The 60,948-nt window shown below is 35.3% G+C and overlaps 3 protein-coding genes across 4 annotated transcripts; all 3 read right to left on the minus strand.

Moving 5' to 3' along the window:
* Positions 1 to 15,275: 15,275 nt before the first annotated feature.
* Positions 15,276 to 31,588, minus strand: LOC121427158. The gene is made up of 4 exons (XM_041623420.1): positions 31,246 to 31,588; positions 21,152 to 21,309; positions 16,552 to 16,689; positions 15,276 to 15,574 (listed from the first exon to the last, which is right to left on the minus strand). The coding sequence occupies exons 1-4, from the start codon at positions 31,250 to 31,252 to the stop codon at positions 15,419 to 15,421; spliced, it is 459 nt and encodes a 152-aa protein (XP_041479354.1). The 5' UTR covers positions 31,253 to 31,588; the 3' UTR covers positions 15,276 to 15,418.
* Positions 31,589 to 34,632: 3,044 nt separating this feature from the next.
* Positions 34,633 to 38,849, minus strand: LOC121427167. Its single transcript, XM_041623429.1, has 4 exons — positions 38,671 to 38,849; positions 37,478 to 37,641; positions 36,066 to 36,203; positions 34,633 to 35,139 (listed from the first exon to the last, which is right to left on the minus strand). The coding sequence occupies exons 1-4, from the start codon at positions 38,675 to 38,677 to the stop codon at positions 34,975 to 34,977; spliced, it is 474 nt and encodes a 157-aa protein (XP_041479363.1). The 5' UTR covers positions 38,678 to 38,849; the 3' UTR covers positions 34,633 to 34,974.
* Positions 38,850 to 44,783: 5,934 nt separating this feature from the next.
* On the minus strand, positions 44,784 to 50,118 carry LOC121428195. 2 transcript variants are annotated; one of them, XM_041624801.1, is made up of 4 exons: positions 49,882 to 50,118; positions 47,838 to 48,043; positions 46,865 to 46,999; positions 44,784 to 45,856 (listed from the first exon to the last, which is right to left on the minus strand). In XM_041624801.1, exons 1-4 carry the CDS (start codon positions 49,886 to 49,888, stop codon positions 45,710 to 45,712), a joined length of 495 nt encoding a protein of 164 aa, XP_041480735.1. In that variant the 5' UTR covers positions 49,889 to 50,118; the 3' UTR covers positions 44,784 to 45,709. The 2 variants fall into 2 exon arrangements, with proteins under 2 accessions (XP_041480735.1, XP_041480734.1); XM_041624800.1 differs by having other exon boundaries at positions 47,823 to 48,043; positions 49,882 to 50,113.
* Positions 50,119 to 60,948: the final 10,830 nt, after the last annotated feature.

Raw genomic sequence — 60,948 nt, forward strand, 5'->3', positions numbered from 1 at the left:
GAGAAAAATCAGACAAGCACAATGCTGAAAATTTCATAAAAATCGGATCTAAAATAAGAAAGTTATGACATTTCAAATTTCGCTTATTTTTAACAAAAAGTTATATGAACGAGCCAGTTACATCCAAATGAGAGTCGATGATGTCAATCACTCACTATTTCTTTTGTTTTTTACTGTTTGAATTATACAATATTTCAATTTTTACGAATTTGACGATTAGGACCTCGTTGCCTGAAGCACAAAATGTTAAAATAATGGAATTCCACGTGTTCAGGGAGGAATGAAACTTCATTTCACATGACAATGAAGAGAAAATAAAAATATTTCATATATTCAATTAATAAAATGCAAAAGAAATAGTGAGTGAGTGATGCCATGAGTTCCTCATTTGCATACCGACCGAGATGTGCATATAATTGTTTTGCGAAATGAAGCGAAATTTTAAAATGCCGGAACTTTCTTATTTTACATCCAATTTTGATGAAATTTTCAGTGTTTTGCTTGTTGATTTTTTTCATTTTCTATTCAAATCATTTTTTTTGAGTGGACTTGTCCTTTAACCTGGAGACTGTGATCTAAAATGTTCCTCCAATAGCTCATTTAGGAGACTAGCAATTGCGAGAAAATGAACTATATCTTTTGAAAAACACATTTTCATGGGGATTGTCTGATGACATGTGCTGTTTTGTTTGTTTTATTTCCGTATATGAAATAACAAATACAAAGTACATATACATATAACATGAGGTCAATCAACATGAGATCAAGAGGTCAATGTTACAATACAAGAATAAAAAGTAAGGCAATAAAGTTAATTATATACGGGCGGTAATCCATTTTCAGCTGCATATAGCATTGCTGTTGGTCTTCCATGGAGCCAGTTTACTTGCAATAAGGCTATATGATTACCATAACGAAAAGGAAGTTGACCATCAGACATAAAAGTGAACTCATTTAAAAAAAGAAGAAAAAAACATATAACCTACACTTACCCCCCCCCCCCCCCCCCTCCCTGGTACAAATCAGTGATTTGATTTCATTTAGCACAGATATATTTCAAAAAAAAATTTTCAAAATAATTAAAAGTGGTGACATTACGCACGTACAAAGGGATTCTGTTGAATTCAGAGGCAGCTCGGTAAGAAAAAGATCTTTTACAACTGTTGGTTCTAGGTCTGGGTAAACATATGTTATTTTCATTTCTAAGAGGGTAAGGAGTAGCTTCTGTACGAAACATACTTTTCATATATTCAGTGGACATGTTGTTAATAATCTTATACATGAATGATATCAAGTGAGTATACTGTCTCTTTTGAATAGTGTCCCAACCCAGAATAGAATGAATTTGAGAGGTTGAAGTGTGTGAATATGGGTCAATTTTCAAAATTATTCTTCCAGCTCTATTTTGAATTTTTTGAAGTTGGTCAAGAATTTGTTAGCAAATTGATAGATAATGTCACCATAATCAAAATGAGGTAAAATTATTTAGTTATATATTAACTTTAATTCTGACAAATTTACTAAATGCTTTAGCCGTGCAATATAACTAATCATTCTCCCCAGTTTTTTACATAAATAATTTACGTGATCGTCCCACTTCATGTTTTCATCCACAAAGACACCTAGATACTTAAAAGCTTTCACTTGAGTCAGTAAATGACAATCAATTTTTAGTTGTAAATGTTGTGACCTTTTAAGCATTTTCGGCGTTCCAATCAACATGCTTACAGTTTTATCATAGTTTATTTTCAAATTATTCATCTTCATCCATGCAGATTAACTTTCAAGTTCCTTATTAAGGACGCGTTCAATAACTCTAACATCTTTATGTGAGAAATATATGACTGTGTTGTCAGCATAAAGGTGTACAGTGGACTCTTTAAATACAGAAATTATATCATCGATAAATAAAATGAACAGTAAGGGTCCAAGGAGAGATCCCTAGGGTACTCCCTTAAAAATGACCCTTCTGATAAAGTTCCATTAATGGATGTACGAATTCTTCTATTAGTCAAATAACTTTTGAACCAATGCAATTCCATTTCCAGATATACCAATATTTTTAAGTTTGGATAAGAGAATTGCATGATCGACCAGGTCAAAAACCTTTTGAAGGTCTATAAAAATATAAAAATAGCCCCTATATACTGCCCATCGTCCATACAATGAAACCAGTCATCCGTTACCTTAGCGAGAGCAGTAATGGTTGAGTGTTTCGGACGGAATCCAGATTGAAAGGCAGAAAGTAAAGAATGACTTTGAATATAACGAAGCAATTGCTTCTGCACAATTTTTTCCATTAATTTAGACACACAGGGTAGAATCGAAATCGGTCTATAGTTGTTAAATTCAAACTTATCATCTTTCTTGTGAATAGGAACAATTTTGGCTAATTTCCATTCCTCAGGTACAACACCATCATATAAAAATTTATTTATCAAGAAAGTAACAGGTTCAACTAAAACTGAAATTGATTCTTTGATTATATATACTGAAATACCATCTAGACCAACAGACTCTGTATTCTTGAAATTATGAACCTCTTTCAAGACATCGCTTACAGAGACAGGCGATAACCGGTCCGGTCTGAAGGAACACTGCGACAGTCTTGCTGGGCTGTCCCACTGCTGTTTTATGTTTACCAAGTGATAGTTTGTCGCGGAGTTAATGCGAGGCGAGGTGGTACTTTATTGCGAGTCCGAAAATTAAATCTGAAGGCAACACCGCTACAGTCTCAGGACAGTCCCGGTACTGTAGCGGTGTTTAGGGCTAGTTTGAAGAGGGTTAATACAGACTGAGAGGATTAAATGAGACAGAAAGGGGGTATGTTGACAAGATATGAAGTAATTAAGTACATTCACGTATGTAGGGCATGCAAGTTTGTGAGAGAAGCCATTGATTGATGTAAGTTTTCTGCGACTTACGTACAGATGTGAAATATTATCATTATATAAAAAATGATGATCCGTTTTAGGAGCTTGATGTCTATCTACATGTAAATGAGTTTTCATTATGCTGCGATGGGTGATTGTTATTATTTCATATTCTATTTGATATTATTACCGATATATCAATATGAAAATATTAAAGACGTTGTAATCTTGGTAATGTCACATTTAGTTACATGCATGTGTGTTCCCAAAACACAAGTCAAAGCAAGATCAATATTTGAATTAAACGAGAAAATGGGAAATCAACTTGAGGGAGGTTAAAAAAAAGTTTGACGACAATGACCGTAAATCATGTGTATTGGTTTATATAAAGTTAAGATTTTTTCTCCGTAATTCCCCCATTTAATGACATTTAAGGTTTTATCTCCTAATTTGTATTCTTAAAATCTTTGTCAGTTTTCATTATATCAAACAATAAAAATGTTCCATCAACATATCAAGCATTTCATACAGTCTCCTCTTTGCACTCATGCACCTTAATTAACAATACATGACACTTATAAACAACCACTCCCCCTGGTTTTGATATTCATCATTATACTGTCTATATAATGTGACGGTCATTTCAACCCAAGGAAAACGGCAAATCGTAAATGAAAAAGAAAACAAACTGAAACCAGTATGCTTACATGTATACCAAATACAATCCTTATATAACAATACGACCCTTATACCCCATACAACCCTTATACACAAATACGATCTTTATACCCCACAATCCTTATACACCAATACGAATCTTATACACCAATACAAACCTTATACCTCAATAAGATCCTTATACATGAATACAACCATATACCCCAATATGTCCGTTATACACCAAAACGTGGAGAGAAAGATAAAAATGGGAGTGATGATATACACATTCATATAGTTCTGAAATGTTTAGAAACTGTGAGATTTTTTTAATCCCTTAGGCGTACTTATTACAATGTCATTTTAAATAGGTTATCGAAAAAATAAAAATCTCCACTTGCATCTCTTTATTCTTCATACCTCTCTCTTTCCCTATTTCTCTTCTTTCCCATCTATCTCTCTGTTCGTAAAATTAATTGGGCTCAATTCATTCTGTGCATGGGATTATTGACGTATGTCCTGTGGTAAATTATTAAATATGATATTCAAAATGGCATCCAAACGCCCTAACACTATATACAATGTGAATGGAGACAACAAAATAACAAAAGTGATCACCAAAATGCATTTAATTAAGATAAAATAGTGAAATTCTGATTGAAATATATTGTTAACGAAATGGATTATTTCGTATATAGGCAATGTATGTGATAAATCCTTTATTTTGATATATAAAATGGCCGCCAATAGCCCTAACAGTATTATATACAACTTATGTGAGAGAGGACAAAGAATCATACATGAGTGAGCACTAAATTGCATGTATTTGTGGCAAATTAGTGGAATACTACGTAATATATATACAAAACATGTTATGCATCTTTGTATTATATACTGTATTTTGACTTTCAAAATGGAAGCAATTGACTGAATTATTTACAATCGCACTGGGAAACCAATTTTCGGAGAAATTAGCAACATAAAATGCATATAATTGTGAGATATGATTAAACCATTGTCTGAAAACATAATTTCTGACAAGGTATTTCATTTTCTTCTGGTAGGTAGGTCAGTAGGTGATAAATACTGTATTTTGAAAGTCAAAATGGCCGCTACAGGCCCTAGCGGTATTTTTACAATGTGAATGGGGACAAAAATTTCAACAAAAATTGGCTTTGCTAGACTAAGTGGTGTTGAAATACTGTCTGAAAATATGATTTCAAACGTGACAAATGCTTATTCTAAACTAACAAAATGGCTGCAATATGCCCATTTATGTAAAATCTGTTCTCATTCGAATGATACACAATACGATAGGGGTATCTGGCGGCCATTTTCAGTTTCAAAATACAGCATTTATCACCATAATGACATAAGATTGATATTAACGGAAATAAATCTTAATCTAAAGAAATCTAATTCTAATGTTGGGGCTAGTAGGCGCATTTTGAATTTCACAATACAGCATTTATCTTATGCATGAGAAAAGAAATGATGTATTTTGTTTTAAAACGTTGTTTTTGACACTATTTCATTCGTAGATCACAATTACATGTACTTTATGGTTCTCACTATTGTGAAAATGAGTTTCTTCATTTTCATTGTACATGTACAGACAGGGCTTATGGCGGCAATTATGAATTTCAAAATACAGCATTAATTAACGAAATGGTATGGGAAATCGTAAGTTTCGTTAGAAATCATGTCGCAATTGTTTTTGTATTTTGTTAATAATCATGTTTTCTGACAGTAGTCCTCTCAAAGATCACAATCACATGCAATGATAGTGCTCTTGTTTAAAAATCATTCTTCCCATACATGTTCTACATAATAGAGTATACAGTGGTATATGGCGGCCATTTTAGATATCAAGAAAATCAACATTTGGTCAAAAATCATTTTTAAGAGAGTAGTTCCCTCCTGCAACACAACTACTTGAATTTCACAGTCAATGTGTGGATAATTCTATAATTTTCATGGATAATTTGCATATTTTGGCAGCCATATTGGATTTTGTCATTTTACGGAATATTCTCAAGGTTGCAATAGTTCATTTTCTATGGCGCCTATATCCTGGACTAAAAACCTTAAAACGTGTAAAGGATAATTTTTTCAAATCTTAGATTGCTGGAAAGAAAGTCGCAATAAAATATGAGAAAAGTAGTCGCTAAGCAACTGCATGCTTTCATTGCCACAATGTTGAAATTCGTGATATTTGACATTATCAAAACTTTTTCTCTTTTTTATCCGGCCCACATATACCTTTTATAGGATGCTGTAATATTATATGGATTGCCATTGTACTTTCTTATTAGATCAGTGCTGTCGTAAAGATAATTCTGAAATTTTTGTTGTAGGGATCCATGGCATTGGGAAGAGGGGATGCTGGGGATGCAAAAACACTCCCTGGGGGTGCTCCGTGTATTATTACTGGCCATTGGTCATTGGATCATTTTCGACTAACCTATCAGGCAACCTGGAGCAAAGCCGGTGAACGTAGTTTTACTGTTGCTGCGGCAAAAGAATGGAACAAGCTTCCCATTACATTAAGATCTGAAACTTCTCTTCATAGATTTAAGAAACAGTTGAAAACGTACTTGTATCCAGGATAGAGGTAGCTTTTAAGTGTTGTAAACTGATCTACAGTGTAAAAGCTATGACATAGTGTACTATGTATAGCGTTCCTAAATGCCTTAAATTTGTAGTCAAATTTTTTTTCCTTGTCAAATTTAAATTTAAAATTCTTGAAAATCGTTTTCAGGACCCTGATCTAGTATTCGAATTCTGTTTGATGGTAGTAAGACGTCGAAACATCTTTTTTTATCTTAAATAAAAAAGTAAAATGTTTCCCTTTATGCGTTCTAATTGTAAAATTAATTCTATTTGCTGATTACGTTGCCTCATTCATTGCAAATTAGTTTCGAAAGCTGAGTGTATGGGTTGGTAATTTCTTCTTATCATCTCAAAATGCAAACTACTCTCTTCGTCATCATAACTATTATTTATTCTTGGACGCCGCGAGCATCAAGTGATATTTTTTTTTTCCAAATACTAAGTTAATTTGAATATTGTAATGAATCAAACCTGAGCAATACTGGAAATTCCATCTAAATCTCAAATACATGTAGTATAAGAAAATTATAACGGTTCGCTCTGTGTCATTTTCACAAAACAATTATCATTATTCTAAAAACGTGCTTATCTTAATCTTGTTCTTATCTACGTCATGATCTCAAATTGGTATTCGGAAAATGTTCTTGTCTTGTTCTTATCTTATTCTTATCTTGCTTTCCATCCTATATTCTGAGCGCGTAAATTTACCACTCGCGCATATAATACAAAAATGCGCTAAAAAGATAAGAACAAAATTAAGATAAGTGGTATTCTGAAAACGTTCTTATCTTTTATCTTTCATATCTGTCACGATATTTAAAATAATATTAAAGATAGCTAGAGGGTTATCACATCTCACGATGTCGCGTGTTTTCTTGCTCAAAACTGATGGCCACTAGCAGTAACAAGTAAACACAAGTATTCCTCCCACCATTTCTTTCATTCACCCTTTATTTTGCCCGTCTCTTTTTTCTATCCCTTCTTTCTTTTTTTCTAGCCTTTCTATCTGTCTGTCTTTCTTCCTTTCTATCTGCCTGTCTTTCTTCTTTTCTTTCTTTCTTCATTTATATCTTTTCTTTTGTTCTGTTTGAGTCTTTTAATTGCTTTCTTTTTCTTTTGCTTTGTTTCATTTATACTTCATCTTTCTTTCTCTTTTATTTTCCCTTTTCGTTTTATCCCTTTCTTTTTTTTCTTTACTGAGCTTTATTTCTGCTTATCCCCCTTTTCTCTTCCTTTTCTTTCTTTTTTTCCTTCTTTCTTCCTTCATTTTTTTGTAATCTTTTTATTTTTCTTCCTTATTTTTATTACATTCTTTCGTTTTTATACATGCTTTTCCATTTTTTAATCATTCATTTTTATTTCTCCATTTTTCTTCCTTCCCTTTAATAATTCTTAATTTTTTTTATTTCTGTTTTCTGACACTTTTGTGTTTTTTACTTTCTTTCTTTTTTTTCTTCATTTCGCTCATTCTTTTTTTCGTTCGTTCTTTATTTAGTATTTTTCTTTACTTTCTTTCTTCTCTCTGTCTTGTCTTTCTTCTATTAACCTTTTCCTTATTCTCCATTGATTGTTTTTGTTTTCTTTTCCCTGTTTTTTATTTTCCCTTTTCGTTTTTTTTCTTTTTCTTTCTTTCTTTCTTTCTTTCATTCTTTGAATTTACCTTTCTTTCCTTTATCTTTTTGTAGCCTTCATGTTTGCGTTAATTTTCCTTTCATTTTTTTTCTCTCTCTTCTTTATTTTTTTGTTTCATTTTCCTTTTTTCTCTTCCTTCACTTTTTACATTTTTATTCCTTTTCTTTCTTTTTTTTTCTTTTTTTCTTTCTTACTTTCTTTCATTCGTTTTTTCAGACTCTTTTCTTTTTCGGTTCCTTGTTACTTTATTTTATCTTTTTAGTTTGACATTTTTCTTTTTTGTGTGTGTTCCTTTTAGTTTCTTTCTTTTCTTTCTTTTTACTTCATTTTTGTTCCTTCACTTTATCATTGAAAATTGTTCTATTTATTTCTTCCTTTTCCTTCTGTATTCATTCCATTTTTCTTTCTTTTTTCTTTTGTATTTTTAAGTTCTTTTTGCTTGCTTTCTTTCGTTTACTCTGTTTTTTCCCATTATTTTCTGCTTTGTTCCTTTCATCTTTTTTCTGCTTCATTCTGACCCTTTTCTGTCTTCTTACTTTAATACCTACTTACTTTCTTCCTTCATAATTATCTTATTCTTTATTCGTACTTGCTTTATTTACTTTTCTTTCTTTATTTTGTGCACGTGGACGTCTCGGAATAATAAAATCAGTCATTGCGTATAAATGCCTATTTCGCGCAATGCGCCGGAAACAGTGTACGCACAGAGCCCATGATATTCTCTTGACATAAGGAACGCTTTAAACTGCCAATATAAAGCGCATTTTGATTGGTAATGGGGCGTGTTGAAGATAGGAAGGAGGCAGTCCTTACAAAGATAAGAACGGTTAAGAAGATTTTCAGAATACCGATTTCCAATGATTTTAGCGTCTTCTTATCTCAATGAGATAAGACAAAAGATAAAAACAAAGATAAGAACGTTTTCAGAATATTTTGTATTTCACTTAGCATGCTGAGTGAAATATTTCATTTAGAAAAAAAAGAAAGAAAAAATCCCGACATGTTGATTTATCATAACCTATGATTTTGTAAGGTATCTGAAAAAAAAATCGTTATCTTTGAAACTGGATATTTTGTTTTCAGCGAATTCCTTGAGATCCTAAAACAATCAATTAAATTGTACATGAGGGATAGAGATAAAATTAAAATAAAATAATAAAGTACACTGCGCAAATTTTTATGACACTTTTTCATCTGAGCGCGCACTAGAAGATCGCAATGGAATTTTGAGATCGCGATACCAGCGAAACCCTTGACCTACTTTATAATTCCGTCAAGTGAATTTGACTTTGGGATCTTGCCTTCCGTTTGGTATTTATTATTTTGTGTGAACTGTGAGAAATTTTTGATTGAAAATCAACTTCATGATAATTCTTAAAAATGTGCCCAAATTATGGTCACCCCAACATATAGTTACTGCACCTCGTAGTAAGGAAGATAGGGTTCCCATGCACCCCATTGATACATTTTTTAACCTACACTTTTGAAATCCTTAAGATTTCTAGTGAATGATGTTTTCAAAGCAAAACATTGTTCCATGGGATTCAAATCCAAGATGGCGTTCAAAATGGCCACCATATTCATGGAATTTGGATTTTTGTACATAGATTCCGACACAAACATTTATTTGCCACGAAATTAGTGTCATATGAAAGACAAATAAATTTTCTACAAGTTGATGCTATTCATAGGTGATAAAAAGGTAATTCGGCTGAGATTTTAATGATAAAATTGCAATTTTGAGATTTTTTCAAACAATTGGAAATTTGTGAAATACATGATTTACCATAAATCTGATGAAAATTAAGGGAATACCTTGGAAATTTTTACAAAATCTTTCTCATACAAAACTATTAAGTGGACGAAATTCCAAATCGATGTCATTTTTTCACAAACTTACAATGTCTCAAACTTGAAAATTCAATTTTCAGAAATTTAGCTTTTTTACTGCATATCGCAGACGATATACTAATGTATATTGTCACTATTTCAATCCAGAAAATAGAAATATAGACAAACCTATCTATTATTTTGGTGAAAGAATCTACTACAAGCCCCTTTAATTTTTATTTAAAGTTGGGTGATATATTTTTTTTAAAGAAAAAATGTAAATCTTCATCTAAATATGTTGGTATTTTATATAAATTGAAATTCATATTACCTTCTAATGTTTTAAATTTCCTTTTTAGTAGCCTTATCTTGCCATATTTGAATTATTGTAATTATATTTGGGGTAATACATACAAATCACGCCTTTTAAAACTGTACAGGTATATCCTACAGAAAAAAATCAATCCGATTAATTACAAAGTCCCATATGTAAAGTGCTAGTAAACCCGTTTTCAAAAAGAAGAATATTTTACCTCTACAGGAACTAATTACTTTAGATACTTAACTTTATGTACTCAGTTGAAAATAAGATTTTCCATTGAAATACTGCTTTATGTTTTCACTAAATTCAATTGTTCATTCATATGCTACTCGACAAAAAAGATAATTTCCTTGTTCCGAAAGTGAGACTTTCTTCTTTTATAAATTCACAAAGAAAGAATTAGAAAGTTTGGATGAGTGTCAAAGTGCCAATAACAAATACTGTTAGAAAAGAGAAAACTTCAGTTTAGATTTGAAGGTCTCCAGTGATTGTATAATTCTTAAATTTAATGTATGTGAAGTCAGGGAGCACAGGCATACATGTATTCAGCCCCCCTTCCCATTGGCTCAAGTTGACAGAATTAGCATAAAGCATCATGTGATGAGCAGTATACCCCCTTACAAAAAAATGCATGGTAGTCTGACCCGTTTTTTAAGGAAATAAAAATCGAGAAAGTCCTGTGAAATTTCGACTTCACTCATTGACTCATTTGTATACAATAAAGTAGTAAATATTGTACACAAAACAAATCAAAATTACAAATTGCGATCATTGCAATTGGGGTTACCCTCTGGCCAAGAACCAATCCCCCCCCCCCTGGACCGGGCGCCATGATATTCGATTTAAGAAATTTCGAACAGCTATTCTTCTTCAACATGTGCAGTTAGCACGCGACGATTCTTTGGAGATACAACATGTCCAGATCAATATCCATTTCTTCCTGAATATGACTACGGTGTTCTCTATATTAGTTTTGTTATGTTTGGGTTTTTTACTAAGCACATCATATGGCCCCAGGAGAAAATACGGGTTAAATAGTTTGAGTACACCATTAATTGCTACGATAAGGTGTTTATACGTCTCCTGAAGAAGGGCATTGTTCACGTCATGGTATATTAATAACAGGCCATTTCAAATTCGTTTGAGAACAATTTTTTCCTCAAAATGGGGAAAGATAAGAGAAGGAAGGAGATAGAAAAAGAATAACGAAGGAAAGATATAAAAGAGAAAGAAGAGGTTCCGGGGGTGTCATGACAGTGGGGCGACCAGCTTAGCACCCCTCAAGGCAGTGTAAAAAAGGAGAAGTGTGTGATGATAGAAGGCTGGGCAATATTACTTCTATGTCCCTGTTAATCGAGATTTAAATTAACCTTGCCACTCACCTGTAAGGAAACGAAAAGAAATGCATACGGAGTAAGATCAAAAGAAACGCCTAGAGCATTACACCGCGAAATCCTGTTATTTTCCTTAAAGGGAAAGTTCACCCTGAAGAAAACTTTGTTGTAAAAATAACAGAAAAAATAATAAAATTATTGGTGAAGGTTTGAGGAAAATCCGTTAAAGAATAAGAAAGTTATTAGAGTTCAAAGTTTTGGATTTGTGACGTCATAAACGAGCAGCTGCCCCATGTGTTACTGTTATGTAATATAAAATGCATGAATTTCAATTTTCTTATGGTTCCTGATGAATTAATTTTGTTTTCTATTCATGATCGGGTGTGAAATGATTTGTCTATTGCTATACAAAAGGTACAGTGAAAATCATTTTCAATTTTCTGAGAAAATGACATTTCATTGAGTTTTTACCATTCGCAATGTAAGAATGCTGCTCGCATATGACGTCACAAATCAAATAATTGAAATTCCAATAACTATTTAATTATTTGATGAATTTTTTCAAACCGTCGGCAATATTTTTAATTATTTTTTCTGCTATTTTTACAATAAACTTTTTGTCAGGGTGAACTTCCCCTTTTATTTCCGAGCGTTAAGGGAGACATGCAGTTTTGACTATTTATAACAGATTTACTACTTGTCTTACTTACTTGTATCTACATGACACAATATTCCGTTTTTGTACCTTAAAAATTATATTTACAAAACTTTAAAGCAAGCCTAATGTACGAAGGACCACTCACTGTTTCTCCTCTCTCTGCCCCCACCCTTCCTCTCTTCCTATCCCCCCTCTCTTTCTCTAGCTCTCTCTCTCTCTCCATCTCTCCCTCTCTCTTTCCATCTCTTTCCTCTTCCTCCTCTCCCTCCCATCCTCCTTCATCACTGACAAAGCGTTCTGCACAATTTCAGCGTTATTTCTTGCAAATCAATACAATTTCATATCTGACCGTTTTCTTACGAGGATATAAGACTACCTACCGCCCCATCTTACATTAAGAGATAGTCAACCACTACATGTATATCATTAAAATGAACAAAGAGGGAACTAATTTTCGTGGGGTATTTTTTGTTAATTTTTTTTATTGACATGAATTATCCATAACAAAATATACATCAAGAGAATAAAAACATTGAATGATCTACAAAAGAAATACAACGGTTTCTATATTATTGCATTGTAAATCAATTTATATTTGCACAAACTTTTATATCATTCTTATCATTAATATATCAGTAGGCTATTAAGGAAATTTCTTAATCATAGCTTACAACTATTGATTCCCTTTAATATGTGATTTTTTTTAAAAAAAATTTTCAAAGGATTCAAATGAACAATTACGTATTAATGCACTTCTTACACTGTCTTCGATTTTGAATTTATGTCCAGTTTCATAAATTTGTAATCCAAGTTTGAGATATGAACATGATAAGCAAATTTAGTAACCAATAAATGGAAATAGAACTCCCGGATGTCTATAGAGCTGCACACAATGAATCTTTTGTCATGATCACAATCATGGACAATATTTTCCTTGGCCTTTTAATCAGGAAGTACTAGTTGGAAAATTAATGCATATTTTGGTCAATCCATTATGACCAATTACTCTTTAAAAAAACAAGAGCAAGCTATTAACTTTCAATAATTTTATCGAAAGTTGTGGTACGGAAGTTTGAAAACGGAACACCAATATTCATCTTGCTTTCTCTTTCTGAGAATAGCCACCTTTCGCAAACCTCTACAACGCGAGATTAGAGTCGGGTAACTCAAAAGTTAACGACTAATCATAGACTCGATTTTCTAGATTGATTGTAAATTATAGTCAATACAATCAAATGTAGAAAACTGTTCTACAATCATTGCTAAGCTTTGTGTTACAGGCACTATAGATCTTGCTTTTCGTGTGCAAAGCTCTTTCATACGATACCAGCATGCCATGCCATGTCATTTGCCTGGCTGAGCTCGCGGCGGGACTTTACCTGTATATCATGGCTATGACTCCAGCTGGCTGGAGACATGCGAAATGTAGAGTATGACATGGATAAATGGTTTTTCAAACAAATCGAGTACATACTGAAAAAGGACAAACTTACCGAATTAATGCTTAGATATAGATCATTACAGTCCATCGAATCGATATTGCATTTAATGTGCATTATTGGTGGATCACTGGCAATTCATTCCATGGGTCAGATCACCTCTCCAGTCGAAACCATTTCGCATGCGTTGATATGTACATAGCATGCAATAAGCCATAAACCATCTGAATAACATCCAAATTTGCGGGATTTTTTTTGCCTACTCCTACACAAACGATAGGCCTCTAGCACAAATGTAATGGGCAGTATGTTTCACTTTCCCCAGAAATTGGGGATTTCCCGGGGGGGGGTACACTTCAATTGATGAGTGGATACCAGGCGCGACCATGGGGTTTCGAAAAGCACCCTAAACAAACGAAGTAAGTCTTTCCCAGATTATGGAACTGAATCTCTTTACAAGTATTTGGTTTGTGACACCCTACAAGTATTGGAATTATATCCCTTTTTCAGTATTTTAAAGATAAATTCCAGTTCTGGTAATATTCTCAAAATGACTTTTTACAGAATCTAAGATAATGACCACCCAAGTGTCTGTTTGTATGAATAAAAATTATGTGCCAAAGGATTCTGGAAGAAATTGCGTAATTGCTGAGAAATAAGCAAAATAAACGCACATTCGGTCACTTCCGTCGGGTCTTTATTCCAACAATAACAATAATAATAACGCAGTTCTTGTATAGCGCATATCACATTATGTCATAACGTCCCTATGCGCTTCCAAAGGACTTGGATATTATTATTAATACACTGTCCCACGTGTGCCTATCTGTGTTGGTGATCTTCAGTGTGAACATTTTTCAGGTAGATTTCAAGATTTCACAATGTTCAGTTTATGTAACTGCACCAGATCTAGATCCTCGATGATATACTGACAATTAAGCCTGGTTTTACAGACTTTCTCATGAAATCAGTGTTTACTGATTTCATGTTTACTGATTTCACTTACTTCTGGACCCCTCAGAAGAACAGTCGTTAGGCTGAAGAGGGCTATCCAGCCCATGTGTTGGAAAATAAAAAAAATTAAATAACAAAAAAATAAAACTGCAACTACTGGCATTTCTCTTTAATCATCGTTTTTGACATCGTTATAACGCAACATAGGCCTATACGTAACGTACTTACCCATTCTCTTTTTACGTGTGGTCGCGCCCGGTATCCACTATTCAATGGAATGGGGCCCCTCGGGTGGCATCTCGAGCTCTGGGAGGAACCAAATGTGGATTTGGAAAGTCGTCCTTAATCGGGTATATCGCTGTTACCATAGTAGCAACCAGAATTTTGCTCACGAAATGCAAATTGAATGTTTCCGTTCCAGATGCGAAACGAAAAAAAATCTCATGTCACACAACTTGCATTGCAGGACAGAGTTTTACGACCATGACAACGGGCCCAAAAGTCTCTTCCAAAATCAATTAGCGTCGTAAATAAGCGTTCGCGTGCTTCTAACGAAAGGTCTGGAACGTAACGCAACTATGGCTATACCACCATGACAATGCCAGTAGTTGCAAACACTGATTTCATGAGAAAGTCTGTAAAACCAGGCTTAATTGTCAGTATATCATCGAGGATCTAGATCTGGTACAGTTACATAAACTGAACTTTGTGAAATCTTGACATCTACGCTGAAAAATGTTCACACTGAAGATCGCCAACATAGATAAGCGCATGTCGGACCGTGTATTATTATTGCTTTGAATGTCGGCCCGGCGCTTGACCCGAATCCTGTGCTTATTTGCTAAATTCTCAGCAATTACACAATTTCTTCCAGAATCCTTTGGCACATATTTCTTATTTATACAAACAGACACTTTGGTGGTCATTTCATTGAATTCTGTACGAACTCATTTTGATATCGTTACCACAACTGACATTTTAAGTACCTCAAACTTCTTAGATCTTCTTGATTCGAATTTGTCTACCGATTGGTCGGTAAACAATAGAGATAAATGAGAAAGGTGCGTCCTTGAACATAACAGATGAGGCCATCTTAATGTGAAAAGTCAATATATTGGGACTGGCTGGAGAACTGCATAATAGACTATGACAATCACCAGAACAATAGATCCAATAATGAGACCGCTCAAGGACCATCTAAATGCACTCTGAGCAGCCTCTCTGGCGCCCTCATCGTCTCCTAGGTTGCGCTTGTTTCTCGCCTGGATACAAAGTGCATGATAAAAGGTAGATTTCTTTCTAGTAATGTGATTTGATAAACGAATGAGTGAATGCAAAAGCAAGAGACTGAATACATCAATCAATGAATTTAGTTGATTTTTTTTCATGATACACAAACGAATTTGATAATCAGTAAACATGGTTAACAGCATGTAGGCCTATATGACAAAAATATGATGTGCCTTCAATAAATCGTGACAGGGAAAGGGAGAATGAACAAATAAATAAGAGAGGAAGGAGAGGAGAAGGGAAACATGGAAAAATAAAACAAAATAGATAATAAAAAACACACAAAAAAGGAAGGATTTCGTGACAAACAGAAATACCGAAAGAAAACAAGGAAGGGACGGGGAAATACGGTAAAGGGAGGATAGAAGAAAATATAAGAGAAAAGTATAAAGAAGAAAGACACAAAATAATTATTTTATGAATATCTATTATTTCTGTTATAATCGTCATCAACACTACTATCATTGGTATTTTCTTGTCGTTTTTATCACTATTATGTTTATTATTAATATTCATTGTCATCAGAAGCATCACCATCATTACCATCACAATCATCACCACGATCATCGTCATCATCATCACCATCATCATTATCATTATCATCAACATCATCACCATCATCATCATTATCGTCATCTTCACCATCATCATCACCTTCACCATCATAATTATCATCATCGTCATCATCATCATCATCATCATCTTCACCGTCATCATCATCGTCGCCACCTTCATCATCACCATCATCATCGCCATCATCACCACCATCATCATCTTCATTATCACCAACATCATTATCATCATCTTCAACATCATCATCAACATCGTCATCATCACCGTCATCATAATCATTAACATCATCCTCATCATTTTTATCATAGCTATTATCATCGTAATCTTCTTCCTCCTCCTCCTCATCATCATCACCATCATCCCTGATAGCACTTACCTCAGATGCTTTGACGATTCCCACAATGCCAAATGGTACGCAGAACAAGATTGTGACGATGATAGCAAATGCAGTATAATCTCGAATAGGTTGCTGCGAAGGAGCCTGTCTGACAATTCCATGGTTATGTGGAACATTCTAAATAGGAAAGATAGGGAAAATATGATGGACCAATACGTTTTGGCATTCACAAAAGCCCATTTTCTCTTATTTTGCAAAGGCAATTTTTTTTTCAAAATAAAATTTGGTGAGCAAAATAGGATCCCGTTTCATAAACGAAAGTTACGATTTTGGAAATCATGTCATCCTGGTAAATACCATGAAAATGTCAGGTTTAAATAACTCTTGGCATTTTTTATAGCAGGAATTTTTAAGCAATGATGGCTTTTTTTAGCGTGTACTACAAATCTATGATGTGAATTCCAAATATCAGCCAGTTCTTGCTAACTGATCACAGAGAGAAATTGAAATGAATTCAGTTGACATAATGTACTTACGGTTACAGTTGCAACAAACAATTACATGGGCGGATCCAGGGGGCCAAGCCCCTCCCCCCCTATTGGCGGAGCAGAAAAAAGAAAAAAAGAAGGGGGAAAAAGAAATTAAAAAAAAAGAAATGAAGGGGAAAGAAAGGAGGACAAAAGAATAGGAAAAATAGGAGGAGGGAGACGAGTGAATGAAATAAGATCAGGGGAAGACTTGGAAAATTATTTGAAAATATACATTTCATGTCACTTTATAAAATTTTGGCTCGCGCTTCGCGCTCGCATAGCCTGTTCGATGCGATACATATCTTGCTCAATATGCTGATATATAGCTAAAATATCAAGTTTTGAAGCCAGTACATATTTCAGCTCAGACCTTAGGGTTTTATTATTTGGTTTGATTTACAAATTGATTTCTTAAAGTGCTCTGTAAAATGTCAGTTTTATGGTGTAATTATCATTTTGCAGCTTTTTGCGCTTTGTGCTTGCAGTATTTGCTTTGCCAAGTCGGCCTAAAAATTGTCTTTGTTTATTCCATAAGATTCTTTTTTAATATATTATATATATAACAAACTACTTAAAATCCCCCTTTTACGACATTTTTTAAAAGAAAAAAATCGTCTCGCGCTTTGCGCTCGCATTAATAGTTAAAATATATCAACTCATAAATCATATTCATGATTACTAAAGTGCTTTGAATATCCATTCTTCAGGCCTCAAATGTGAACAAATTTTTACTCACTAATTCGGCTTTTTGTATTTATAGATATGATGATAAAATTTCAATGAATTCCTTATAACTAAATTGTCCCTTTTTCAGAAAGGAATTTCGATAAGTTTCATATCGCGCTTAGGGAGTGGAATAGGATAGTCATAATTTTCATATGATGACAAAATGTCATTAGGCCTAGAATGTCCAGGTTCTAGGTCAGAATAATAATTATACTTGCTTATATAGCGCTTATTACTTTGTCAGAAGTCTCTAAGCGCTGTACAGTATATGCAGCATATTACCCGGGCTTTAGCAGTACAGCTGTTACGCGCGCTGCGTTTCACGGAATGAATTCCTGCCAGGTACGCATTTACCTCACCTGGGTTGAGTGCAGCACATTGTGGATCAATTTCTTGCTGGAGGAAATTACGCCATGGTTGGGATTCGAACCCACGATCTTATGTTTCAGAGTCCGGAGACTAATCGACTGGGCCATAGCGCTCCATAATAAAAATATCAGCTAGCGCTTCGCACTTCATAATTTCTAGTGCTTTAGATAGTGCTTAAATTCACCCTTTTTATACAAGAATATCATTTTTTTCACTCGCGCATCGCGCTCGCAATATAGGTTTTCATAAAACAAAATAAATGTATTGTGAATGCCCAGATTATGTTTAACTCTAAAACACAGGCACACACGCACGCATGATCTTTATTCAAAACGTGCTAAAACTATCAAGTTTTCGCTTGCATTATTTATGTATGAACTTCTTTTTTCATGATTAAAAAATGAATAGAGTGTCCCATCTTTAAGCATGAAATCTTTTTTTTCCTCTCGCGCTTCGAGCTCACATCAATTGTTTACTTTTGCACCTATACCGTTTATTTGAAAGATTGCCTAGAATGTCAGAACAATTTCTAAAAGTTGAAATTCGTATCGTCTTAATGGCTAACTGCAAATCGGTCTTAACGGGTCCTTTTTCGATCAAGCCAGAAAAAATATTAAAAATTTCTGCTCGCGCTTCGCACTCGCAATAATTATCTAGTTACATACGAATTATGTTCACGTTCACAAACATTTCCCAGAATATTCATTTTTTCAGGACAAAATACATGAAATAAAAAAAAAATCAGCTCGCGCTTAGCGTTCGCATTATTCAAATAGGGCTGATAAGATCATTACATATTTTTACGTTGTTTTATAAGAATAAAGCTAAGAAATAACCGTTAGGACCTCGGCGTTTCCCCCCCCCCAAAAAAAAAATAATAAATTAAAATTAAAATTAAAAAATTAAATAAAATCACGACCTAGAAAATGGGGCAAAAAGAAAAGAGATAAGTGAAATATACACTGTTAGAAAAAATAAAAGAAGTTCCTGCAGCAGAGTCTCGAGAACACCTGTAATCTTACCGAATTGCGTAATAATCATTCTGTAAATTCATAAAACAAGATTTTTTCTGCAATTTAACAGAACAGGTCTGTTTAAAAAGGGGAAAAGGGTGTTCTATTCAAGGAAATTTGTAAGATTCCATACATCAAATACCAATTTCCTGTAAGATTACGCAATTCGGTAAGATTACAGGTGTTCTCGAGACTCTGCTGCAAGAACTTCTTCTATTTTTTCTAACAGTGTATGCCTCTAATTTGTCAAATGTTATGTCAAAATCTATCACAAACTTTGATTTTTGTAATCAAAATGTCAAAAATTTTGCTCACTCACCCGCTTCGCTCGCAACTTTTCATTAATTTTACGCAATATGCCGTATCAAGCCCCCTCAAAATGTTTGGCTCATTACGCCACTGAGACAACCTCTTCAAAGAAAAAAAAATCAACTTTGAGCGGTCAATCGGGGAAAATATGGGTGAAAAAACGCCCACCCCCCCCTATTGGCTGCCGCTGGATCCGTCCCTACAATTATATATTATCAAGAAAGAATTATTACATTTAACATTGTAATTCAAAAAAAAATCAAACGGAATATTACATAGAAATGTATCGAAAATGAATATAAAAAGAAAATTACTTTGATATCACCTTTGATTACAATGAGATAGAAGGAGGGTAGCATTATGACTACAGAGTTCTATGTTGTTGTAAACGGTACCACATTTATGTAAATGATTATTTTAAGGGATGGTCCGGACGAAATTGATGAAATTTTCGGCATTTTGCTCAGTGAATTCTACTCTATTTATTAAAGGTGAAGTCCATCTCAGAAAAATGTTGATTTGAATCAATAGAGAAAAATCAGACAAACACAATGTTGAAAATTTCATCCGAATCGGATGTAAAATAAGAAAGTTATGACATTTCAAAGTTTCGCTTATTTTAAACAAAAATAGTTATACGAACGAGCCAGTTACATCCAAATGAGAGAGTCGATGATGTCATTCACTCACTATTTCTTCTGTTTTTTATTGTTTGAATTATACAATATTTCAATTTTTTACGAATTTGACGATTAGGACCTCCTTGCCTGAAGCACAAAATGTTAAAATAATGGAATTCCACGTGTTCACCGAGGAATGAAACTTCATTTCACATGACAATGACGAGAAAATAAAAAATATTTCATATAATGAAATACAAAAGAAATAGTGAGTGAGTGATGTCATCAACTCTCTCATTTGGATGTAACTGGCTCGTTCATATAACTATTTTGTTGAAAATAAGCGAAACTTTAAAATGCCATAACTTTCTTATTTTACATACGATTTGATGAAATTTTCAGTGTTATGCTTGTTGAATTTTTCTCTTTTTATACAAATCAACTTTTTGTTGGGGTGGACTTGTCCTTTAAGCTAGTCATACTGACAGCCCGGACCATCCCTTTAAAGACAATGATTTGCCTTTGCATCATCCTCATCGCTAGATATAAAGTACTTGTCGAAGCCATGGAATTACCATTATCAGCTTGTTTTCCGACGTGCGAAAAAAAAACGAAGAAAAAAATCGAAGAATTTAATTAATGAAATAGGTTTGCTATTATAGGCCCCTCTTTGTTCACGAAACACCGTCAGAGACAAACAATAGATATCATTTTATATGGGGTATTTTATGCACTTTGGCAACAGTATATTGAACTCTTTCATTGAAAACATGATACATTAATAAATAGAAAATCCTTTCTGGGTGACTTATAGCAAGCAATACCATTAAACACGACTTAATACCAGTGAGATTAATGCCTTGGTTACATTTGCTGTACGGCCCTTGTACAGCTGCTGTACGGCTAGTCGAAATCAGTCGTTTTGTTCATTTTTATTCAGACCCACTTTATGTAGCTGATACCAAAATATTAAAACGGCTGTTTTCGACTCGCCTTACGGCCGCCGTAAGGCAAATGTGACCAAGGTATAAGGAATTTATGACGATTGGAATGATAGGATCTTCCAACTCACGTGATCCACTAGAAGAGCGGTATTACCGGTATCAACTGATTGGTAAGAAGGCGGGACTCCGGTTGTGACGTAATTCGTTTGTGGAGGGTTGCTAGAATAAACTGGGTATCCATTGCCGGTAATTGGCATTTTCGTTTCGTTTATGTTTTCTTCCGTGGCTGTAAAATATGAAAAATTGCGATATGCCTCATTATTACTGCAAAAATTGAAATGTGAGACCAAATAACTGCACAGAATACAACAAGAATATGGAAACAATTTAAAGATATATAGGGTGAATAACAAGACATAACTACGAACTACTTTATATTTTATCAAAGTTCTGAAAGTACTAAAATCTAAATGATGAATCTAAATCAAAATCTAAGACTCGATTTTTAGCAATTCATTCCCTGTCATGCAATTGGCAGCTATAGTTGCCCAAATGATTTGTTTTGTTTATCCAATTTTACATGCAGCCAGGAAATCAACTTCTTCTTTTCATGTTGTTGTACTGGCACGGAATCCACAATTCGTTTGATCATGTAAAGAATAGCGGTTTATATAGACATTTTTTTTTACAAAAGTTGTATTTTTGCATCCGTATTTTAAAGAGTTGATTTCGGATAATGCCGCGAGTAGAATTAAGATTTTCCCCATAACCACGCGTGATATAACATTTGTGTGTAGTAATACACGCGAGCAAAATATCCAGCTCAGAATTGACCAATGACAGAACGGTACGATGTCATTCGTCTCGCTATTGTTGTATGAATATTCAACAAGCAATATACCTATCATCAAGGAAATCCGTATGCAAATAAAATTGATTACTGGATGTTTTCAGATATTTTAGATAAAAAAAGTGTTGAATTGTAAAATAATAATGTTAATAATAGAACAGTTTTTGTAAAGCGCCTTACAAGGGTCTCAATGTACGTCAAGAAAAGAAGAAAAGGTGAGAAAAAAAAACTGCTGGTAGTGCTGTGATAATATCATTTTTAGTTACAAAAAATTATTTTCAATACATATTTGAATTACCCAATTGTATCAATTTACCTTAAATTGTGTGGATACTATTCCTGAGTTCCGGCGTTGCATGCGCAAACCCCGTTCGTCATAAACAGATAAAATTTTCTTAACAACAGGTACGTTTTATAAATCCTTATGACGTGATCTTAGATTTCGAACAGGATCATATTTGACAAGTAGCTCAAGACAGATAAGATGGGTCATTTTGTCGAAAACACTTAAATGAGAGTAGTAACATCTTGAACTTAAATGAATGGTCCGGGCTGAAAATACTTATGTCTAAATATGAAAATTCACCAAGCAAATAAATGCTGAAAATTTAATCAAAATCGGAGAACAAATATCAAAGTTATTGAATTTCAAAGAATTGCATTATTCCGGTGAAACAGTTCTAGGCATGTCTTTATGAATGTTCATTAGGTGGGCTGATGATGTCATATCCCCACTTGTTTTTTTTTTTTTTATTATATGAAACTAGGTTTTTTTTCCCAAGAACTAAAACAATTGGATTAACAACTGATTAAGTGCATTAGTTATTTATTGCCGTAGCTTATTTCATCATATGGGAGACACATCATTTACAAATATATGAAAATATAAAACATCTATGATTTCATGTCATAACATAAGAAAAAAAAGTGGGGATGTGGCATCATCAACCCACTAATGAATATTCATGACAATGTGCATACATGTATAACTGTTTTCACACAATATTTAGAAACATTGAAATTCAATAAACTTTGTTATTTGTTATCCGATTTTGATCAAATTTTCAGCATTGTGCACTGTAGAGTTCACTCTATTTATTGAGATCTAAATATTTATCTCGAGCGCCGTGGTTTGAAAGTGGAGAAGAAGAAGCTGCAGATTTTTTAACAATTGACAGAATCTAATTAATGGGAATGTGTAATTAAAAACTTAAGGTGAATGCAAATATAATCAGTGATGAAATTAGAATTTTGAATAACATCCGAAGGTTTTATTCATCATTATAGGCTAAATGAGAGGCGGGATTATGCAGCAATAAATGGTATGGTTTTCCCCAATTGCTTACCCAAACTAACAACTAAACTAAACCATTAGTGACTAAATCACGTTGTAAGCAATTTGGTCATAAATGCGCCTATACAGTGCGTATCAAAAAACGGGACAGTTTTGAAAAGTCTATAAAAATATTGTTCAAAATTATCATATCTATATTTTGATGTTAATAGATGCTCTGATATCTTATCTTTGATATGCAATTAAAAAAAACATACTTTGTTCATGCTTGAGCGAACATGGGACGTTTTTATCGGGGTTTCAAAAACAATGGCAGAAATGAGATTGGATGTTTAGACTTTTGGCCAATCAGCCGACTTTATAAAAATCTTGTTATTATCTTTGCCACAATTTTCAAATTATGCTGTCAAATTTCATGTACAAATTAATTTTTTACCTAAATTATTTTGTTTTTCATTTAAGATTCTTTTACCTTTGAGCTTTCCTTCATAAGTAAGAAGACTTTTTGTCAACCCAAGTAAGAAGATTTGCATTATTAATTAGGAGAAGTTGGAATTATTCAAATCCTTTAATTATGTAAACAAATTATGCTATGGTACCTATAAAAGACATCCTATTTTCAAGTGGTTATTAAATCCTTCACCAAGTTTAATTATGTGCTTGGCATAACAAACAGGAAAGGATCCATGTCTTTCAATGGCAATGGTGTAGCCTAATGAGTCGATTTTGAAGGATAAAGATATGGCAGATCGGGTAAAATGTACAATGGGGGGACAGACTGATCCCCCCCCCCCCCCCCGACGAATCACAAGCCAAGAAAGGGAAAGAAAAAAGAAAAGAGGAAAAAGGAAAGAGATTACAAAAAGGTTGAAGGGGCAAAAAAGAAAGAGTTGACGAGAAAGGGAAAAGCAAAAACTGGACTGCAGAATGTCGGAAAAATAACTGGGGACACAGGGCTTTTCCAACAGATTTTTTTTTTTTATTCCACCATCTTTGTCGGTAAATGTCAATTAAACTGTACACTTTCATCGGTTAATTGTGATTTTTACGCAATGCGACCTCTTGAGCTTTTTGTACCAATAATGAGGACGGACTGGGCTGACCAGGGATAGGAAAAAGTTAGAGAACATCTTTTAGGTAACATAATTAAAGGGGAATCCAGCCTTGGCTATAGAATGTTGTGTTGGGGAGGAGAAAAATTAATTTAACAGAATGGTGAAAGTTTGAAAGAAATCGGACAAGCAATAAGAAAAATATAACTGCTTTAAAATTGAGATCACTAATACCATATGACCATGTAGATTTCAAATTAGCAACTGGGTAAAGTAAATTATGACAAGGGGCAATGACCACTTTCCCATAGGCCATGTACTTTATTATCAGGGATTTGTGGTTTTCTCCTAAGTACCCATTCCCCTGGGGCAGTAATCTAGATATAACCCAGGTAGTATATTGTTTAATGTCCTCATGAAAGAAAAATATAATTTGAAATAAAACTTTTGGGGAACATGACATTTTTAGCCATGATATTTATTGGAGTACGTGGAAAAGTAGTCCTTGCCTTACATCACCATGACATCACATAAGCGGCCAATTTGAAGTCTCCATGGGTATAGTGATTACCAATATTTACAACTTAAAAAAATCATAACTTTCTTGTTATTTGTCCAATATTGTTCAAAATTTCACCTATCAACTTGTCTGATTTTTCTTATAAAAACAAGTTTTTATTTGGGTTGGATTCCCCTTTAAAACAATAACATTTTCGCGCGTAGCGCCCTCATCAATTTTTTAATTGGTTACCTAAAATAAATGTCTAGTTTTTCAGGTTGAAATATCAAAAATGTTCAGCTCGCCCTTCGCGCTTGCGTCAATTGATTAGTTAGAAACCAATTTGTTCACGGTTACAAAAAGGGCTTATAATATCCAGTTCTTAGGCCGGAATATCAAACATTTCAGCTCGCGCTTTGTGCTCATATATAACTGTTCAGATATATCCACCCTGTTCATAGTTAAATGAAAAACTTAAAATGTCCGGTTTACAGATCGGAATATAAAAAATAAATAATATAAAAACAAACTTGCTTAGACTATCAAGTTATTCGGTCGGAATGTAAACAAATTTCAGCTCGAGCTTCGCACTGGCATGAAATTCCATCCTGTTCATAAACTAATGAAGTGCTCGGAATGTAAAGTTTTCAGGTCGAAATACCCCCACAAAAAATAAAAAAATAATAAAAAAAATAGCTCGCGCTTAGCGCTCACACGAATTAATTGTTTTAATTACGGTCTTGTTCAGTTAAAAAAAATGTACTTAGAATGTCACTTTTCAGAGGCGAATATCTCAAATTTTCTGCTTGCTCTTTGAGGTCGCACCAGTTAATTATTCAGTTAGACACCAATTAGTTCATGGTTACTAAAAGTACTTAGAATGTCCACTTCTTAAGTCGGAATACCAAAAGTTTTAGCTCGCGCTTCGCGCCCGCACGACTTTTTACAAACCCATCCTGTAACTGCTTATAATGTCTAGTGTCCAGTTAGAAATATCAACAATTTTAGCTCGCGCTTCGCGCTCGCATAATTTATTAAGGAAGATACCCATCCAATTCATAATTAAGTGCACAAAATATATTGTTCTAGGTTAATTTTTTTAGAAAAAATCAGCTCGCGCTTCGCGCTAGCAATTATTAATTTCCAAATGATTTCAATGTCAAATACCTCTTTTTTATAACGTCTCCAAATTAGCCAAATTAGGAACATAATGTAGACACCTTTTAATAGAATTAAAAAAAGTTTTTTTATATAAAGATTGCAATTACCTCTTGATCAGAAATATATCGATCACGATCCAATATATTTCATTTCTGGAATGATATACAAAAAAATAATTGATTTCGACATTAAAGTGTATCGTCCGAGAGCGAATATCAGGAGTAGCAAGATCCCAACTATTTTATTGGGAACTCCCTGGGAAACCATTCCCACCTTCAATGTCACTGGTAGACCTACACATCTAAACGTGTAGGGGGGTTGCTGGCTACAAAATGCAGGGCAAGGGGGACTGCGAGGTGCCCAAATATCCTCAGGCTGAATAATAATTTTTAAAATGTTCGCTCTCTTCGCTCGCTCGAAAATTAAAAACTGTGAAGTTGATATTTTGGAAATTATTATCAGCCCCCCTAGAAACAAAATTGTGCCTACATACGTCCATGTCTACTACCTCCCCCCCCCCCCCCCCCGACGAAATATGGCAGGTACTGTATGGAGCCACCCTTCCAAATCCACCATGTTTGACATACAGAGTATGGCCCATTAATTGAATTTGTAGTAAAGAAAAAATATTTGTCAAAGTGGTGTCTTTGAAATTGGCTTAAGTGATCACTTTTTAACGTATTGTTCAAGGAAACTTATCAGGCCTGTATTTGGGCAGCATAGAACTATAAGCATTCGATGTATGAAAAACTATTGTGAAAATGATTTTAATTTCGTTTTATCTCAAATCAATTGGTCTGTTATATTTGAATGTAATGAAGTGAATATTGCTTGGTCACACTTCAAAAGTATTTTCATGTCAGTAGTTGATAAGTGTGCACCTTTAAAACAAGTAAGAATTAAGCAAAGAACAGAAAGATGGATGACCAGTGAAATTATTGGTTTGATAAGACAACGAAATATAGCTTTCAGGAAAATGAAAAAGGATATTGGTAATTTAGAACTCGAAAGGAAATTTAAACTATTGCGAAATGTGGTACAAAGGAAAGTGAGGAAAGCTAAAGACGAATTTTTCCAAAATCAAATTGAAGACAATAAACATGATTCTAGGAAATTATGGAAAAATCTCAAAGAGTTAGGTTAAAAAACAAACAAAAAAATATTCAGAAAAGTGTTATTCATATTAAAGGGGAACTATGTCATGATAATCTAAAGATAGCCGACGAATTTAACAATTATTTCACAACAGAGGACGATGAATTAGCTTGTGAGCTCCCCATTACGGACAGAAGTGAGTTTGGGGCCGACAGTCCTAATTTAAAAAAACTTTACGACAATAAAGGTATACAAAAAAGGCTGTTTTAATTTTTCTCCTGTCACAGAAAAGTTTGTATTAAATGAATTATCCAAGTTGAAAATATCAAAAAGTACCGGACTTGACTTGGTTCCTGCTAGATTTTTAAAGGATGGTGCAAAAAACTCTTTATTCCTTTAACTTACATTATTAATCTATCTATTTCAACTTGTACCTTCCCTGATGAAATGAAAATCGCTAAAGTCACACCATTACACAAAAAGAAAGACAAAACTCATGTTGGGAATTATAGACCTATCAGTGTGTTAAGCATAGTGTCGAAAATTTTGGAGAAATGCGTGTATTCTCAAATTGAGAAATACTTTAAAGAATACAAAATCATTTATGAATTTCAGTCTGGTTTTAGGAATGGTTATTCTACTGAAACATGTTTAATTCAATTGTTGGATTTTGTTAGGAATTAAATTTCCGAAGGCCGTTATGTTGGAATGGTTCTTCTTGACTTACAAAAAGCATTCGATACGGTTAATCATGAAATACTTTCAAAGAAATTAGAAGTGATGGGTTTGAATTTAGCATGTTTGAATTGGTTTAGGTCTTACTTGACAAATCGCCGCCAAGTGGTATCCATGCAAAATGTACTCTCATATTCTATGCCTATAAAGTGTGGAGTTCCTCAGGGGAGCATATTAGGTCCCATTCTTTTTATGTGCTATATCAATGATATGTGTATTTGTGTCAATGAAAGTAAATTACTTTTATATGCAGACGACAGTTTTTACTCTATTCTGATACAAGTCCTAAGCTGATCGGTGAAAAACTTAGCTTAGAATTATCAAATTGTGTTAAATGGATGACAGATAATAAGCTTAGCTTACATGTTGGTAAGACCGAAAATATTGTGTTTTGTCCGCGGGCTAGGTCTAAGCATACAGATGATTTCAATATATATTATAACAATCAATTAATTAAGAGACAGAATTCCGTGAAGTATTTAGGCCTGATATTAAATAGTGATCTCTCATGTACATCTATGGTTGACTCTATTGTCAAAAAAGCTAATGCTCGCTTGAAATTTCTATACCGGTATCAAAATTGCATGAATACGAAATCCAGACGCATTTTAAGCTTTTCATTAATACAGTGTTTATTTGATTATGCTAATGCAGCATGGTACTGCAGTCTTGGAAAGGTTGATCAAAAAAAGTTTAGAATTATTCAAAATAAGATTGTTAGATTTATTACTTGCTTACACCCAAGAACACATGTTGGGAAGAATGAAATCGAAAAAGCTGGCCTTCTTCCCAAAGACTTGAGGTCGCAACAACTTATACTTCACCATGTTCATAAAATTTTCTATTGAAACGAATATCATTACATATCAAAAAACTTTACACGGTCATCTAATATTCACGGGCATGAAACAAGAAATAGTCTGTTTAACTTTGTTGTACCTATGAGAAAAGGTCAAATTGGCAACACATTTTATTATAATGGTATACATTTTTGGAATTCCCTCCCTAATCATGTTAAATCGGTTAAGACTTTTACACAATTTAAAAGAGTATTGAAACAACACTTTAAAAATGTCCCCACTCTGTAATGTTAAATATTCTTTCTAATTTCATGTGTATCATGAAGTCTTATATATAACTATTTAGTTATGATTTATTTAATCAACTTGTTTTACATTGTTTCATCATCTTTTGTTGTTTGCGTGAAAGTTTGATATCAAACTTATTTGTACTTTTTCATATCTTAGGTTTTACGATTAATGAATCTTGTATTAGTTACGATGCATTTAGCGCTACTTAAAAACTGATTATAGTATAATTTTCATATGTAACCTAGAAGTAATGATCGTTTACTCAACCTTTTTCACAATTATTTTAATCATATTTTGCGTAAATGGTTTTCATGGCAAACTTATTTGTTTTTGTCTTTTTATATATTAAGTTTTACAATTTTTCGTGTAAATTTAGTGGTCTAGACTTAATTGATGTAGTTTGTAGATTTCTATAGGTGTTTTTTCATAGATGTACATTGTTGTCAATTACTGATGTAAGGACCCCATTGGAAATAAGCCATCTCGGCTTTCATGGGCAATCCTGTCAAGGTATACACTACTGTTCATATTTTCATGTACTTGTTCACAGTTACCTGACAAATAAAATCAATCAATCAATCAAATATGTATAAAAAGGAACATGTCAGTGGCGGATCCCCTTTTAAGAGGCTCAAAATTGTGGGAGGGGAGTAGAAGTCCTGAATCCGCCCCTGTGACATGAAATAAAGTTGAAAAGAAAAAAAAAGTGAACCTTAATGAAAATGCCCACACGGCAGTGTCAGGTGAAAAGGAAGAATACAGAATTGTCCTAAACACCTTTGTAAACAAAAACGCAAAATCCTTTGCAAAAGACGCAGTGTAAATTATACATGGGACCCAGTGCATAAAGAATTTGTCATAAAAACTCTAGCCAACAAACTGATTCCATTGAAATTTACACATTAAAAAATGTTTTATGCAACGGGTCCCTAATTAGTTTTTGTGTTGTGATGAATGTGGAAATTCAAATTTGAGCTCAACAAACATCTAATTTAGCCAAAAGGCATAACAATTCTAATTTTATTATAAATATGTTTATACATTTAGATATTATACACTTATACATTCATACATATGAACATACAGATGCCACACACGAGTTACACATCATTAATTTGAAGTCTCAGAAACGAAATTGGTTGCTCAAGCACTCCTATCGGTCACTGATAAAATTGAATGCGCCATTCCTGAATTTCATTGCCCACAATTTTGAATTCAAAAGTACATTCGTTAATTTGTAAGACCATTAACAAACATTTTTGCCTTAGAACGAAATCAAAAGTATATGACAAATACTGAAGTCGTCAAATTTGAAATAGTCTTGACCATACATATTATTATCATTCAATGTACTGGAACTATACTACTCACAAGTTTTTAAAAACTTTTCTACACAGTTTTCCAATTTTCTCTGATATTATTTGTCATTCCTGTACATATTGTATATATCTATATTATTTATTTTCATGCTGAGAAAATGGATAAATTGAACTGAACTGAGTTTATTTGAATGATTATAGTGTCTTAAATTAATCCCATTGTCTGATTTTAAAATTTGAATGACCGATATATCCTGGAAAACGATACCTCGTGAATTTATATGCACAAGTCTAATGATTTCAATTCACTCTTAAATGAAATTGGACGGGAAAACCTATATAACCCAAAATGTGAAGTTGAAAGGTCTACGTTACTTCGATTATGATATAAGAATAAAACAAGCATACAATGTACAAAGAATGACATGTTTGGCTTCCAATAATTTTAATACAGAGTAAATCCATGGCCTAAGTTAAACCCGACTTCGGAATACGGGTCATTATCTCCGCATACATTCGTAATTCCGAAGCTTCGTTATTCCGAAGATTCGAATATTCCGAAGGTTCGAATATTCCGAAGGTTCGAATATTCAGAAGGTTCGTTATTCCGAAGTTTCGTATTTCCGAAAGTTCCTAATTCCGAAGGTTCGTTAGTCTAGAAATGATAACGAACCTTATTTCGTTTTCCGACTAACGAACCTTCAGAACAACGAAGATTATTTCGTTTTCTGATTATCGAACCTTCGGAATAACGAGCCTTCGGAACAACGCCACAAATGTTCGGATTAACGAACCCTTTTACGTTTTCGGATTAACGAACATCGAGGTATAGGCAATTTACGTGTTTCGGAATTACAAACCTTCGGAATTACGAAGTGTAACCCATTATCTCAATTGCTTATCATATGACTTTTTTTACAAACCCTTCACAAAATTATATTTTAAACAATCATCATAAATCAATACCTTCCAAAATGTCAACCTTCTCATTTATATCAACAGGAGTAAGTTATCAGATGGTTCTGTAAAACGACCAATACTATATATAGATCCAGAAGTAATATCGCTAGATTCTATGTCTTTTGGATTAACAGCGACAACTTGGAATTTAAAGGATTCTACTTACTGGCCATTCTGAAGATACAACAATCTTTTTTGAACTGCCTAAAGAAATACCTGCACTCTCGGATTGCTCTCCTAAAGTGATTCAAAATATTTTGAAGACCTTATGATTTATAGATTTGTTTTTCATTCTATCGCTTGCCTCGTCTACGTAATAACATTCTTCCCTGGATTCCTGTCGTCATGGATATTCATATCGAACATATCGAAAGTAAAACAAAAAAAGACATTCCTAAATTCCCGGGTAACCTGGCACACTTTCAAGTAGGAATCATAAAAAGTAATAAGTGTTCACGGGGTTTCACACCGGGATGTGCGGAGAGATGCTTAGCCATGTTAGCGTCTCGTAGAGTTGCGTCGAGTTGCGAAGGGACTACGCTATGCCGCGGCCGCCGTTCGTTTTGCCCATGCAACTCTACGCAGAATGGGTAGGCAGGGGGGACGCAAAAAATACAAATGTTGTTTTTTTTTACGCACTCTTGGCGTAGAACCAGGTCTACGCAAGTCTACGCAACTGTCCGCCACTTTTACGCAACACTACGTAACTGTACGCCGCTCCTACGCAACGCTACGCCAAAAATGATATTTCACACTTTCTCACTTTTTAAAACTTGCGCATTGTATGGCTGAAAATAATTACTTGTAAATAAGAAGAGTAAAATTCACCAAGGAAAATGCAGAATTTTTTATTGTCACTACATGATATCATAATCATTTCACATTTTCTTACATGTGTGTACGATCTGGACATAGTAACTTGGACATAAGGGTATTGAAGTATTACTAAATGTAGCATTTTGCCCGAGTTTCAGATTACATGACCGGGATAAAAAGTCATTTAAGGTCAATGAACTTTTGCCATTTGGGGGGAATCGACATCGAAATTTTAACCAAGATTAAGTTTGTCAAATGTCATAACTTTGACAGTATATAGAAAACTTGCTCAGGGCCTATGTCTTCATTGTTCCTGTTTGACGAGATATATATTCCAGTTGTACTAAATCCTCCCGTTTTCAAGTTAATATGCACCAAATATATTTACTCGCACTTCGAGCTATCATTGTTTCATATAGTGACATATGCTTCTTTTTCCTGACTGCCCCATTTTAAGGTCTTAATATTAAACATTTCTTGTCCGTGCTTACGTTCGCATTAGTGAATTGTTGAAATATGTCTGCTCTTCATGAATTCCTAGAATCAGTCCGTAAAATGTCCATTTTTCTAATCTGAATATCAAAAATTTTCAGCTCGCGCTTCACGCTCGCATCATTTGGTAAGTGAAATACGTGAATTCTTATATACAGGCCTTAGATTTCCCCTCTTGAGGTCTGAATTTCTTAAATTTTCAGCTCGCGCTTCGCGCTCGCAATATTTCATTAGTTAGATGCGTTTGATAATCATGATTACAATGACTACAAAAAGTGCTTCATTAAGTTAAGATATAAGCTTAATTGGCACTCGCCTTAGACAAGCAAAAAAAAAGGTATTCGACCACAAATAAAGGATTTCGAACCAGAAAACAATTTGACAAGCAAAAAAAAGTTCTTCAAGTTCATAGGAGCGGGCAACTTGTGGCTCGTCAGGGATCAGCTGTGACTCGTCAGGGGGGCAGGGATGCGTCCCTTGCATGGGTTGTGACTCGTCAGGGGGGCAGTCCCTGTTTTGGGGCAGTATTATACAAAATTTTCAGCTCGCGCTTCGCGCTTGCATTATTTGTTTAGGGAGACAGGTACGTATCATGATTATGAAAATTTGCTTATAATGTCCCTTTTTAGGTCTGAATATTAAAAGATTTCAGATACAAATTCATTTAATGTCACTGTCCCTAAATATTTCTATTAGGTCAGTATACCTGGCAACTGAGCGAGCCTCGAGCAATCACTAAGTGACTCAAAATTATTGCTAGTGCCCCCCCCCCCAATGCTGTGACTTGTGACCCACGGTACGCCACTGATTGATGCCACAGTAATTATAAATTCCAACATGATGAAGTTGTTCGGTTGAGTCAGACAATCAACTCAGTGCTAAGTTCCACACACACCTTCATAAAGAAAAATGATATACCCCCTGCGCTATCACGGATAATATTGCTGTTAGTATTTAATAAGGAACTTCATTCTTTTCTTTTTTGTATCTACATGACAAGATACCTTAAAAAATTTGATTTACAAAACGTCAAAGCAAGTCAAATGTACAAAACTCCCAGTAACACCCACTGTTTCTCCTCTCTCTGCCCCACCCTTCCTCTCTTCATATCTACCCCCTCTTCCCTCCCTCTCTCTCTCTCTCCCTCTCTCACTCTCTCCCTCTATCCCCCCACTCTCTCTCCCTCTCTCTCCATCACTCCCCCCCCTCTTCATCACTGATTCGGCAAAGCGTTCTGCAAAATTTCAGCGTTATTTCTTGCAAATCAATACAATTTCATATCTGACCTTTATCTAACTAGGATATAAGACTACCGCACCCATCCTACATTAAGAGATAGTCAACCACTACATCATCGAAATGAACAGAGGGAGCAGATTTTCTTGCTTTCTGTTGTTTATTTTATGTATATATACATATATATATATACACACATATATATATACATGTATATATCTAGAGAATAAGATCAATTTAATGACATATCTACAATAATAAATGCAATGGTTCTTATTCTATTACAAGTCATATTTATACAAACTTTCATTATTATTTTATCTTTATTATCTCTCCTTTTATTATAAAATAAAGATCTTCACTATGACACCAATCTTTCAGGACATATTGCAAAGTTCATTCCAGTTTAGCTTTTTGGAGCTGCAAGAGGAATTATCGCATCAAGTAGGCTAATTGTAGATTGCAACCACTGTGCACCATTAACATGTAAAATTCGTTATGATTTAAATAAACGAATCTGTATCATCATACACTGTCTTATATTTTTAATATATGTCCAGTTTTATGCGTTTGCAATCCAAGTTAAGAATATGAACTTGATAAACAAATTCAGTAACCTATAAATGGAAATAGAACTCCCGGATGTCATAGAGCACACAACGAATCTCTTGTCATGATCAAATGGGCGATATGGACAATAGGATATCCTTGGCCTTTTAATCAGGAAACAATTTTTAAAAAATTATGCAATTTTGGTCAATCAATGATGACCAATCACTCTGTATTGAAAAAGACTAGGAGCAAGCCGTTAACTTTGATCGTGTGGTCCAGCGGTTAGAGCATTGAACTCATAATAGCAAGGTTGTGAGTTCGAATCCCAACTCTGCCATTGTCTCCACTTTGATAAAAAGGCCCGAGAGTGATATCTGTCGTCTATAACGTCAGCCAATAACACTGATTAACCTAGACGTAAAATGTTTCATAGGTAATTGGTTATATAGATGTACCAGCTTGGCGTTTACCAGCAAAATGCTGTCCTGCCGAGTTCCTACGGGAGTTACCACAAACAGAAATATAATCATATTAAAAGTTGTGATACGGAAGTTTGAAAACGGAAACCCATTCATCATACTCCGGGAGTGCGATGCTTTCTCTTCTTGATAAATGAGTCGCCATTACGCAACCATGGCTATACCATACCGTGTATATGAAAAAAAGAAAACGGCATTTAAGTTCGGAGCACTTAGATCTTCTTGATTCGGATTTGTCTCACGATTGGTCGGTAAACAAATATTATGAACAGACATACGCGAAAGCTGCGTCCTTGAACTTGAGTACAGATGAGACCATCTTAATATGAAAAGTCAATATATTGGGACTGGAGAACTGCATAATAAACTATGACAATCGCCAGAACAATAGATCCAATAATGAGACCGCTCAAGGACCATCTGAATGCACTCTGAGCAGCCTCTCTGGCGCCCTCATCGTCTCCTAGGTTGCGCTTGTTTCTCGCCTGGATAAAAAGTGTATGATAAAAGATAAATTTGTTTCCAGTAATATGATTTGATAAACGAATGAGTGAATGCAAAAGTAAGAGACTTAATGCATCAATCAATGAATTAAGTTGACTTCTTGATATGCACGAATGAACTGAATAATGAGTAAACATGGTAAATGGCATAGTATATGACAAAAATAAAAGATGGTGTGTCTGAAATAAATCGTGGCATGGAAAAGGAGGATGAATAAATAAGAGAGGAAGGACAGAAGAAATGAAACATCGAATAAATAATAAAAATGATGAAAAAATCACAGAAAGGGACGTACTAAATGACAAACGCAAGACCGAAAGAGAATTATAAGTCAGAATAATTTAAACCACTGAGATTGAACCTGCCATCTACTCCCGCATCTACTCCCGCATCTACTGCTTTCCGGGCAGCGACTTTCATGGCAGATTGAGCATGAGATCTTACACACATGCCGTAATGCCGAAAATGTGTTTACAAATTAAAATTTCCTCCTATTAATGCCTCTTATATCCGCTAATCTTTGTCCACGGCTGACTGCATTTGCATATTAATGAGTCAGAAAGAAGAGGATCGAGGGTCTTTGAATTCCAGTTCATCGTGACTTAGCCGTGAACTAGAATAGCCAGGTGGTTAAGTCGCTGCCCAGAAAGCATTAGATGGCAGGTTCGAATGCCACTGGTCACATATTTTTCTGACTTATGATTTTCATTACAGCTCGAACAAAATAATAAAAGTAATGCCAACAATGTGTTTACAAATTATCATCATTGTCAACATTATCGTCATCACCATTATCATCATGATCATCATTAACATCATCCTTATCATCATCATTATCAAAGCTATCATCATCGTAATCTTCTTCTTCCTCCTCATCATCATCACCATCATCCTTGATAGCACTTACCTCAGATGCTTTGACAATTCCCACAATGCCCAATGGTACGCAGAACAAGATTGTGACGATGACAGCAAATACAGTATAATCTCGAATAGGTTGCTGCGAGGGAGCCTGTCTGACAATTCCCTGGTTATGTGGAACATTCTAAATGGGGTGGGGGAAAGGTAATAATAATGATAGCCAATTTTTATAAAGCGCTTTTCCCAGAATGGCCCAAAGCGCGTTACAGCATGTTATAACCCCGGTCATTGGATTAATTTCAATCAAGCACGAAAAGTGCCTCCCTGGGGAGCATTCCTTGCATTCATCGCAGCCACATTATGGCGCTTGCAAAATCAAACATACAATATCTTTCGCATCCTACCGGGTACCCATTTAGCACCTGGGTCGAGAGTGGTAAGGACGCTAGACCGCGGTGGGATTCGAACACACGACCCAATGTTTACAAGGTGAGAGTCAGAACCACTACACCACGGCTCTTGATGATGAAGCCATAAGTTTTGGCATTCATAAAATCTCATTTTTTTTCTTTTTTGCAAAGGATATTTTGTTTTAGACAATAAAAGTTGATGAGCAAAATAGGAACCCGTTGCATAAACAAAACTTATGATTATGACAATGATGCCATTATCATGGTAACTATCATGAAAAAAAATGTGGTTTTAAATAGCTTTTGGCAATTTTTTTATAGAAGGAACTTTTTAAGCAACGAGGGCGGTGAGATTATTTTAGCGTGTACTAAGAGTTTATGCAGTGTGAATCTTTTATATCAGCAATGTCTAGCTAACTTATCATAGAGCTAAAGCATTGTAAAGTGAAATAAATTGAATTAACATAATACTACTATTTACACTAACAGTTGCAACAAACAGTTTATATTTTTTTTTATTACATTCATTTAGTATTTCAAATTAAAAACCAAAGTGAATAACAAAGAAAATGTATCTAAAATGAAAATGAAAAAACCTTTCATATCATTTTGGATTACATTGAGAAAGAAGAAAAGGAGCTTTATGAACACATAGTTGTGTGTGTTTTTATAAACGGCACTGTGTGGAAGATTACTTAAGTTTGTGCGTCCACCTTGCTTGATATTCTTGTGGAAACCATGTACCATATTTTGTTCTCCGACATGTTAAGAAAATGGGGTTGTAAAAAACGAAGAATTAATTTAATGAAATTAGTGTGCTATTAGTGACCTCTCTTTGTGCACGAAATTCCGTCAGATATAATTATTTATTTATTCCATACCATGAGAAAACAATAGATATCATTTTATATGAATTAATTTATGCAGTTTGACAGGATGTATTCAATGTTTTCTGAGAGTCAGCAAGCGATTTTATTAAGATGATTAAACCCTAATTCAAATGAGATTAAGGAATTCATGACGGTTGAAACAAGATATTCCAACTTACGTGATTCACTACAACAGCTGTGGGTTGTGCGGTATCGACTGATTGGTAAGAAGGCGGGGCTCCGGGTGTGACGTAATTCTGTTGAGGAGGGTAGCCAGAATAAACTGGGTATCCATTACCGGTAATGGGCATTTTCGTTTCGTTTGTTATATTTACTTCCGTGGCTGTAAAATATGAAATATTATAATATGCGTCACTTTTTATGGCATTTTATGGAAAAATATGACGTTTGAGATCAACTGATTGCACATGTTGAAGGGAATGCAAATAAGAATATAGAAACGATTTAAAGATATGGGATGGATAACAAGACACAAATAAAAAGAGCTATATTAAAGTTCTGAATTAAAATAAATGAATTAAAATGAATCAAAATCTAACTCTAAGACTCGATCTTTCATCAAGTTCATCTGTTTCATATTCTTAGTTAGGTGAAATTCCTTCCCCCAATATTGCCATTTCAATATATATAGAGGTATATTCTGCAAGATCAAGCATTATAGGTTAAAAGACATAGTAAATACATAAAAAGTATTAATATTAATTGAATCATTATCATCCCTATATTTAATGTTGTCATTTCAGTATTATCATTGAATTGATGTCATATACCAGCTGTTATCATTTCTAAGTCATTATAATTTTCTTTATTAATTAAACACAAATTTCATAAATATTCAGGTAAGAAGAAAGACGTGAACATTTGTAAGCAAATAAAATCCGCAGAAGTTGAATTTATTGCTTAGCTATGTCAGTAAATTGTGACCAGCTGTACTGCTATGACAGGTCGTGAAAAAAGTATGCGACATGAAATGTTTTTACGTTATTGAACCTAAATCAAGTTGAAACCTAAACATAATCAAGGTAAAGCAGTTGAATATTTCGTACCGAAAATTATTAAGAAACCACAGTTCCTTCAAATACAATTGTTCTTGAAACCGGGTATATGGAAGTGATATAATGAATGATACGTGAATAAATTGAATCACTAAGAAGCAATTTAATCAATTAGCTGAAATAGGAACCAAACTCTGTCACATTGTTTCAATAGTTTATCATTTTCACATATATCAACGAGAGTAATCTATAATAATGATTTTGTAAAAATACGAAAACGATACATTGACCCAAAATTAACATGGCTAAATTAAGATCTGTCGCAATAACAAGGAATTCAAAGTCTATCTACTTACTGGCCATTCTGAAAATATAACAATCTTTTTTAACTGCTTAAGGAACGCCTGCACTCTCGGATTGATCTTCTAAAGTGAATGAAAATGTTCGGAAGGCATTCTAATTTATAAACCTTTTTTTTCATTCTGTCACTTGCATCATCTCCATAATTATATTCTTCCATGGACTCATGACGTCATGGATAGGTCTATGTAAATCGCAAGCAAAATTTACAAAAGATATTCCATTCCTACATTTCCGGGAAACAGGAGGCGAACTCGGATAGCAATGTTAACAAAACCTGGCACAATTTCAAATAGGGGTCGAATACAGCAATCCGTGTTCATGTAACGTCAACTTGGTCATGGCATATGGAATCTTATCCGGTTCAGTTAAAATGTCAACTTGGCATAGATCAAGGGGGCACAGGGGCGTGTGCAGCTCCCCTCCCCATCGGCTCAAGTTTACAGAATTAGTGTTAACCACCCTGTGATTGGTAGTGTACTCCCAATTACAAATACAATTGCATGGTGATCTATTCAATGTCTGACCCTTTCTTAAAAAGAAACAAATAAATCGAGACAGTCCTGTAAAATTTCGACTTCACTCATTGAATAACAAAGCAGTATATATTGTATAAACACATATGATTTGATTTTGCGACTTGGATTACCCCCCCCCCCCCCCTTTCCGAAAAAAAATGTTCCTTTCCTCTCACATATACATATGAAAATAATTTTTCGTAGGCAAGGTAGGGGTGTCACAATTCCCAAAACAACCTGCTAACCCAAGTCATACCGTTTTATATACACTCTTAAAATGGTTTGGCAAAATAGGAACAACTTTTAACCAACCCTGTGCAACATACGGTCCACAAAACGAATCTGTCCAAATTGGGCACTAAAAATGATAATTGGTTAATAGATTTGCTTAATGTGAATAATTGCCCACGATATTTTTTTTTAAACCACCATTTTAAATATGTAATCAAAAATGTCAAGGTTTCCCTATTTTGCCCTCAAGGTCTATCACTCACATACAAATAAATTAACATGAGGTTACAGATTCCAGCCACTAAAACTCGCGATTCGCTTTTTGGGGGTGAGGGGGATATACATGTGATTTTATTCATCTTGTCAACAACCCAACCCCTCCCTCCCCACTTCCTCTGCCCCTGCCCCAAAACACCTGATAAACAGGCGCATACGCAAGGGGGTTTGGGGGTTCAAACCCCCTCCCCCCCCCCTTTCGTTTCCTTTCGTTTCCTTTTTTTTTTTGTTGCTTGTCTCCCCAGAGGTCGGTCTGGTAGACGCACGGTACCCCTACATAATAATGTATGACGCAAGAAATTGTAAGGACAAAAAGAGGGCGGATTCCCCCCCCCCCCCTGCTCATCACTTTTTAGAGACTGGGCGGGAGATTAAAAAAAAATCAGCTCGAAACCCCCCCCCCCCTTTCAAAAATCCTGCGTACGCGCCTGCTGATAAATATATATATATATATATATATCAAGAATGCCATCGATTTGATCCCGTACACATGGTACATAAATCGGTCACACTTCGTAATTCCGAATGTTCTTTATTCCGAAGGTTCGTAATTCCGAAACACGTAAATTGCCAATACCTCGATGTTCGTTAATCCGAAAACGTAAAAGGGTTCGTTAATCCGAACATTTGTAGCGTTATTCCGAAGGTCATGAAGGTTCGGAAGGTTCGATAAAACACGTAAATTGCCTATACCTCGATGTTCGTTAATCCGAAAACGTAAAAGGGTTCGTTAATCCGAACATTTGTGGCGTTATTCCGAAGGTTCGGAAGGTTCGATAATCCCAAAACGAAATGAGGTTCGTTGTTCCGAAGGTTCGTTTATCCGAAAACGAAATAAGGTTCGTTGTTCATTTCGTTTTCGGACTAACGAACCTTCGGAATTACGAACCATCGGAAATACGATGTATGCGCATAAATCATGGTACCATGCACTACTGACCTCATGTGGTTTTAAAATTCAGTTCATACCACTGTATCTCATCTTCGGAATGGCAATATTCTCACCGATCCACCCGGATTTTCACTATCACATCCGATTTTCAAACTATCGTCTTATCCGCCCAATGAAGAGGATTTGAAGGTGGAAGAAATAACAGCTCAATAGAGTCCCCACATCCGTCTATAGGTCAATAATGTTGTTTTTATCGGAAGAGGAAAAATCAGACAAGTACATGAGAGAAAGTACATTAGACAAAATTGGAGAAATGCTTTGATATTTCATAAGTTTAAAAATAAATCGCGATACCCATGGAAACTTCAAAATGGCCGCATAGGTGATGTCATATAATGATGTAAGGAAAGGACTGCTCTCCAATTGTCGCTTTTTTCCAAAATATTTATTTCAACTTTTTTGTTCAATGAAGATATTAAGCATTATGCTCCATTAGTTATGTTTGGATTACTGCCCAAGGGGGAATAGTTTACGTGAGAGAAAACCACAAATCCTATTTAAAAAAATAAGTACATGGCCTATGGGAATGTTGTTCTTCCCACTTGTCATAATATATTTACCCAGTTGCCAATTTGACATTTGTATAGTTTTAGGGATCTCAATTTTAAAATAATCCTAACTGTCATACAAATTGCGTTGCGGGACAATTTTATTTTTTACGACGGGGGTAAATGTCTCTTCCAAAACAACCAGCGTCATAGAAGTCTATTTCAGTCATTGAGCGAAAAGAGTCTATTGATAAGTTTACACCGCCAACGCCGGTGTTAAACTATTGATGGTGTCGATCAGTACTGTTAGATCAACACCCATTCGGTTATTCACATAATCCATCATGTCCATGGTGTAAACTTAAGTGCTTTAGGCTGTGGTCCAATTAGAACTCCGACCGATATTTTTCTTAACACCATACTTTAAATAGTCTAGAATCGGAGTCTTAGGCATAATGTAAAATATGATAGAGTAGCAGATTTTTTATATGATCAATATATACATTATTCTCGTCGGAGCGCTATATGATCATGATATTTTGAAGGCGGTGTACGTGATAGCAGGCGGGTTTTACATAAAGCTGTTCGTAAGTTACGATTGAATTTACCCACGACTGCAGGCGCGTAGCCAGGGGCGGTGGGGTGGTCGCCCCCCCCCCTCCCCTCCCCCCAAAAAATGAAATTCAGAGTTTCAACACCATTCACGGGAAGGAAGGAATATGGCCTATACACGTCTTCTACTCTGTTTTGCGACTTGAGTGAACTTCAGTTAACGAAATTCAAATCAAATCTGATGTGACCAAGGTAGGCATTTTATACCACTTCTGTTTTTAAATTTTACAAAGTGTGTTAATTTCCGCGCTTCGAGCGGTAAGAGGAATTATTTCATTCTTAATCAAGCTCATTATTTCTTTTGAGAACAATTTTGTTTAATCACAGCAATTCAATTGAATTCGAGTTGATATAAGGGTACTAGAGACGCATGAGAATTTGATGATATATCAAAAACTTCGCGCTCCGCGAGGGAGGGGGAACCTCCCCCTTCCCTGCACCCCCCCCCCCCCCGGGTAGCTCACTCGCGCGCTCTGTAAATGTTGGCACCAAAGGTTGGCACCTTTGGTTGGCACACTCCAAAACTAAATCCTGGCTACGTGGTTGCACGACTAGTGACCCTTTCTTGTAGTACATGATATATCCCAATGAAGCTGACGTACCACTTAAGAACATGTTCCAGTCGTGCATAAAGTCGTGCGAAACTTTACAATAGCTTTATGAAAAAATGAAACACCTACCAGGAGAGTGAGATAAAATTGGGAAGAGATAGGGAGAGGGTGAAGCGGGATGAGGTTGGGGGAGAAGTGAGAGTAAAAGAAAAACCGAATTGGCGACACGACATTTGCTCTGGCGAAAATTGCTCCTTGCTTTATGCGTCTAAGATAATAGGGTTATAGGGTTGCAATAGGGTGTAATGTTAGGTTTAGTGTTAGGTTTAGGATAGGGTGTAGTGTTAAATCCAGGGTTGAAGTTGGTCATTCCATTAATGTGTGGAATTTGAAGTGGAGCAATTGTCGCCGGAGCAATGGCGTTATGTGCCAATAATTTCTAGGGGGCCACTTAGATAAGGCGTATCGGGCAAAATTTATAATAAAAGAAATAATATATTGATAATGTTTATTACAAACAGCTAAATTTGTGATAAATTTTGACATAATATTCAGAAAATGATATATTATTTCAACCTTCTCTTTTTCCTCTTCTTTCCTTTTCTCCTTTTGGGGAGGGGCATTATCGCACAGATGGCACTCGTCAGGGGAACTCGACGGAGAACGATCCATGAAAAAATCCTTTCTTCATTTTTCCTTATACAGTGCGTATCAAAAAAAAGTTTACACTTTGAAAAAGCTCTGGGAATTAAAAAATATAACACATGCGGGTAATTTTTTCACATATATTCTTGGGTTTGGGTCTCATCTATCCAATGAAAGTAAAAGTTTTGACAGAATGTTACACTTGAGTGAGCACTGTCCATTTTTGTAAAGCTCGCAGAAATCTGTTTGCACAGAAATACTCGTTATCACGCAGTGTCAAGGGGAAAGGGCGAAATCAAACTTGCCCTGCGATACATTTTTCCTACATTTCCCTTGCACTTTAGTCAATTAAGATAAAACAGATACATTCAAGCATTTTTAAACCAACACTTAGTAAGCACAACTTTTACCCTTTTTGTGCCAGCTGGATCTGAGGACATAACTGAATCTGAACAAAAGTTTATATCAGACATCTCCAGCCTTTTTTCACAAAGTTTTTATTATTCAAATTGGGTTGACATTTAATTTTTCATTTAATATTTGTTTCTCCACACTTTTTCCAATCTTGACAATGATTAAGAAATGAAAATCAAGCCTAATTCATTTTATGTAAATCACAGCTCAGTGTTAATCAAATATCGTCTTGATGGCCTTGGTGTGTGGAGGAGTGGGGGGGGGCGCAATGCACTCTTTGAAGTGTATTGGGCAAGGAAACAACTTAAAAGAGGTCAAAGACATCTCGAAATCAATTTCACTTGCTTAATTCTACGTGTTCTTCATGATAAAAGTTTACTTTTATTCGCATAGCTATTTCAGAGTTCTGCGCAAATCATTTTTCACAAACTTTTCAAAAGTAAGTGGTGCTCACTCAAGCGGAAATATTTTTCGATAGTTATATCGTCATTTGCTTAAATGGATCTGTACCAATGTTGAAATGTGGAAAAATCTTCAGGATATTACAAATGTATAATTTTACACGATTTTTTCAAAGTGTAAACTTTTTTTTGATACGCACTGTAAAGACCCAAACCCAAAAAGTGATAAAGATTCCATATTAAAATTTTCATTTCAAATTGATACAAATAATAACACGATGAAATTCATAAGAAGTACTTTACTGATTAGTGTTATCTTTCGTGGTTATTCAATGTACATGACTGATTTAAATTGGTGAAGTGCCGTTGTTTTTTTAATCACATTTCATTCTAGTTTGGGTCCCTTATTTGCTTCCCCATGCTTGTTTACAATTTAGTTTTAGATTGAGTGATTCGTTAAAAATTTCACGCTGACTTCGACAATACAATTGTCCTTAAGCTTGTGCTTCTTTTCAAAATTGGAAACTGAGAATAATCCAGAAGATATTGTTTCCAGTCGACGATTGAAACTTGATATCTGAAAACTAAAACAGCATTCGTGCACTGTCATATCAGGGAGGGGGGCTTAAGAGAACACCCTTCCTGGTACGACTATCACAACAACTACATCAACAATACAAAACAGAAAAGAGACGAAAATAGAGACAAAATTTGTAAAGTTACCTTAACACTTCTGTTTTAATACGCAAAAGCGCCCCCATGCGCTGACAAATATCGCACATTTACATGACAGCACCCTTATTCTATTACCCCTCCCCCCCACACACACACACTGTCTGCTGGGCAAACCCTTCACTCGAGTTTACGGGTCTGACTGTGTAGCCTACAATGCCTTGTGTACTGAAGGCCTGAATTGAAACAGCAAGTTTTGTATATGCTAGTCTTTGCGTGGAGGCACACTTGTTGATGAAAGTTTCAATCAGGGTCTGTGCCTGCAGACTACACACACACACCCTCACTTTCTCTCCCTCTCTCTCTCTCTCTCCCTCCCGCTCTATTCCTCAAGTAGAGCTCTCTCACCTCCCCCTACATGACACCCACTGTATTTCTCATTAACAAATAGTATTTTCAAAATAGGATATGTTTTATGAAATTAATATCATGACTATAAAGCAGACATATTGACATATTACACACACTATGTATAATGAGAGATTATACTTTTAAATTTTGTTATATTTCTTTTCCAATAATTACAGAATCGAATATTTTTCAATACGGTAATATACACATTAACGAATGCAGATACAAATACAATATAGCAAAATGTCACATAAACACGACCGACCATTTTTCGATCGGCATACTGGACATTTGCAATTAATAGGAAAGCAACATTCTAAGCAGGTATAGGGTCCATGCAGAACATAAAGAATTCAATTTATTAGTGGATTATCGCGGGTCATCCGAGTGAAATTTAAACCAGTATTCTTGATGAATCTCCTGGCATGCCTGGCTTGTCTTACAGTTCGCCATTGTGACGAATCGCGCCACGATTGAAACGGCGATCTTAATCGTGGAGTAATCGTAGTATCTTATCAGAACGTACCAGATCATATCAAATCAGTCGAGGCAATCGTATTGAACGTAGAAAAAATTTGAATGGTTCAAAAATTTTCGCGATAAGTTTCGAAAGTCCAATCGTGGTGTTCGTAACTGGTCGTGGGAGCGAGGTACTATAATCTAGCTCGATTTCATCAATTTGATCGATTTGATGTTGATAACCATTTACACATCGTCAGATCGTCAGTTCAATGCTCATAGTATTTCCAGGTACACATGTCACTTCCTTCCATCAATCACAAGTATATCACGATAATCCTTTTCATAGACTCCATGGTTGATCGTGGTGGTTTATTTACAGATCTCAACGCAGTGATTTATTCATTATACCCCAATGAGTACAAAATAATATATTCCAATCAACGCGGATAAGATGCATCCACAGAGTATCCCAGCTATGGCGAAGCCTAGGGCACAGCGAGACGAAGAACGAGCACCATCGTCATCTCCAAACAGTTGCTTGTCCTGTGCCTGTAAAGGTGAACAAGTAAAAAAAATACATTTTAATACCCTGAATTTTCAACATATTCAATTGAAGCAAATATCTATTGTCCGTAATCATTTGATAATTTTAGCAAGAGTTTCAGGATAAAAATCCAACGAAACATCATTTTCAAATAAATAATAATTCATTTCAAATATCTGACATGACAAAAACAATAAAGTCTAACTAAATGCCAGATAATAAGATATAAATAAAATTCGAAAACAAATGCAGCTTGAAAGAGATAAAATATGTATCCTACCAACACCCCCCCCCCTAAATGAGAATAAATAATTCAATAAATAAGTAAGTAAATAGACAAAGAAAAGTAAATGAATAAATGAATACATAAGTTAAAAATGAATGAGCAAATTATCAAATAAATGAATAAATCAAGGTAAATAAGATAGATATTAATCAAATTCAATTAAAAACTCTCACTATTCATATGTGACATCTTTTTTAATTTTGATTGTTGAGATGTAACTATCAAATCAGTTTTTCCTACACTCTAAAAAATGAAGTGCTAATTTAGCTCTTAAAGAGCGTGTATAGTGACTGCACTTCGGAGTGCTGATTTGTTTAGTTCAAATTTGAACTAAACAAATCAGCACTCCGAAGTGCAGTCATTATACACGCTCTTTAAGAGCTAAATTAGCACTTCATTTTTTAGAGTGTATAAGTTAATCTGAAGGCCCAGATCCTCTGTTATTGCGATTCTCATATCTTGCATAAAGTGCATAATGCAGTGTTAACTCAGGGACCGCGGCCCCAGCCCCCAGCTTCCACGTCCCCTGTAATCACTATGTACTGAGACTGGCTCTTATTTGACAAAGACATAATCTTAGGAGTCTAGTTTCACTCTAGTCCTGTTATCGGTTGACGTGTCAAAAATAAGTCTGTATCTGCATGATAAACTAGAGTGGTGAATCTGTTTAATGTCAATATTATTTGTTGTGTTACTTTTTCTTGTGTGTATCGAACCCACAACTCACTCTTGAATTCATGAAATAGGCAATTAGACCAAACGGGAGACAACAACAGAATGTGACCATCAGAGCGAGGCGGGAATAGTCAGGAATGTCCGGTCTGGGAGCTCCCGAAAACGCCTTGGTTGACCGAGGTGCAGTCTGGTGAATAAAACAATTTAAAATATCAAAAATTCAATCAAATTAGATATAAAACTTGCGGATAGGCGATTGTGCCTTCGAAATCCTAAATCAATGATGTGTCTCCATTATGGTGAAATAAGTTGCGGCAATAAATAACTAATGCACTTGTTTAATCAGTTGTCAATCCCATTGTTTAAGTTCTTGGTTTAAATTTTTTGAGAAAAAAAGCGATTTCATATAATAAAATACGAAAGAAAATGTGGTTATATGACATCATCAGCCCACCTAATGATTATTCATGAAGACATGCCTAAAACTGTTTCACCGAAATAATGCAAATCTTTAAAATTCAATAACTTTGTTTTTTTCTTATCCGATTTTGATGAAATTTTCATCATTTTGCTTTGTGAAAGTTACTCTATTTACTGAAATAGAAGTATTTCCAGCCTGTACCATCTCTTTAATACAAATCCGACGAAAATAACTGCATATGCAACGACAGTGCTAATACCATTTCTCCGTTTTTTCATCAATAAAGTTTACTTATATGGGGTTAAATGATTAGCCATATTTCATGCCCAACTGATGCAAAATATGATTGAATATACTGCTCAAAATCAATACTGATGAAATTTAATCCTTTATCGAAATATTTACATACACACATATGAAGTTTTTATATCATACAGAAATCCGAGACGAATCATCATCAACTTTATTGCATATTAATTTTTGCTTGCTTTATTTGTGTATTCTTATGCTACTATTCCAACCAAGCATGAGTGCCGTTTTGAGCGGCAATGTTGTTGATTACTACTTATAATTCAATTATTCCACTTACGTGTACAACTGTCACCTGTGGTTGTGGGGGCTGGATCGGGATATGATTGGTCGATTGTGCGTACGAAGGCGGAGCTCCGCTCTGTACCCCATGTCCTTGTGTGTATCCATTTAATGCTTGATCTCCTGGTGACGTGTGCATCAACGCTTGTTGTGAATCTAACCTCACCTCCACCATGCCAAGATGCTGCTTCTCTGCTTCAGACATTTGAACCTCTGTGGCTAAATATCGAACAGAAAAAATATCGGTTTCATAATCAATTTCAGTTCAATGTGTGTTATATTTCCAAACCAGTAATATGACATCGCATACATTCTTAATTCCTAAGGTTCGGATATTCCGAAGGTTCGTTAGTCCGAAAACGAAAAGAGGTTCGTAGTAGTTCCGAAGATTCGTTAGTCCGAAAAAGAAGTGAGGTATGTAATTCCGAAGGTTCGTTAATCCGAAAACGAAAAGAGGTTCGTAATTCCGAAGGTTCGTTAGTCCGAAAACGAAATGATTAACGAACCTTATTTCGTTGTCGGATTAACGAACCTTCGGAACAACGAGTCTTATTTCGTTTTCGGATTAACGAACCTTCGGAACAACGAGCCATATTTCGTTTTCGGATTAACGAACCTTCGGAACATCGAACCTTATTTCGTTTTCGCATTATCGAACCTTCGAAATAACGCCACAAATGTTCTGATTAACGAACCTTTTTACGTTTTCGGATTAACGAACATCGAGGTATAGGCAATTTATGTTTTCGGAATTACGAGCCAGATCAGGATGTTTAGACAATTTATGTTTTCGGAATTATGAAGTGTAAGCATATGACATTGGGGAATGATAAATAATTTTACAGTCACATTAATGATCATTCCAAACATACCGGTCCTACACAGAGGGGTATAAGGACTGGGATCAAGCTTCACTCCTTTGATGCTATGCTCAACACCGCCGATAAGTTGCGCGCTAATCTATATTGTCAGGAGGCTAGATATCAGAAAAGGTGTTAAAATAGGTGTTGAATAACTCATCAGGAAATTGGATCATGGCATCTATTGGTTATAATCTTTAAATGATTTCTCATCAAGTTTCAGATGTGAAATGAGTTTCACGAGCGAAATTCGAAATTCCATACTATTTTATATTCAAAGAAAAAAAAGCACAGACACAAGCAAAATACCTTAACATCGAATATTGGAAAGCATCGATTAACATGACGGGACCTTAAAATGTATGCAAATTTTTAATGGAATATACTAAAATATTGAATTTGTGTAAGGATCATCGGATGGGCATAGTGCTAAACTTGAGAACTGTTTGGTGTTTTATTTATAACACAAGCCATTCATGAGCTTCATGATTATTCTGCAATTTAACCAATATATTTATGAATTTGACACTGGTACTGAGCTTCTGAAGAAAAAAAATCACCGCAGCAGGAAAACAGCTTTCCGCGTGGAAGTTCAATACCAGGTAACATGCATGTTAAGTATCCCATTTTACGCTTTGAGACCATGAATGTCTTTTGAATGAATTAAAATAGAGAGTCAAAAGGGGCCTAAGCTTTCGATCCTAGCAGAATCTTCGTCGGAGGCAAAATGACCAATAAATTAAAAGAGTTACAACTCCTTCCTAAAAACTGCCTGCCTGTACCAGCTTGTGATCATTCTGGAGTCTTTTCTTTCTTAAAATATCATACCTGTACTCCTAATAATTAAAGCATTATTTGGAGGTTTGGATGAATATAACAATGTATATAAATATTTCTAATCCATATAGGCCATAGATTTAAAGATTTGTTCACAGGTTCAGTCCGGTTCAGATTTCCATTTGACATGGTAAATATGATCAGATTAAACACCGTCATGCGATTAAAATCAACAAAACGATAGACACATATAAAAGATGAGACGATAATGAGACAAATAAGTAAATTGTCTCTAAATGTAAAAATAAATGTGTTTGGATTATAAAACCATAATAATCGGCTAAAAGAAATGAAAATCTGTACAAAGTTTTGAAATAGAAATCAGATATTAGCGTACTTTGAAATTATGATGATACTTACATGCCATTTTGGTGATATTTTGTCGCGTTTTAAACTTCTGCTTTGAAGCTCTTTAGAACACTTGACAATGAAGTGCTTGAGATTTTTAAGGTATAATGATACAGGTTCATTTCATATCTTCATTTATAGTGCGAATAACGATAATCGTTGGCCAAAAGACACCACAATTGTGACGGAACGGCGCGCCGAGGCGTAGTATATCCGCATCCTCGTGGTCTTTCTTCGAACTTCGGATTCGCGCCTACACTTTCATGACTTCTGTCAAGTGCAGGCTTTCCTTTCGGTTTCCCGTTCCTTGTACAGGACGATGGAATATAACGTGACAATAAACCAAATATGGTAAGATGCTAAAGATTCCCTATTATTTCTTTACAGGATGGTTTTAATTTAAAATATTCATACTGCTAGCAAGCATAATTTCTTTGGCCGCGACTACTGCTGGTTAGCATGCTAAGTTAGAACTTTTAAGAATAAGTATTTAAAAAAAACTCTGCATGATAACCTTATTATCTTCAAACAAATATTTTCGATCTTCACTCGCATGTAATTCATTTTTTTTACTGTATTTGGGCACTTTGCTAGCAGGGACGGCGATCCTCAGAGCTGGGGACCCAGTCCCCCCCCCCCCCACACACACACATACACTTTTGAAGCACTGAAAAAGTGTCCTTTTTATGCAAGAAAAATGCCCCCCTCTCGAAAGTGTACTGTGCCCCTTTCACCTGAGGAGCCGTGTAAGGTGTTACCAGGTGCCCTTTTTTCGAATAAGTGCCAATTTTTAGTTTAAAGCCAAATACCCCCTCTCGAGTGTGTTCTCTGCCACTTTAACCTGAGAAGGACCCAATCTATGTGTTAGAGAGTGCCGTTTCTCGAATCTTTGCCACTTTTACCTTTAAAAAATCCACCTCACGAACGTGTTCTGTGCCCCTTTCACCTGTAAGAAGGACCCGTTTTCTGTGTGAGCAAGTGCAGCCTTGCCCTGTTGTAAGTGCCCTTTCTGGAATCAGTGCCCCTTTTTATCCAAGAAAGGTGCCCCTCATGAACGTGCTCTGTGCCCCTTTCACCCGAGAAGGACCAGTTTTATGTGTGAGCAAGTGCCCCCTTCCCTTCTTGTGCCCTTTCTCGAATCAGTGCCCCCTTTTTACAAAAAAGTTCCCTTCACGAACGTGTTTTGTGCCCTTTGAGAAGGACCAGATTTATGTGTGAGCAAGTGCCCCCTTCCCTTCTTGTTTGTGCCCTATTTCGTATGAGTCTCCTCCCCCTTTTACCCAAGAAAAGTGCCCCCACACGAACATGGTATGTGCCCCTTTAACCTGAGAAGGGCCAATTTTACGTGTAAACGAGTGCCCATTCGAAACAAGAAAACATTCTCATTTTTAGATGTTACTACAAAACTTGTAAAGGATAATCCTACCTGTCTCAAGCTTCATGAGTCATGTGAGTGGGGTAGACAAGCAGAGGCGTACAGATCGGCGATTCTTGCCCCCCGGCGCAAATATTTCACGACCAAGAAAAAAAAAGAGAAAAGGGAGGAGAGAAGGATGAAATAAGATATTATTTTGTGAATATTAGTTGTCAAAATCTATCACAAAATTGGATTTTCGTTATAAAAATGTTTTTTAAAAATGCGTTCTCGCTTTGCTCGCAGCTTCTTATTAATTTACATTACACGAAATATCTAGCCCCCTTTGCTAGCCACTCGATTCATTTTTTAAGAGCAAAGCGAGCAATATCTTCTGAAGGCTTCGTTCCCGTTTATACAACGGCAAAGAAAAATTTAAAATTATAATACGAAATTCACGAAATACGACATTGTACAAATTCAAGGCAGAGACCTATTTGGTGATTAGGGGTTCTCCCTTTTTTAAATTTATGGCCATTTTGTGTCATATCTCAATATGGTAAGAAAAGAATAAATCAATAAAGTTCCTCTATATCTATTTGACCTTGATTACAAGCGATACCGGTAGACAGAGAAAGCGGACTTTGGCAAAACGCATATCCGATTTTCTGAAGAAAAACCGGATATCTGCGGTCAGTATAGATCTCTTAAAACAATTTTAAAGAAAAACTTGATATGGCTGAAACGTGACAGAGAGTTGTTTTCTTGTATGTGTGTGTGTATGTGTATGAGGGTATGTGTGTGGGTGTGTTTTTATTATTAAAGAAACTCAGTGATGTCAATTATGTGATCAGTACCTCTGATCGAAGAAAGTCTCAAAGAGTTTGTCATGTAAACATGTTGAAAGAATACTTTGAGCGAGAAGCTAGTCAGCCAATAGGTACAACACACGTCAAAGAAGACAAGAAACATGCAGATGTATATGAAGAAAGTCTCAAAGAGTTTGTCATGTAAACATGTTGAAAGAATAGTTTGAGCGAGAAGCTAGTCAGTCAATAGGTACAACACACGTCAAAGAAGACAAGAAACATGCAGATGTATACGAAGATTAATGCTATGGAAAGACAGAATAATGAATAGTCTTATACAGATGTATCTAAGAAAGAACCATGTGGTGTCAAAGTTGTCTAATTCAGAGATGTTAGGAAATATGGATGGGGCATTAAAACACCTGTCTGAAGATCAGAGAAAAGATATTGTAACGAACTTAATCGTTTATTTAATGTTTAGCATGGTTTTGGAACGTTGATGAGCGTAGAATAATTTTTAATCCATGTACATAGTTGCATAGGGAAATTCAGTAATCGTTTGTAATCGATTATGTACATATTTTCTTTAAAATGTATATAAGCACTATTTGCTGAGCAATAACGATGTTACAACTGTAGGATTATATTAGATATGTATTTTTTAATTTTTCATCACTGTTCGGGTATAAAATAGTAGTGACAATCACCATAGCTGTTGTTAAAAAGATGTATTTCATGACTTTAACTAGTTTTAAAAGATGATTAAATTTTACAGCGTGACAATCTCCCTTAACAAGTTGAGCATAGTCGAGCTCTATAATTATGTTCAATTATGGGCCATGCAACATACTTGACATTATTAAAGAGATTTCAGGACGAAAGTCTGTTCAATTTTCAATGGAACCTGTTGCGACAGGGTGCACATGATTTCTCAGTAAAGTTTTAACAACTGAATTCTCTGCCTCCCACTTGTCGTTATTTTGCTGTATAGAGCTACAAGTATACATGGCAGTGCTTCCACTCTTCCTGGATTCCAGGAAGTTTTGCTATTTTCCGGGATCATTCCAGAAAGTGAGAAATTCCAGGAAGTTTTCCAGGAAGTGGGGAATTCCAGAAGTATATCATTTTCGAGAATAATATTATATTATCTGAATATTATATCAAAATCTATCACAAAATTTGATCATTTAATTAAAATGTCAAAATTTTTGCTCGCTCGCATCGCTCGCTCTGGTATTTTTGTAAACTTTTCCTGTTACGTCATCTTTGCCCCCTCAATTTTTTGCTCAATTACGGCACTGGGCCCTATATTTCATTTTTTTTGTGTGTGTATATAAAATTCCAGGATATTTTGTAAAATTCCAAGAACATTCAGAGTAAATTCCAAGAAGTACCGTTTTGAAAAGTGGAAGCACTGATATACATGGTCGGAAAAGCAGAAGTACTGACTGTAATGGAAGAAGTGAGAATACGGAAAATACTGACTTTGAGATAACTGAGAATACTGAAAGATTACTGAGAATACTGAAAATACTGAGAATACTGAAATGAGTGTGGATAGTGAAAGCACTGAAATTACTGAGATTCCGAAATACTGAAATTGCTGAGATACTGATTACTGGAATGATTGAGATAATGGAGATACGGAATGACGGAGATATTTAAATCCATGAGATATAATCTAAGTTACTGAGAAGGAGCAAGAGTCAGAAGTGAAGAAGACGGACTTACACCAACTGGTTGTATATTGTAGCCGAAACGAACCAGCTCGTCAGGAAATCAAGTCGGTTCGGCTACAATATATCTGACCTGTTAAGAGACTATCCCGGGGGGCACTTACATTGACGAGTGGATACCATGCGCGACCAAAAAAAACACGTAAAAAGGATGTCTTTTTCACGATAGGGCACGATACGTACGTAACGTGATAAGGGTGTCAAAAACACAAAAATAATGAAAAAAGGGTATCTATTTCTGTAGGAAAATTACGTGTTTAGGGTCGAATTTGGGGGAATCGATGATAAAACAATATTAAAATGTTTTATAAAGGATGTCCTTTTTGCCCCGAACACTACGTATTTAGAGTCCGATTTGCGCGAGGTGTAGAAGCTGGGGTCATACTAGACCAAATAAGGCAAAGTCGACGACCGAAGGACCCGTAACAATAAAACATTCCTGTACTTGTTTAGGGGTTCATTTCAGGGAATATTTGCCAAGAGTATCGTTTTGTTTCCAATACTTGTTAAGGGCAGGGTTTCACACGCCAATACTTGTTAAGGGGTGCATTTTCAGAATATGGAAATTACGTGTTTAGGGTGCTTTTCGAGACCCCATGGTCGCGCATGGTATCCACTTGTGAATGGAAGTGCCCCCCCCCCCCCGCTCCCCGGGGAGACTATGAAAATGTGTGTGTAAAGACAAAGTAGGTCGTACACCTTTAACTGTACATGATGTAGACGTAGGTGATGTTTTATCAAACAGAATCCTTATTGGCTCAATCCTAGCAAGTTGGAAATGGTGAATAAGGAAATACAGTTTATGTTAGATAATGACATAATCAGATAATTGAAGTCTGGAACCGAGTCAGAGTAGTTGGAGTTCCCCTATTGTAATGGTTCCAAAGCCAGACGGCTCTCAGAGATTTTGTATTGATTACCGAAAGGTAAATGCAGTAACTAACACTGACTGGTATCCAATTCCAAGGTTAGAATATTGTATTGATAGAGTTGGAAGTTCTGCCTACATGTATATCACAAAGATAGACTGTGCTTAACATGCTTAAAGGATATTGGCAAGTTCCACTGACTGACCGAGCCAAAGAGATATCAGCCTTTGACACACCTGAAGGCTTATTTCAATGCAAAGTCATGCCTTTTTTAATCAAAAATGCACCAGCAACCTTCCGAAGGTTAACAAATTGCTGGACTTGGCAATTGTGTCGTATCTCATTTGAGAGCACTGTTTGACCGGCTGGATAAAGTCAATCTAGTAGTAAATCTGATGAAGAGTGAATTTGCCAAGGCAAAGGCCCCAATTTTTTCCCAAAGCATGTACAAAAATGTAAAAACCATACGATTGTGATTTTTGGCTCAGCCCCTCCCCAAAAATTTTAAAATCGTTCCGCAGCCCCTGTATTGTGACGTATCATCATAGAGGTTTTTGGTAGTATTCTCTACAACTTGTCAGGTCATATTAAAATTTGAAAATGTTGGTCGCTCCACCGATTATAGGCCCCTCCCCCATATTAAAATTCTGGATCCATCACTGATTTGTCCATAAATAAAACTGATCATGAGAAACTGTTAGGAAAGGAATACATTTATGCATTATAAAGAGTATTCTAAGATTTAGAATGTGCTCGCTCAACCATGAAAATGTTAAAAGTTCGGAAAGAGTGTGGTGATAGAATGATGGATGATAAAAACAACAGCAATTAAAGTCACATTTGAAACCGAATTTGCCCCCATTATTGACCTTATACCATTTAAAATGAGTCTGTGACATTGAACATACCTATTTTCCCAGTTTGATGTGTGCTCACTCATCCATAAATGAACAAATCGATTTCACTTTTGCACAGAATTCTGCCAATAAACATTACTGCCAAATGACATTGCTAAAGAAAGCCTTGAAAAAAAGTTCCACCATATTGAATAGGGGGTTCCTTATTCTTAAACATATGCACCCATAATGTACACAAGTCTATGAGAGAGGAAACCAACATTTTAACAAATATGAAATGAGGATTTGTATCATGGACGGTTTAGTTACTTCTACCATCGACCTATCTCATGAAACTTCGCACATGGCTTCAGGGTGACACTATCCAAAAGGCGCGCACACAAAAATACCAATTCCATACAGCACAGAGTGGGGCAAAGGCCATGAACTTTCTTCTCATTTGCATAATTTTCGAATATTGTGTGCACACTGATGCATTAAACATCGGGATTTTCATAAAAATCAAATCAACCATGCAATGAGGTTTGTGACAGATATCCATAGTTACAAATTGCATTTTTTTCCAATAACGCAAAGCAGAGCAAATCACATTCCTCATGTTTATTCAAGCGTGAATGTTCAATTAAATGCCTTTGAATCGTTGAAACATGCATGTTAATTGGTCATGAACATAACAAAAATGTTGACAAAAGATCAGTTTCAGTTACCAAAATGAAACAATATTTGCCTATGATATTTGAAAATCGTATTTTTTGTTTTCAATAAATGTTCATTGAGCCGTGAAACGATGAATATTGTTGAAAATACTCTTCCCAAAAATAACTGTCACTATATTCTATCATTTTCATTGATAAAAATGTGTAAAAAATCCAGTTATAGCAAATTTTGATTTCTACCGTGAAATTTAGCTTAAAAGTTGTGTCGTCTTTTAGAATGTACCTTTTACAAGCCTTCTGACTATTTTTTATATTGAGAATGTGGAATCAGTTCCAATAAAATGGAATCAAAGTCATGATATTTGGCTTGTGACTTTTGAAAAGTGACATTTTTGCTTTCTGACGGTGCTGACTGAAGCATGGCGTAGAATACGTCCATAACATGTACTCAGAGGGTAGCTTATAAAATTACCTACATGCTCATGTGAAAATATATCAAAAACTCGAATTGGTTCGGAAATTTGTTCAAGGGGGGAACTTACTTTTTATGTTGTGTATAGATGGAGCCTAATACTCCAACCATTCCCATTGAAAATTGTACACATAAAGGGAAAGAATAATGTAATTGCTGATGCTCTTTCAGGAGTATAAAAAGTGAAATTATTCATGCTTTTGACCGAGTGTGTCATTCATGGGTGTTGATCACGGGGGGATGGGGGGATATATCCCCCCAATATTTCAAGTGGGGATGGCCTGTATTATCACCCCCCCCCCCAATAATTTAGGGTAGAAAAATTATAATAATGATGATGAAAAAATGAAAAGTTTGATCATGATGATTATAGTATGCCATCAATCAGTTTGTTTCCCTCGCAATTTGTGTATATTGTTATTAAATAAAAACATTCTTTTTCAGGACTATTAAACAGATGGGTGGAGGTTCAAGATGAAATGTTTATGTATCTGATATTTTTTAACACATGACATAAAAGGACCCCAACGAAAATCAACTTTTGTTGATAGGATGTTCCAATCCACCAGTGATGAGTAAATTAATTTTAATGAATCCATTAATTCAAAAGGGTGGAAAAAATGAACGGGAGTAAAATGGTGGCAAGATGAATCGTCTAAGGAATGACGGTAAGCCGGATGGTGCACGAGAAACCACACAGCTTGTAATTTGTGCTAGTCTTAATTGGTCCGAATCTGAATTTTATCATCATGCAAGATATTGCCAGTCGGGTTGTATACACAGAGGCGTCGATCCTCAATAATTCCGCATGTGCACCTAAAAAATAAAATAAGATTGTAATGCTACACTGAAATCAGCAAGGGAGATTGAGATACCAACTCGATTTGATTTAAAATCGTGCTCAAAATGTCTTCTTTTCAGACTGGAATATATAACTTTTCAGTTCGCGCTTCGCGCTCGCATCATTTCTACCAAAAACGCATACTTTTCATGATTAAATAGGTGAATAGAATGTCCCGTTTTCAGTTCTAAACCTCAAAAGAACTCCCGCTTCGATTTGCAATAATCTTTTGTTGGATATATATATTGTTCTTTATTAAAAGCGTCCAATAAGCTGTCTTTTTTTCCAGATCGAAATATCAAAATTTTCAGCTCGCGCTTTGCGCTCGCATCTATTGTTCTTCTAGATAACCATCTCAATCATTGGTACCAAAAATGCTTAGAATATCAAGCTTTCAGGTCAAAATATAAAGAAATTTCAGCTCGTTCTCTAGTGAGATACATGTATCTATCCTCATGAGTTACTACAAACAAACCTAAACAGGTACATTTTTCCTGTTTTCATGTCATACTAAAAAATTTCAGCTCGCGCTTCGCGCTCGCATTGTTGGTGAGGGTGAGATATGTGTCTCTTTCTCATGAGTCATATATATATATACATATATATATAGGCCTATGTGTGTGTGGGTGAGTTTGCTTGTTTTGTGTGATAGAGCGCTTTTGGAACGTTGATTCGTGATTTTGCCCCCCCCCCCCCATCTGAAAAATGGATCGACGCCCCTGTGTATAAACCTTGCTCAATAAACAGATCACTATGTACATGGTCCAGACAATTTTTGTCATTTTTGTCTCACCTGCGAAGCAGAGTGAGACTATAGGCGCCGCTTTTCCGACGGCGACGGCGTCGGCGGCGTCAACATCAAATCTTAACCTGAGGTTAAGTTTTTGAAATGACGTCATAACTTAGAAAGTATATAGACCTAGTTAATAAAACTTGGCCATAAGGTTAATCAAGTATTACTGAACATCCTATTAGAGTTTCATGTCACATGACCAAGGTTAAAGGTCATTTAGGGTCAATGATTTTAGACCATGTTGGAGGGATCAACATCGAAATCTTATCCCGAGGTTAAGTTTTTGAAATGTCATCATAACTTAGAAAATATATGGACCTAGTTCATGAAACTTGGACATAAGGTTAATCAAGTATCACTGAACATCCTGCACGAGTTTCACGTCACATGACCAAGGTCAAAGGTCATTTAGGGTCAATGAACTTTGGCCGAATTGGGGATATCTGTTGAATTCCCATCATAACTTTAAAAGTTTATGGATCTGATTCATGAAACTTGGACATAATAGTAATCAAGCATCACTGAACATTTTGTGCAAGTTTCAGGTCTCATGATTAAGGTCAAAGGTCATTTAGGGTCTATGAACTTTGGCCAAATCGGGGGTATCTGTTGAATTACCATCATAACTTTGAAAGTTTATTGGTCTAGTACATTAAACTTGGACATTAGAGTAATCAAGTATCTCTGAACATCCTGTGCGCGTTTCAGGTCACATGACCAAGGTCAAAGGTCAATGAACTTTGGCCGAATTGGGTGTATCTGTTGAATTACCATCATAACTTTCAAAGTTTATGGATCTGATTCATGAAACTTGTACATAAGAGAATTCAAGTATCACTGAACATCCTGTGCGAGTTTCAGGTCACATGATCAAGGTCAAAGGTCATGTAAGGTCAATGAACTTTGGCCATGTTGGGTTTTTTTGTTGAATAACCATCATATCTCTGTAAGTTTATTGGTCTAGTTCATAAAAAGTGGACATAAGAGTAACCATGTATCACTGAACATCTTGTGCGAGTTAGAGTAGTATTCAAAGTCAGCACTGCTGCTATATTGAACCGCGTGATGCAGGTGAGACGGCCAGAGGCATTCCACTTGTTTTTTCTTTCGCATGAGTTTAGAATTAGAATAGGCTTAAACACAAATTGAATTTTCAAAAAAAATATATAAATAAAGTACACTACAACAATGAAGGAATTTCCAAGAACACCATGCATATCAACGACTCCCAAATGTCCTTATTTGTGATTTTAGTGGGGGTAATGTTGAAAGTTCCCCATCCACAAGAAAATTTGTGTCAATCATCCCCCCCCCCCAGCAAGAATACCGATCGTAACCAATGGTGTCATTTGAAGAAAATGTCTATGATTGCTACACAATAGACTGTCAGGCAGTGGAAATGAACAACAGGCTTAGCTATGTTGTTGACATGTTAATTTCACTGAGGTCATTCAAGAATGTTTTAGAATTTGATTGCTCCTGAAAGAAGGAGAATGTTCTTTTTGTAGTGAATACTAAAATCCTCTAGAATAGTGAATAATTCGTATTTAAGCTGGCAGTTTCTTCACGGATATCATATCGGATCATATCATTATCTGATTAGAAATCTCAGAGTTTCACGCCAGACTTTATGTCAGAGCAGACTTTATTTCCACCTGGAATATTTATCTTTTGTGGAATTATTTGCATGCCATCAATGAACTGTTTGCAGTTACTTTGAGAGAGGAATTCTCAGTTCTCATCGAGATCATCAACCTGTTTTAACGAACACCCATGGATTGCTGATATTGACTGTTAATCATCATCGACATCGTCTTCACGGACATTTCAACTCGTTACAGTGACTCTTGTTATTCATCGTGCTTCAACAGCAGTTTTATCATTGCCACCATTGTGAACTTTGATTTAATGAATTTTCGCCAGTCAACTTGGATCTTATCTGGATTATTCACTGGACTATCATAACTGTGAACTATAATCAACACTGCTGAATATGTAAGACCGTTATCATTTATTTATATCAATTTGTAAATGTGTAATTATTTCTTGTAATAAAAAAAGGGAAATCACATTTAAAATTTTAATTGTTATTTGTTGTAGTATCGTAACATTTGTACATTGTACTATAATAAATGCTATATGCTTTTTCGATTTTGGAGAGGATAAAATATTACTTTTAAAAAAGTACACATATATGTGTTCGGTTATATGTTGACCAGAATACCTTTAAGACCCTGGTTGTAAAACAACTCGTAACTCTATATTTTTGTACAATGTGAAGCTTAGAGGGCGGGATACATACAAGATATTGTAAAACATTAAGTTCGAAAGGCGAGTTTGATCATTGTGATCTATTACCAAGATAACTATATAGCAACCTCATTATACCATCTCTTTTCGATACAGTTATCGACCCTTTCACCTTTTTCTTGTTTCCTTTTTGTCTCGCCTGCGTAGCGGAGCGAGACATAGGTATCACTATTTCCGGCGTCGGCGGCGTCGTCGTCGTCGTCGTCAACAATTGTGTAGTACACCCAATAACTTTCTATAGCTTCGAGGTGGGATCACCAAATTCATACCAGAGGTCCATCTCCTGAAGGCATAGGTCAAGTTCGAATATGAGTCGAATTTGAATAAGGTCAAAGGTCAATGAACTTTCCATGACTGGCACTGTGCTATGTTGTACACATAA

This window comes from Lytechinus variegatus, chromosome 14 (genome assembly GCF_018143015.1).
Source record: "Lytechinus variegatus isolate NC3 chromosome 14, Lvar_3.0, whole genome shotgun sequence".
In the NCBI taxonomy this organism is placed as follows: domain Eukaryota; kingdom Metazoa; phylum Echinodermata; class Echinoidea; order Temnopleuroida; family Toxopneustidae; genus Lytechinus; species Lytechinus variegatus.

What these genes read in the sequence shown, in the direction of transcription:
- LOC121427158 (XM_041623420.1), bottom strand. An exon ending in CCGCTCTTCTAGTGGATCAC is followed by an intron (nt 16,690 to 21,151) that starts GTGAGTTGGAAG and finishes TTTCCTATTTAG; the next exon opens with AATGTTCCACATAACCATGG. An exon ending in GAATCGTCAAAGCATCTGAG is followed by an intron (nt 15,575 to 16,551) that starts GTAAGTGCTATC and finishes CTTTGTATCCAG; the next exon opens with GCGAGAAACAAGCGCAACCT.
- LOC121427167 (XM_041623429.1), bottom strand. An exon ending in CAGCTGTTGTAGTGAATCAC is followed by an intron (nt 36,204 to 37,477) that starts GTAAGTTGGAAT and finishes CACCCCATTTAG; the next exon opens with AATGTTCCACATAACCAGGG. An exon ending in GAATTGTCAAAGCATCTGAG is followed by an intron (nt 35,140 to 36,065) that starts GTAAGTGCTATC and finishes CTTTTTATCCAG; the next exon opens with GCGAGAAACAAGCGCAACCT.
- LOC121428195 (XM_041624800.1), bottom strand. An exon ending in CACAGGTGACAGTTGTACAC is followed by an intron (nt 47,000 to 47,822) that starts GTAAGTGGAATA and finishes TTTATTCACCAG; the next exon opens with ACTGCACCTCGGTCAACCAA. An exon ending in CCTATTTCATGAATTCAAGA is followed by an intron (nt 45,857 to 46,864) that starts GTGAGTTGTGGG and finishes TCACCTTTACAG; the next exon opens with GCACAGGACAAGCAACTGTT.